At 39.9% G+C, this 72,089-nt stretch overlaps 2 pseudogenes; one reads left to right on the plus strand and one right to left on the minus strand.

The window, feature by feature from the left end:
• Positions 1-25,711: 25,711 nt before the first annotated feature.
• On the minus strand, positions 25,712-26,462 carry LOC147437333 (cell number regulator 6 pseudogene; annotated as a pseudogene).
• A 4-nt stretch (positions 26,463-26,466) lies between these two features.
• On the plus strand, positions 26,467-27,708 carry LOC147437334 (uncharacterized; annotated as a pseudogene).
• Positions 27,709-72,089: the final 44,381 nt, after the last annotated feature.

Raw genomic sequence — 72,089 nt, forward strand, 5'->3', positions numbered from 1 at the left:
CACATGTATATAGATGCTAAGGAAATGGGTAACACTATCCCCATTGTACATACACCAGCTTTCAACAAGTCAATAAAGAGCTCTATTTTCGTGTACATGATTTTTGTTAAAGATTCTCAAAATGAACCTAATGCTTTAGCAAAAGAAAATAAAAGCAACCAAAAGGAATTAGAGTTATCCAATTTTCTCAAGGGGTTTCAAGATGTTTTTATTGACGACATCCCTTGTGAGCTACCTCCTAAACGAGGTAATGATGACCATGCAATTGAACTTCTTCCAGGAAGTTCACCGCCTAACAAACCTCCTTATAGAGTTTCTCAAGCTCAACAAGAGGAGATTATGCGGCAAGTGCATGAGTTAGTTGAGAAGGGCATGGTTAGGCCTAGCTCATCTCCATTTTGCTCACCGGTGCTATTAGTGCAAAAGAAAGACGGCACATATCGTATGTGTGTCGACTATAGAGCACTAAATAGGATCACTATCAAGAATAGGTTTCCCGTTCCACGGGTAGAAGACCTATTTGATAAGCTACAAGGATCGACCTACTTCAGTAGGATTGACCTAAAAAGTGGCTATCATCAAATAAGGATAGTTGATCAAGACATTGTAAAGACCGCATTTCGCACCACATTTGGTCTTTACAAATACATTGTCATGCCTTTTGTCTTGACCAATGCACCAGCCACATTCAACCGCTTGATGGAGAAGCTGTTCTAGCCTCATCAAACCTTCACTAGAGTGTTCTTTGATGATATTATCATCTACTCTAATTCATTAGACGAACACAAGCAACACCTCCAGGTAATATTTCAAATTTTGAGAGAGAATAAACTTTATGTTAATCGGAAGAAAAGTGAATTTTTCTTGCAAGAGATTCAGTATTTAGGTCACATTATTTCTCAAGATGGCATCCAAATGGATCCATCAAAGTTAGAGGTAATAAAAGGATGGCCTAAACCAAGGAATCTTCATGAACTAAGAAGCTTTATAGGTATGTGTGCATACTATAGACGCTTCATAGAAAAGTTCTCATAAATTGCGGGACCATTACATGACCTAACAAAGAAAAGCGTTAGGTACACATGGTCTACTAAGGAGAACAATGCTTTCTAAAAGCTTAAAGAAAAGCTTATCTCTCAACCTGTGCTTACACTACCGGATCTCTCAAAGCCATTTGAGGTCCAATGTGATGCTTGTGATGATTGCCTTGGAGCTGTTTTACTCCAAGAAGGGCACGCCATAGGCTATGAGAGTCGAAGGCTTGACCCTGTTGAGAAATCTCTAGGCACATATGAAAAGGAACTCCTTGCAGTTCTACATGCCTTAGAATCATGGAAGCACTATTTATTGGGGACTCCTTTCATTCTGCGAACGGATCACCAAAGTCTTAAGTACTTCATGATGCAAACCAAGCTCTCCGACAAACAAATGAGGTGGGCAATTTTCCTTTCGCAATTTCATTTTCATATTGCTCAGATTGCTCGCAAGCATAATCAAGTAGCTGATGCACTCTCAACACGGCCGAGAGTGAATGTGGTTTCCATAGCAACTCACAATGATCTATCTTCAATGATAGATGAGTACGCTATTGATCCTGATTTTAGAGATGTGATTTCAGCCCTTGCATTAGGGAAGAAAGAAGAACCATTTTCTTTACAAGACGGTTATCTTCCGTATGGCAATAGACTATGCGTTACTAACTCACTACATGAGAAATTAATGTATGAATCTCATGCTCCACCGTTGCGGGGCATAGAGGGATTCAGTCTACCTTAAAGGGAATTGAAACATATTTCTATTGGCCTACCATGAAAGTGAACATACAAGAGTATGTTTCTAAATGTGTGGTTTGCCAAAAGACAAAATTTGATAGAGGGAAGCAACTTGGATTGCTTCAACCCTTGCCAATCCCTAATTCACCATGGGAGAGCATATCCATGGATTTTATCTTTGGATTGCCTAAGTCTATCCATGGGAATACGGGAATATGGACGATAGTAGACACGTTCATTAAACAAGCTCATTAAACAAGCCCATCAAATGGCAACCCTCTTCATTTCACAAATTTTCAAGTACCATGGCTTGCCAATTTCTATAGTGTCGGATAGAGATCCTAGAATGACCAGTAATTTCTGGAAGGGTCTCTTTGAGAATCTAGGAACAAGGCTAAACTTCTCTTCGGTCTATCATCCACAAACGGATGGCCAAAGTGAAATAGCTAACCTAGCAATTCTCGATCTACAAAAAGCCTATGTAATGGAAGTAGATCAAAGATCCCAATGGGAGAAGTACTTACCCTTAGTGGAGTATGCTTACAATAACACTATACATACTTCCACGGGAAAAGCACCTTTCGAGGTAATTGAGGGAAGATCAAAAAGTCCCTTGCTACTTAAGGTACATGGGAAGATCTTCGCTGTAGATGAGTATAGCCGAGACCTACAAGAATCTTTTCAAAAGATTAAGGATGATATCTCTATCTCACAGCAGCAAAGGCAAAAGGCTATTGCTGACAAGCACAGAAGAGCCCAAGCCTTTAAAGAGAACGATTGGGTCTTGTTAAAGTTTCCCAATTCTCGATTAAGACACACGACGGGCAAGAATCCTACGGGCCACCAAAAGTACTATGCTAAACTAACAAAAAGGTACTATGGTCCCTTCCAGATTCTTAGGCCAATCAATGAGATGGCCTATCAACTCAAATTTCCCAATCATTGGCTCATACACAATGCTTTCCATGTGAGTCTATTAAAGCCTTACAAAGGAGAGCCACCTCAAGAACCAACTATTGAAGACCCACCGGAGATCGAGGACCAAGAGGAGGTGCTGCAGCCCGAGTCCACTCTCCGACATGAAGACAAGGTATTAAGAGGCGGTAAGACTATCCGACGATATCTTTGAAGATGCTAGATGGATTCAAGGCATACAATTAAAGGATAACCTAAACCTTGTCAATGCTTACAATGCTTCCCAAGAGTAAGCAAATGTACAAAATGTTAAAAATGAACAAAGTTTTTTTTGTCTTATAAGACTCTCTTTTTCTTTATTGTGCACAAAGTATGCATGCTTAGATCTAGTTTGCGGAGACGACATCTCCCAAACACCAAGTAGAGCTTGTCACTCTACTATGGAAGACTGATAGGACTAATGTGCAGACATGCTTGCGGCAGCCTCTGGCTCTCAAGCGCCAAATGGACTAGTCATCCATTGTGGAATGATGTCGTAGGGTAACATAGGGATCCTCTACCCGCTAAGAGAAGGACTCATGAATATGCTTTATCTTCTCTACACCATAGTCGAGGACGACTATGATTTCAAGAGAGAGGTAATTTCATAATAATCAATATATAATTCTCCTAAATGATTTTCTCATATTAAACTGATCATTTAATGTGGGGAAGTGCCAGGGGAGAAAAAGCTAGAATATTGGTTAAGCTAGCAGACCGGCCGCAGTAGGGATCCAAAGGAGGGAAAATAGGGATCCAAAAGGGGGGCCATCTGCAAAAGAGCCATGTGCAACAATGGGCTAAAAAGACCCTAAGGTTGAGCCCAGTAAGACTTCCAAAATGCTAAGGTTCCAAAATTCAAAGGTTGTGTCCAAAGGTGAGAACCCTAGGGGAAATTGGATGCTTTGTGTGTAACTAAAAAGTCTTTGCATATACCTACATGGGAGGGGGCGAGCCCTTCTTCTAGGGGATGAGAGAGAAAGTCACACACACACAGGCTCCCTCTACACAAAGGGAATTAGGGACACATGTCAGCTCCCTAGCCCAGATGCCCACAAGGTGTGCCCAATTCCTATTGGATGGCCTTGGAGGTGGACCAATGAGAATTAGGCTAGAGTAAATCTAGTTTAATAAATTTAAAAACACTTAATAAAAGAACCAATGAGAATTAAGTCTCCTAGAAGACTATTGGACAGTCTCCCAAGGGGTCCAATGAGCATTCAGGAGCCCAATGGCTTGCCTGATTCCTATTGGCCAGGAGGAAAAGGGGTCCAATGAGAGTTTAGTTTAATTATTAAATTACCTAAAGCTCTCACAAAAGGAGAAAGGGGGACACATGTCAAAAGGCTATCACTTATGCTGCTTAATAGCCATTGGCTTGACTTGGGGAGGTCCAATGGGGAGCCTGCAAGAGCAAATAGCAAGAGGGCTCGCCCAAGAGAGAGAGGGGGCTGATTTTTGCAAGGCATTATCACACACACAATCTCATGTGTGAAGAAAGAGAAGACTATCTCTTCCCAAGCTTTAATGGAGAGCTCATCACCTACTCCAAGCTTGTGAGATAGAAGCCTACATCGACACACTCTTGGCTTGTGGATGCAAATCCAACCAAGAGCCAAGCTTCAATGCATGCTCATCTCCTCTACCAAGCTAATTACTAAGCTAAAGCTATGCTAATATGAGTGATTATGTGAGGAGATGTACACCTTTCTCGTAAGATACTCCTTCTTTCTCTCAATCTACTCTCATACCCTGCTAGCTCTCACCATCTTCGAAGGTGTGTGAGGTCTTGGGTCTGAGAACGGGGATAATTAAAGTTGTGTTTACTAAGTGTTTTGCTTAGTGCATGAAGCTTTCATCTTCATTGCACTAGCTAGTCTTGAAGGAACACAAAGAATTGTTTTTGTACAATGTCTCTCTTGATGGGAGAAACCATAATACAAAGCCTTTTGGAGGGGGGACCGGATCCATGCAAATCCGGTCCTCAACTATTGTCAATAGCTTAATTTCTCTCTCTTTTGAAAGTATTGTTGATGCTATCTAACTAGGTGTTATGCTTTTTGTTGCTCTCTCCACCCAAGCACTCTTGTAATTCTCATTAGGAATCTATGCTAATGAAATGCCCACTATGTTCATGCTAATTTCCGCTACACATAAGTTTTTAGAGCATTAAATGTTACATTTTCAATTAATAGAAAAATCAAAAACAAAAAACGAAAGTTGCTTTTTGGACATGTACGCAGTCCGCGAACAATAATTCAAAGTTAGTGCAGAATTTGAGAAAATTTTCTTCTGGTTGTAGACCACATTGATTCCGGTGCCTTGCCCGGGTAGTTTTTGCAAAATCATTTTCAATCAAGAGAAAAAATTGAAAAAAAAAACGTCCTGCTCTGATACCATGTTGAGAGAGAGAGAGAGAGAGAGAGAGAGAGAGAGAGAGAGAGAGAGAGAGAGAGAGCAGAAATAGAACCCCAAAGTGTGTAGAATACACACATGAGATGATGTATATATAGAGGGGACTTGGGTGCCATATATAGAGAAGCCATATATTGAGTAGCTTCATATATAAGCTCAACAATGATAGCAACATAAACATAGTAATTGATTAACTTCGGATAGTTAATGCTTTTTCTAAAGTTTATCTTATGCTCATGATGCAAGAAGCTTTCCATCTTCATAGCATCACGAAAGTCACAAGGAGCACAAAGATTGTATTGTACCAAGTCTCTCTTAATGGGAGAATCTATAATACAAACACCTTTTGGAGGAGGGACCGCCTCCAAGTAAATCCGGTCCTCAACTATTGTCGTGTTCTACTCAAGTATTATTCATGCTAAGTTAATTAAGTACTATGTTTATGTTGCTACCATCAATTAAGTTCACCCTCTATGTTTTCAAAGTAATCTCATAAAAATGATGACTCTAATTCTCTTAATTCCGCTATTCTCAAAGTTCATAGGCCATTTTCATTACAAACTTATCTAATGTATTACATAGTGCAGTTCTACTTGTATGGCTCATTATCTGAGGGGATTATCAAACATAAACACACACACTCACTCTCCCTACTAGTACTAGTGCCATACAAGAAGGTTGTTGGTATGTAATACCTTAAATAATGACACATGTACTCTAGTTTATCTTGACCTTAATCAAAGGATTTTTGTTAGGATATGGGTTAAATAGCCCTCTAAACCGGAGTTCTTATGATAGGCATAAATTACATCCTGATCTTATTTTATAAGTTTAAGCTATTCTTGTTGCTGCTAGACAAATAATATATTAAGACTAGCTAGCTATATACTCACTCCACTTTATCCTTGCCTTAATTAGGAAAATCTAGACACGACATGGATATTTAACCTACCAACTAATAATATTACACTCTTTATTGGGTAATAACTTTGTTCAACACTACAACTAATAACGTCATGCCAAGAAAGCTCTGAAGAATCTTTGGGTTTGAGGGATGGGGATAGTTTTGGATGGCAAGAAGCTTGGATGGATCGAGCTGAATACCTTGTATAGGAATGAAAAAGCCTAAAATTGGAAGCTTAATAGTACCCCATTTACACTCCTTGAGTTGTAGCTCTATCGTTTGTATTTTTGAATGCATTTGAGGACTTCACAATGAATGAAAAGGTGTTGTTGCCAATGGATCAATATGCCATTGAGGTAGACCAAAACTACACCATCATAAATAAGGTCATGAAAATACTATTTAGTATACGTTGGAAGGTGTTGTCTACATTTGAGAGGCCCAATGGCATCCTAGTGAACTCATAGAGACCAGTTGGAGTTTGGAAAGCGGTCTTGCAATCATCAACGGGGGGTGTAGTGGAATTTTCCAATAGCCAAAGGCAAGGTCTAAGAAAGTAAAGTAATGGGATTTGCCCAATCTATCCAAAAGGTCCTCTACCTACGACAAAGTATAGGTCATGGGTCGTAATCTTATTGAGCAGCCTGAAATTCATGGAGAATATATATGTGCCATTGTCCTTGCAAATTAAAAGGTGTTTCTAGTGGCTTCAAAAAAAAAAAAAAGCTATTCCTAATTCAAAGATTCACTCAATAACAACAAAAATGATGCGTTAGTCTATATCACATATCACAAGCAATGATGAAGCACATAGATTTGCAATAGTATCAGCTAGACGTGAGAAAGACAGATGAGAGAGAGAGAGAGAGAGAGAGAGAGAAAGAAATTTAAAGAGAAGAAAACGCTACAGAGAAAATAAAGGAGAAGAGAAACACACATATACAATGTGAAGTTGACCACCTCTTTATATTGACACAAAAGGTCTTTTGAGTTTCCATCTTCATATGTCTTTTGCTTTTCCACCTTCATCTGTCGATTCATTTCCTAAACTCACCCTTCACTTACGCACTTAGTATGTTTTGAAAGACTTCTTATTTTTCCGAGATTGAGGAGACCTAATAGGATGAGGCTCAAAGACCCATTCATTGGTTGAGGGTGTAATTATTCCTTTTTTTATCATATCTTGTACACCTAAGTTGATTTGGGTGTTGGCGACTGGAGAACAACGTCATGATGGCATTCTTATTGGTGCTAAAGTGCATGTACAAATTAAATATTTTAAAAGACAGGAAGACGGATCTGTGAAACGGTTTCTCTTTTTTGAAATAATGCAAAAAATTGATGAGCGAGAAGGTGAAGGGAATCGGGATTGTGCAGGGGAGAATCAAGTGCTCAATGTCAAAATATAGGCATTCTTTAGACTTGGTGAACCACTCACACCCCATTGTGATAGGAAACAATTGACGAGGGAGAACGTAAAAATCATGAGAAAAAGTAGTGTGAGATAGACACTATGTGAGAGTGATACACTTGTTTGTTATCTCCAAACAAAAGTGAAATGAGGAATGCATGACTAGTGTGTAAACCTAAACTATGGCTAATGGAGGAAATAGTACTACGAGTATCTAGTAATGGTTTGTGAGATGTGCCTTGAAGTTGAATCAGTGTGGAGAACACCTTGCGTCTAGAAGAAGCAACTGCTTGTACTTGCAGGGTGTGCCCTTCCACCAACCACCCACTCATATGTTTTTTAGGAGAGTGGCGAGTGTTTCCGGTTTTGCAATTTGAATTTGTGCTTACTTTACTTGCTAGGCAACTCTGAATATGCAGCTATTCTATTTAACATGCCCATAACTATTGCACTAAAAACATTTGGGGTGGCACTAGGCATCTTTGTTAGGTAATGCCTATCGATTGTTAAATAAACTAGGCATTTTGAACATCAATGTCCATAGGTGTCGATGCTTGATTAGTAGAGACTCTAGGGGGAAGTTGTGGTTGAGAAGGGGTGACAAAATTTTGGCTTGGAGATGACTCAGTTTGACACGATTCCTCTATAGGCTGGGAAATTTATATTGCTGAATGAAAAGAGTTAGGACCTAGCTTCATCACTTACCCGACCAGAGAGGTCATAGGAAAAATAACTTCATCCCCTCTGACAACATGGTAGCATCTGTGTTGGCTTGTGTTGATTGTGGCTTGTGTTGTTGTTATTAGATTGTGTTGAGCTACTGCAAAGCAACTACAAAGCAGTTTGAGTTATATTCTAGCGAGCGAAATTCTGCACCAGAAGAGTCTTGATCAGATTCCAAATGTCATGCTTTACTCCCTTAGGTTGCTCTACAAACCAAGTGGCTGCAACACCCGACTCAAGAAGTGTACAAGCCTCCAATGCACGATGCTCCTCAGACCACTATGAAACTATGTTTTCAAAATGATCGAGCCAGGTTAGAGCATCCTTTGTTGGCAATCCAAAATAGGGTTTGGATTGAATCCTTGGTCTATTTTTCAAGATTGTGAATTGTGGATACTAATATAGTGAAGCAAAATTTGGTTTGCGTGATTGACTTGTAGCAATAGGTTATATATACATGGCGTCAAGCATATTGTGCTCTAGGGAAAACGAGGGTGTGTTAAATTCTAGGTTCATGGAAGCATTAGCATATGGAAAAGATTGAGCTTGTCATGCAGGTGATGATGGGTAACTCATGGTGTGAATAGGGGACACAAAATAGGGCACTACGATTAAAGCAGGGATAGCGAGTTGGGGACGAGAGCGGGTAACTACCCATTCTTGGTGTGTAGCTAACACGTCTATTAATGGAAGAAGCTTGAGGGAACCAAGTAGTGTTCACAAAAAACCGGTATTTTGTGTATTTGTAATAAAGGACAAGAATTGAAAATTCTCGGCAAGTTTGTAGGGGTCACTTCGATGAAAAATGGCTAAATTTGGAGGATTTTAATGTAAAACCGGTAATAACCATAAAAGTTTCACTAGAAACGAAAAGATTTTAAATCTCTCCTTATTTCCATTGGTTGCTTAAAAAAGTTTTGATGAACATTGGTTGGAACCAAGCAGGTTGAGCCAATCTTGCCTACTTTACATTGGTGGAGGCGGGCAATTTCAAAGCCCCCTTTCCTTTTCGTTGCCTATTCTTGGTTTATATATTTTTATATTTATACTTATATATATATAAATGTGTGTGTGTGTGTGTGTGTGTACATATATATACATACACACAATATTAGCCATTAAAGACACTCTTTGTACCATAAACCTATAAAGCTTACGAGCAAGCCTTTGCCATGCTCCAAAAAAGCTTTGGAAATCATTACAAGCCTCAATTGGTGCTTGGAAAACCAAAGCTTTCTGTTTCCCGAGTTGTCTAAGGTAGAATGAGTGATAGATGGAATAGAATGTGCATGAATATTGGATAACAGTTTGACGAGTTCTCGTAGATAGATGGAATAGAATGAGTACGAATCGATAAGGGATTGATGAGTGTGGGCCGTTTGCCTAGGTTAATTATGGGTGAGAATGGATTAAGGCTAATGATGGGAGACTAATGATTATAAAAGACATCGATGTTAAAAAATCTTGATACTTACAAAATTCGCTAGTGGATAACCCTTAACCTACTCCAATACCAGGGTAGAGGTTAGAAGTCTAGATAGAGAAGAAAAAGTCTACCACAAGTTGAGGCAAGCAAGCTAATAATTATAATCCTAATGGAAATGAAGAATGAGAGTATTCCAATGTAGAATGACAGAGGTTTATAAAGCCCAAGAGGAAGGGGTGATGACCCCACTACTTTTGTCAGGAGTAGAGGACTAGTATAGAGAGTCTTTCTACTGAAATCTAGCTAATAGTTAGAAGCTTATTGTTACTCTGCATTAATCATTTAATTTTATCTTGCAATGCAACGGTTTGTCTTGGCTTCTTCTCCTATGGTTCTTGGTTTCCTGTATCTTGGGCTACATTCTCTGCGGCTCTTGTCAAGTTCTAATTTGGGAAACACCGATCATAATTCTTAGAGATTAGAACGATCTTCTGTGGAGAAATTGATTGAAATCATCACGATTCACATGGAAAGAAAAGAAAGAAAGAATAATATTAATTATGGTCATTGCGCTGTCAGTAGCTATGTGAATAATACAGCGACTTTGTGCTTTCGCATCAGCAATTCATATTGACTCTTCCATTGTCCGGCAGGTCCTTCTGCTTCTCTTCCTCTGGGTCGACCTCCAAGATGGTCGTTAAGCAGAGCTTCAAGTCCTGCAGAGGGCGGTAGTCGGGAGGAAGCCTTAAGGGCTTCTTGACACTGAGTCGCCCACCGCGCTTATTTCGCTTGGCGACGAGCTCGGCAAGACGTCGCTCAATGCCAGCATAGCGTTCCTTCTGCGCAGCGGCTGCGTTCTGCTCGTCCACCTGCATAATAATCTTGGGTCTGGCTTTGGGCAAGGGGCTGTGAGGGCTGTACTGAGAGTAGCGGAAGGTAATGCGTCGACGGGGGCCGGGAGGCAATGCGAGAGCGCCGGCTTGAGAGGGCTGGCCGGCGGCCAGAGGGATGACGATGCTCTTGCGAAGCGGTGGCAGCTGCAAGGGGGCCAGATTTCCCGCTTCTTCGAGCTCTTTTGTACGTCTCCAGTGGTCTATCTCTGCCTGCAACCGCACGTACACGGCGTCCAATAGCGTTTCCGCGGCAGGCGGATGGTCAGCGTTGTCTGCACTACGGTGGCGGACTTTGCGCCGGCGTCGAGGGTGATGGGCCACAGCTCCCTCGCCAGCTGCCATACGACGTAGATTAGCAAAGGCTGACAAAAACATATGCGTACTACAGTACTGCAGACAGAGAGAGAGCCCTACATATTTCGCACGGCTCCATGGCATCAGAATACGCACATTTGATTGAGATTTTAGCTTCCTATATCCCTTCTACCTTACGTTTAACCGACTAATGTTGGTCAGCAAATGCCACATTGCAAATCCTCATTCAAATGTTTAGAACTTTGGAGGCAGTCCATGGCATTTCGTATACTCGGATCCTTTGGAGGCAGTTCATGGCCTTGCAATAATGTTCATTCTCACCATCCTAAATTTACAAAAGGGTATACAAGAAGATTTAGAAATATTCTCATGTAAGAAAATGGAGTCTTTTTCAGTGTTTTTCATACAATGAATAACATCATGAGCTTCTGCTCGAGAGGCACCGCATACCTAACTAGGTACGATTGGGGGCAGGGGACCACCGGCCCGATGGGGGGCCGGCAGTCCCCTGCCCCCAATCGTACCTAGTTAGGTATGCGGTGCCTCCCTCATAGAAGCTCATGATGTTGAGGTAAGGCACAATGTAGGAATTATTGTGAGAATTTGTCCAAAACTTCTTGTGGTACTAAGGGCGTTCAGATTGCCCCAAGCTCAAGGAGTCCCTTGTCACCTGTGGTTCATTCACAGTGTTCGCCTTAATATATTTGGAAACTGAAGTACAACGACGGGAGCAACTAATCATAATTGATAACTAATATTTAATAGAGATACATTAACCAGAGGCTTTTTAAATCCATTTTGGAAAAAAACACTATTAATTCTTTTTTTTAAAAGAGGGGTCAATCTTTTCATGTCAACATTTTATCAGAGGTGTTTTTAAAGTACCGTATGTCTAATTTACATTATATAGGGATGTTCTTAATAGTGGACCCCCCGGACTACATGAGCAATAAATAAGAATTGAGCACGTAGTTATTAGCATGTGCATCGCAACAAAAGGGACGAGAGTAAACCCTCCTCTATTATTGGTGCTAAAAAGGGCACTAACTTAATTTTGTTCCAAGGGGGAGAGGCCACCCATTTCTCTAGCGGGTCCGGATTTTTTTCCTCTTTTTCTGAATGATAAATGGCATAATGCCACCTCGATGGAGCTCCTCTTCACCGTTCAATGTTCTCGGCAGTCTGGATCCCCCAAGTTAAAGGCTAGTGCATTCTTTCGGCGATGTTGCGAATGGAGAAAATCTATCCACATAATCTAAAACATGGACAAGTTGTGGGTGAGAAAATGAGGAAAATACAGAAAGTGAGTAGCGAACAGACATGGCTTGTAGAAGATATAGAAGGTGTTGATCCAAGTTGGTGAAACCTTCATGAATGCTATTGTCTAATGGGCTTCCTTTTTTGGATTATCATTTGGGTGTTATTTATAATTTTCATTTGTGGAAAAAAGAACTACATTGGCCGGGATCTTGTAGTTGCTCCATCTCTTTGATGCCACATGTGTCACCATATGATTGTGGTCATGCAAAACATCCAACCATTGTTGTGCTTGCTATGAGGTAGACATTTGTATTGTTGTCTTTCCCTGGTTGTCGTTGATGAGTGAAAGCATAGAATGATGGAATACTATTTGGAGAATCTAGTGTAAGTTTGTAGCAAGATGGAGACTTCAATTATAAAATCATGCGCATAGCTATAGTGTTGTACAAATCGGACAAAGTTGCGGAGTTAACATATACATAAATACATAAAAGAGGAGTGGGGGTGATGGGTCCATTACAATTATCATCTTTTGAAACCAAAAAATGGTGAAAATATGCTAGGAGAAACACTCATTGCATGCTCCCATCTGGCAAGCCTCTCTTAGTATGTAGCAAGCAAGCATGAGTTGCCATGAGCTACAAATCAGTACCTAGGTAGTGTACACGTTTCTTCGTTGGTGTCTTTGGTACCCTCATCCTCTCATCTTCCTCGTGGGTACCCAATGCAACATTTTCTCAGTTACTGGTTCTCTCAGTTACCTTGTACATACAGTGAGCTCTCTCCCTCAATGTTTGAAGGCAACGTGTAGAAGTAATGAAATCCTCCACGTTTTTTAAGGATTGAAGATGCATAAAGTCCTCTCAAAGGTTTGATTCTTGGACCCCTTGCTTGTCTTCTTGGCCATGACTTAGGCATGAATTACGAGCAAGCATTGCACACATTAGTGTTGGATTGTCAAAGGGTTCATTTCAATCGTATGGATTAAGAGGAAGGAATGTTAAAAACAATGTGATTTCCCATTGTGTTGAGTGATGCCTATGTGTGGGTGGTTGGGGAGACTACTTTCCTTGCATAAAGATGTTGAAGAAATGTTTTGTCCCATTTTCCAGAAATTAAATATGATTAACCTTGGCGGCTCAATGGCTATGCACAATAGTAATCACACCTTAGGTTGGATAGGCCGGGACCTTTAAAAGCATGTCTACAAACATGAACAAGGATGTCACCATTGTGAAATGTGAGCCCCTCAATTACTACCTTTTGCATTGAATAGGTTCATCGACCACTTCAAAATACCTTTATTATGTGCAAGAGTTGGAACCATGAGGAGAGGGGTTTGGCGCTGGAGGGTGTGGATCTTCATAGCATACAAGTAGGGATTTTATTAACGTGATTACGAATACATGAAAACGTTAATAATCTTGAGTGATCACATTTCAAAATACGTGATCACGTTAAATATTCACGTAACTTCCCCTTAACTTATAGAAATTATCCAATTTGGTAAGCCCACTAGGATTTTTTCATTTCTTGGTGGGCCAGGTTTAGTGTTCTTATAGTTTCCCGATGGGCCCGCCGAAGAAAACACATAACTTGACAGAGTTTGTGTGAGTTGCCATGTCACCACTTATTAGTTTTTTTGTGATCACATTAATTGTGATTATGTGGATATGATAATTAAAATCGTGATCACAAGAAATTTCACATGATCACATGAATATTAAATCCTTGCATCCAAAGAAAAAAAAACATTTCAGATGAAGATTGGTCAGGCATCCTTATCTGTTTAAAGACCTAGGTAGGAAAACATAGGAAAGCCAAGTTCTACAATATGAAGCAAGAGTTTGTAATGAGGCTGGTACATGATCATTGGGATGCATAGAGGAAGGCTCATGGTTGCAGGAGATTAATGTCTAGCAAATCATCAACTTGCTCTTGTTGGTGATCGTGTTCCACAAAACAACTGATTACACTTCTCCTTGACACGATGAAGGACTCTTCTTATGATAACATTGTTACAATTCTTTATAATAAAGATGGTCTCGATTTCAACCAAGCCTGCATGTCTTTAATTGAATACTCTCAACGTCAAGAACAACGTAATGCTTGTCATGATACAACTATGATTTCACAAGAGGAGAATGAGTCACAATAGATGGAACGTGCTTTTTATGCTCAAAGGCATCCATTTGAACGAGGAAACTGCAGAGGTGGCCGTTGCGGTAATATTTTCTCTTGTCTCAAATTTCGTAATAAGCGATGTACTTACTGCAACAGAAATGGCCATACTGAAGATGATTGTTGGCCACGTCAATATGATGAAGAACATAGTATTATCACTAAACAACCACGTTTATCTAGAGATTATTCTTCTTCTTGTGAATATTGTGGACGATTTGATCATCCCACTCATATGTGCTATAAGCGACGATTTGACACGGATTGTAATAGAGCATATGCTATTGAACATTGAGATAATATTGTACGTCCTATATTTAGTTGCTCGAGATAGAATACTTCATGTACATGATGGATCACTTTTTATTGTCGATTCTGGCCATGGTGATATAGGAAATATGACATATCAGTCTAAGTGGCTCCATAACTACCATCCACTACCAGTTCGACGTGTTGTTTATCTTGCTGATAATACGACTTATCAAGTAAAGGGTATTTATATCTTGGTACCTTATCTTCTTTTACTTGAATTTTATGAGGAGTATTACATATACTAGATCTTCAACGTAATCTTCTTTCAGTTGCTAGACTTGGTCTCTTTGTTGGATTTGATCATACCAAATGTCGGATTGAGAAAGATGAACAAACTATAGACACTGCTCCTCAAAACGGTAATTTGTTTGAACTCTCTCTCAATGATGTTGTAGCAAATGTTGTCACTGCTCCAAGTGATCATGATTGCAAAGTATGGCATCACCGATTTGTTCATGCTAATTTCTCAAAACTCCTTGATCTCCAGCATGGTGATCTTATTCATGGCATGGATCTTGAAGCTCATCCCCAGATGGGAATTTGTGAGTTTTGTGCTCTTGGGAAACATAATCGTAGACCCTTTCCTCTCTCAAATATAACTCATTTTCATGACATATTGGATCTTGTTCATACTGATATATGTGGACCTCTACCTTCTTTGAGATCACAATATCGCTACTTCATTACCTTCATTGATGATTTCTCACGGTATACCACTGCATTTCTAGTTAGACAAAAATATGAGGCCTTATCTGTTTTCAAACAATCCCACAAGGCTCCGAAACTTCAAAATGGTCATCGCCTCAAGAAGCTTCGTAGTGACAATGGAGGCAAATATGTTTCTCGAGAGTTTTTGAGTTATTGTGCTGACAGTGGAATTCATCATGAACAAACTATTCCATATTCATCTCAAAAAAATGGCGTTGTTGAACGAAAGAATCACACTATTCTCAATGTTGTAAGATGTATGTTGATTCATTCTGGGTTATCTCGTGTTTTCTGGGCTGAAGATGCTTTGACAACAGTATTTATTTAGATTCATATTCCTACTACTGCACCGCACCCTCTGGTAAGACACCCATTACAATATGGACAAGTGACATTCCTTCTATATCTCATTTTTTAACATTTGGACGTATTGCTTATATTCATGTTTTCAAAGAAACACGAACAAATCTTGATGCTCCTGGTCTTAAAGTTATTTTTATTGGATATTTTGGCACTTCCAAAGGCTACAAATTCTATGATCCTTCCTCCAAGATGCAATTGTAAATCGTGATGCTACTTTTAACGAACAACTTATGGGAGGCTCATGGTCCATGGATGATTCTGATGATATTTTAGGCTTTTTCATTTCTTTCAAATGATGAAACTCTTCCTATAGAGCAGCTTTCCTCTTCACAACCATCCATTCCAAATGTTTCCAATGATGATTTTGATAGTTTTGTTGATCTGCCTATTGATTTTGAACATGGCTCATGTCATGTTTATGACAACGATATTGTTGATAATGCTTTCTCTATTCCTCAAGATCCTGTTACTTATAATGAAGTATCTCTTCACCAAAAAAGTATCAATGGCAAGAGGCTATGGAAGCAGAGTACGATTCTCTTATCTCCAAAGGTACATGAATACTAACTGAACTACCTCCTGGTCGTACAACTATTAAGTATAAGTGGGTGTATAAGACAAAGGTAAAATCAAAAGGAGCTTTTGACAAGTTCAAGGCATGTTTAGTTGCAAAAGTTTACTCCCAAGTTGCTGGTGTTGATTATCAAGTGAGATTTTCACCAGTAGTTTGCATTACAAGTGTTCGAGTTTTATTGGCATTTGCTGTTCAATTTGATTTAGAATCTCATAAAATGGATGTGCGAATTGATTTAAATTTCTTAACGTTGACTTTGAAGAGGAAATTTATATGGAACAGCCAAAAGGGTTTGTTATTCCAAGTAAAGAAGGCCTTGTTGCTCAACTCCATAAGGAACTATATGGTCTCAAACAAGCTTCGCGAGCCTAGTATACAAAATTTGATCTTTTTCTCACCTCTAAAGGATTCATCTCTTGCTCTTCAGACCCAAACTTATACATAAAGTGCCAAGGTAGCAGTTTTGTGATTCTTGCTCTTTATGTGGATGATACCATCCTTGTGTCAAATGATTTGGGATTTCTGCACCAAGTGAAAAAATTATTATCTTTTGCATTTGATATGGTGGATCTGGGAAAGATTCGCTCGTGTCTTGGAATTTAGATTCAAAGGAACCGCACAAATGGTAATTTATTCCTTCGACAGTCAAAGTTTATTGCAGATACAATTCAGAAAATTTGTATGGAATCAGCACATTTGGCAAACACACCTTGTCTTGTGAGTTCTATGAAGAACACTTCTGACAGTGGGGTCAACTTTTCACAAATCAACCTTATGGTGACTTGATTGGATGTCTTCAGTTTTTTGGCATGAACACGCATCTAGATATTTTGTTTGTTGCCAATGATCATGGACAACATCTTGCACGTCCTTCTCTTAAGCATTGGTCTGCAGCAAAGCGTGTATTGAAATACTTAAAAGACAATATAGATTTTGGTTTGATCTATCAACAACAATTGACATCGGATTCTATGCAATCTCTTTTGGGTTACACAAATGCAGAGTGGGAAAGCTCACATTTATCTATGCGATCTACTAGTGAAAATTGATTCTTTATAAATGGTTGTCTTGTTTATTGGACCAACAAGAAACAACGATGTGTTGCTATTTCTACGACTGAGTCAGAATATGTTGCGGCATCACTTGTAGCTTGTGAGCTAATTTGGCTTTGAAAAATGCTCGTTGATATTGGTCACTCTCCTCTTTCTAGCACACCCTTGTGGTGTGACAACCAGAGTGCTATTAGTCTTGCAAAAGACTATGTTCAACATAAGAAGTCAAAGAACATTGCTGTCCATTAATATTATGTTAGGTATGAAGTACGCAAAGGCACCATAATGGTTGAACATTGTCCAAGTGACCAGATGATTGCAGACATTCTTACCAAAGGACTCAACGAGTCACATTCCATCCTCTTGTGCTCGGAGCTTGGAGTTGCTTCGGCCTCACTCTTTTTAGATTAGCTTCTCTACTATTGTGATAGCTTTGTATATATGAAATTGTAATCCTATAGGTCCCATGCACTATGCACAATCCACACTTGTACATTGTGATCTTTGAGTCACTTGTATATTTGTACATAGATACACAATACACTTTCACATCATCATCACTGTTTCATATTTTCACATTGTATAGGGGCTTGGGTTCTTCCCTTGAACTCCCCGAGGGTTTTTTCATCTAGAGCTAGAGACCTTTGTTTGAGTGGGGGTGTTGGAGCTATATATGGCCCACTCTACTCACTTGGTCTCACCTATATATTTGTATCTTGTCCTCAATATGAATCAATCTTTGGAAGCGTACATGGTGTGTCTCTTTTTTCGTGTCTCTCTTTCTCTCTACATCTCAACAAGGATATGAGTGAGGAGGAGGTTTAGCTTATGAGTAGCGGAGTATTTGAAAGAGTGGCCTTGGATAAATTAGATTTGGAGAATGAAAAGGTGAGTGTTGAGGGAACATGGAAGTGTTGCACTATGTTGAGGGTAGATAGAGAAACAAGGGAATGTTCAATGTCCTTCAAGGGGAGATAAATGCTCTCAAGGAGAAATCTAAACGGACTCAACTCGTTCTCTTGATTGCAAAGTTGCGAGAAGATTCATAGGGGTTAGAAGAAATCCATGATGCCACCTAATAGTACATGCAATAGATAATGTTATTAAATTGATTTTAATAAATTATGAAGTCTTGTGCATGGCTTTCCCTACTATCTTGTTTTAACATGTACTATTTAACTATCATTGTTCCTATATACATTGAATCCCTTGGAGTGTTGTACAATGAATATTTAACTATATATGGTGAGTACATATGTATTCGCTTGTTGTTTTAGATGCCACATATCATGTGTAGTATATAGAATTTAGTATGTGCTATTAATGAGATATATATTCGGCTATGTGCATAATTATGTATTTCTTTTTGGAATCACTAGAGCACGGTGCACAGAAATCGACACAAATATCGACGAAATAAAGTTAGTTTTAAAACTAAAAAGGATTCAAATAGGCCTCGGAAGAGACGCCGGTATGGTGACGTCGGTATAAGTACCGGTATATTATGCTTCAGAATAAATTATGAAATGAAGGGCAAAATACGCAATGAAATAACCACCGTTAATACTATAGCATATTCTGACGCGTCTACCAAGGTCTATACTGACGGTTATACCATACTCTATATGGACGACCAAACCTACAATTTTTTTTTGGGTAGAGAGGGCTGGGAACTGATTTTGCATGTATTGCAGCAAAAGAAAATAGCCCTCTCTGTCCAAAGGAAGAGTGCACAAGCAACCACACTCCACCTACAAGCTGGCACTAAAGAGCGAGTGTATGGCAATTAGCAAAATTGTAAGAAAAACATAACCACAAAATCAAAAGCGTAATTATGGCATAACAACAGAAATATTTTATAACCATAATTAAAACATGAGTCAAAAATTGCAAAACCATAAACATAACCTGTTTGCCATACCATGACCATTACCATAACTTGCTTGTCATACCATAACCATAACAGCCATACCATCATTGCACAACCATAACCATAACCATAACCATAACAATAACCACAACCACAACCACAACCACAACCACAACCACAACCACAACCGTAACCATAACCATAAGAATAATCATAACCATAACCATAATTATAACCATAACCATCACATGATTGCCATACTATCATAGCAAAACCATAACCTTAACTTGACTGCCAAATCTTAACCATAACATCTATGCCATACCATAAACATAACCATAAATCATAAACATAAGCACTAAAAAATGTACATATGCAAATAATCACTGAGTGAGAAGACCCTCATCATAACTCCTCCTAGTTGACGTCCTCTCCCTCCTCCTACAGCAGCTGGGTCAAAAGGGCCACAAGTCTATGCTTATTACCTATACTTCTCCTCTCGGCGTGTTGGAGGACGCTTCACGGCAACTTCCTTCAAAATTATGGTTTAATCATTAGATAAATATTCAAATAACATATATGTTTTCAATAATTTAAAGCATACGTATAATACTTACAAACTCATGTTGAAGCGTATCGTAGCCTCCACTCCCAAGATGTGACGCTCCAGCAGACTCCAAATGTGCTCTGGCTGCATCTCTTTGCTGCTGAAATCTCTGAGGGTTGTCTTGTGTCTCGCGTACAATCCCTGTACACTCCTCTACGTCCAACCATGCCGTCTTGGGACTGTCGTCATGGTACCTATCTCTCACCTCTGACCGACGGTGTGACATTGTGGACTTTGCCACGCTCAAAATCTAGGGGTTTGAGACTGAATCATACCCCTCTGTCGGCTTGTACTCTCTATGAATGGCCTTGACGATGTAATTCTTTCTTTCAACATCGAGGTTATCCCAAACCTCCATCACAGAGTGAACAAATTGAATCGTACAGAGATGTCGAATCCTCTGTCGCATGGCCTTTCCGACCCTATCCGCCACAATAGTCCCATCCCTGCTCTTGTACACCTTGCTAGGATCATGATCGTGTGATCCCCAAGGTGTACGTGGTGTGCCAATCGGTGAACTATCTACTGACGAGAGTGGTGGACTCTCTCGGTGGTGTGGATGCATCGGTAGAACCGCTACCATAGTAACCACCACCTCCAGAACGATGCCTACCTTGTCTCAAGGATGAACCACCCGTTGGTGTAGGGGGCACACAAGTCGTAGGCGTAGGGGGCACACTAGATCGAGGTGTGGAGCCACTCGGTGAAGGGACCGCACTAGTCCTAGGCGTAGGATCGACCATAGTAGGTCTAGAGGGAATTGTTGTCCAAAGTTGTTGTGCCATCACAATATTCTCTGGTGTGAACTGAGACAAAAATGTGCCCATCTACTCGGGTAACATGCCGGTCGGAGTGATAGGAAAACTAAAACTAGGAGAGCATGGTTCATCGTCATCGGCCATGGCTAATCATACACTAACAACACCCACAAAATATGTTAGTTTACAGAAGAAATGCTTAATCAATACAAATAACAAATCAACGAAGCTGCTACACAAATGAATGAATCTAAAGTGTATTGTACTAGGCTAATAAAAAGAGTTGCTAGCCAAAATCATTAGTTAATCTCTCATCCTCTATGAGATTTGATGCACCAAAGATGTCTATCTCAATCTTTACTTTTGCATCTTTGTCATCGAACTCTACTTCTTTGTCGCTTTCCGCATCAACTTCAGTATTGACACCTCATCTCTAGGTTCAGACAATTGCTTACTGCTAACATCCACCTCAATCTAAACTTAAAGTTTCCGTCACTCCTCACTTTGTTCATGAATCACCTCTTCAACCTCAACATCCAATCCTTCACACACTTTCTTGCTACTGGAGCAACTTGAACGACATAGAGCCAGCAGGGTTTAGACAGATCATTCTCATCATTTTTTGTCCATAGTGGATGGTGTATGAACACAACTTGTTCACAATGCTACGGAAGTACAAATGTAATCCCGCACATCTATTCACACCCGCCTAGAGTTCACTTCAATCAATCCACTCTTGTCTTTACGCACAATTGCATTAGGGCCGTTGGTAATAACTTTGAACCACTTGACATCAAAGATAAACATACCAAACTTTTTAAAGCTAATCTTCAAGATGTCTTGGATGTAGCCAAAGTACTCAAGCTGGCTAGTCTCTGTATTCTCATCCCTGAGACTACTCCTACTTTCTTGGACAAAGCTTGCCCTAACACCACTATCGAAAGTGACCCTTTGTTTGTCGATCCGTTGTACTCTGAAGAAGTGTTTCCCATGTGACCACAAAGCTCCATATTTGTGATACTGTAGCCACAAAATTGAAACAGACTAGAAGTTATTAACGCAATGTGATCATGTGGAGCTCAAAAAGAAATTTGTGAAATATACATGCCAATCGCAACCCCTTGACATCTCCTCTTCCTCTTCAGTAATCAACACTCCATTCCTCTTTTTCTCTGAGATTCTCACATATAACCACCGCCCAGTTGAAAAGTCAAGAAATTTCTGAAGATGATCTGGAAAAGGAAGGTTTCTAGTGGCACGGTTGCGCTTGAATTGAAGGCGATCTGTCAAGCGTTTTTGCTTTTCCCCTTCGTACCTCTCTAGTCACTTTTGCATGATGTCTGAATTGAGAAGGCAAAATCTCATAACCTTTTCTCGCATTGTGATGTCCATCTTCCTAACAATGCCTTGTCCCTGCAACTCCTCCCCCCCTGTCACCTTGACGTTGACCTCAGTAGTCCACATTCGGGGCATCTCTGGATCAATTGAGACAAAAAATTCACTGATGAGGACAAGAGACTCTTGTACTAGCCATCCTTCGGCAATGCTACCCCCGGGGCGAGCCCTTTGACGAACAAACCCCTTTAAAGTTTTCATAAATCTCTCGAAGAAGAACATCCACCTGCTATGGACCGCCCGGTAACTGCAACTTCATCGACCACATGCACAAGTACATGCATTTGGATGGTAAGAATGTTTGTTGGAAAGTACTTCTCCACCATGCACACTGCTTCAATAGCATTTAAGCATACTGCATTAATGTTGTCTTCTCTTATCTCTTTTGAACTTATCCAACATACCAACTCACTGATTTTGTAGATTGTTCTTCTAATGTCATTTGTCAAACAACCCTTTATGGCAATTGGTAAGATGAACTATAAAAATTTGTGCGAATTGTGGGACTTAAGACCACGGAGATTGTCATCTCTCGTAAAAGTCGTTTTCAAACATCACATGCACCCTGTGGGAGTCTTGAATGAAGATATAGTCTTCTTCACTTGTTGCTCTTCTGCATGACTCAGAACCCATGGACCTTCTAATATATCAAAATTTCCATTGGGTTTAAGTCGAGGCCACATCTTTGGCATTCGACCCATAGCCTGTAGGTCATCTCTTTGGGCCTTGCTCTCCCTTTTTCGCGGCTATGGACTTGCACCTGAACATGATCTTTATTCTTGGATAGATAGGGAAGTGTCAAAGGACCTTTGCAAGGATAAATTTTCCTTGTGTGTCCTCCTTGTACCTGTTAGATCCACAATTGGGCATTGTTTCAAATTTGCATACTCATTGCAAAAACGTATACAATCATTAGGACATGCATGTATTTTGTGATAGTCCAAGCCCAAATTAGTAAGAAGATTTTTAGCGAGTGGACAGGTAGGGGGCATGTGATTCCCTTCTTGCAAGATTTACTCATTGAGCAACCTGTCGTTACATGAACAAGTCAGCCCCTTGATCACATTATTGAACTATAATTTGCACTTTATCATGCTTAGGATACAACGTATTTACCTAAAAAGCTCTGTGACTGAGGCGTCAGACCAAACGTAGACAGACTGCAAATTAAGCATTGCCAACGCGGTACGGAGAATTGAGATTTTTGCACCACTGTAAAGCGGCGTGCATGCAAGACTTTGCATCATCTCGCCCTCTTTATCGTTGCTATCATGACGTCGATATGAACAGGATGATTGAGGTTGGTCCACAGTATTGTGTTCAATGTTGTCGTCTTCTATATTGTTTTCAATGATGGTATCCATGTCAAAGAACGCATCCCAATATTTGCTCCATCTCTACTTCTTGAAATGCCGCATCAGGTATTAGTTGGGAGGACTTAGTCGATGGCTACTTGTTTGAAAATCGTCTTCTCTCCGATGAAGTTGGAGCAATATCTACTTGCGAAGTTTGACCTTCAATATCTAGACCATGAGATCGATAACGTAGGTCTTATACTTGCTCTATCAGAAAGAGACCGTGATTGCATATGTGTTGGTCACATATTTTTTGTTCTTGAAAGATCTGATGCTTGCAATGCGCACAAGGACACGCCATCCTATTGTCCATACTTTATCTACCAATGATGCAACAAATAATTAAAACACTCTAGTTGTTACAACTACACACTACTAAGTACATGACAACCTCACATTCTCAATCCCCGCACACCTCGATCTAGAGGTGCACAGAGATTAGGACCACAGGGTAATAATCTCGTCTTTATTCGTCAATGACTATATATTAAAGTTCTTGAAGTGTGTGTGCACTTTTGAAGTTCGATAGCGTTTTTTCAACTATTTGCTGCTAGCTCTAACAAACTCACATTCTCTAGCCAGGCTGGATCCCCGCACACCTCGGTCTAGAGGTGCATGAAGATTAGGATTACACGGTAATAATCTCGTCTTTATTGGTCAATGACTATATATGAAGGTTCTTGAAGTCTGTGTGCACTTTTTAAGTCCGATAGTGTTTTTTCTACTATTAAGTTGTCGCTAGCTCTAACCTAACCTATAACCTAAACCTAACCTAACTTAATGTAATCTAACTTATAACCTAAACCTAGCCTATAACATAACCTAACGGAAGAGGAATCTCTAACCTTGAGCGAATACTTTCGAGAGAACAGGAAACAGAGCGAATATATACAATAGAAAAGAGCATATCAAAATTGCAATAGTTTAGATATTGAACAATATAGAGTAGCAAAATGAATCGGTCATATCTTAATTTTTTTCAAATAACAAAACGAGGAACCCCAAAACCCGAGCGAGTTATCACGACCTGTCCCAAAAATTGAGCAAAATAGAAAGAATAATACATAGGTAGTCATAATCAAACTTAGGAATAATCAAGGTGAAGGAGATGAGGTAATAAAGAAGTTACAAAGTTGAAATTCTCATCTTAGAGTATCTCTTATGATTTAGAAGGAGAAATACATTGGCCTCTTAAGCTCAATGCCAATGTGCTCTTTCCAGTACGATCATAGCCATATTCACGTGAGAGCTTAGATCATGTGGAAGTGTTAGTTCTTGCACATATCTCTGCACGTTGTTCAGGGACAACCAATTAGGCACTAAAACCCAAACAACACATTTCATACCACTTTTTGTTAACAAGTGTCACCAGACATATTGTATGCCCTTGTCGTAGAGGAAACCTTACGGCAGCTTTTTTTGTAATACTACACTACGATTGGAGGTGTGTTTTGCATTGCTCAAACTTCTCCCTTCTGTGTGTGTGTGTGTGTGTGTGTGTGTGTGTGTGTGTGTGTGCAAAAATTATGTACATTGTATTACATCATGTCATCTTGGTCTCAATTATGTCATAACTGTGTCATAAACTGCAAACATCTCTCCTTGAACTTTCCATTTGAGACATTGACACAATCTCCATCATCTTTTTCTTAATGATCTCTCTCTCTCTCTCTCTCTTTGTGTGGTAAAGAGGGTATGTATACTATTCACAAAATGGCATTCTCATCATAATGAAAAGGTTTTTGTGATGATGCATGCCATACAAGTGGAAGATTCATAGCATATCATTCTATTTTTGAGTGAAATAGATAAACGACATATTATCTTGGCCAAGATGGGCATATTGGTATTAAGAGCGAACATGTGGGCCTTGATAACTATTACACCTTAACTTGAATGCAGAAGGAACCTGGAATCTTGTAGACGGATTTGATGTTGGAATACCCTGTTGGTTGATGACGTTTTTGCAATTGTCAGGGATAGAAATGCAAAGGCACAAAGAGCTAGATGATTTGAGGAGGTTGCAACATCCATTATTAGCAGTAGGGGTGGGGGGTTGGAGCCTAGCACATACTTGCTACATTGGCTGTAAAGTTCCTGAGTGCTGGGGCAAGCAGCCTTGGCAGCTAGCACCGTCCAAGACCCATCGGTGACCAGCATTACCATCACCACTACCATCACAAGGCGGGTAAAGCCTCCATAGCTTGAGCCATCTCTCTCTCTCTCTCTCTCTCTCTCTCTCTCTCTCTCTCTCTCTCTCTCTCTCTCTCTCTCTCTCTCTCTCTCCTAAAGAATCCAACACTTTTTCACATTAGTATAGGTTCGTGTGTTTGGAGCCTCTCAAGAAACAATGGAACCACATAGACAAGCCTCCCAAGGCAATAGATTTTTAACATTTGCAATTCCACCTACTAGTACTTGACAACTTTTCTTAAAAAATATTTGGTGAAGACAAAGAATAGATCATGGAGCTTGTACTTGTAAAACACTTACACTCTGATCATTACCATTAGCTGAAAGAGTCTTTGGGCCTTTAGGAATATGCATTTCCTGCGAAGGAGGTGGATTTATAATTGTCATAGGCATAACAATATCAAAAAAAAGACTACCCTGCATCACTTGATGCTCTTGGCATAATGCATACAGAAGTGGACTAAGCAAAGATCACAAGGAGAATTCTACAGATAGAATTTCTTTTGCAAGGCTTGCCGAAATAGTCCTCTGTATATGCCACACATCCACCACGTAAAAACTTGTCCTTCCCCAATAGAATAGGCTGCATGAGGATTGACTGCACAAAAGGCTACAGTGGTAGCGGCAAGTGCCAATCCACCCTCCACAAATATGACATGGCATGTGCAGGGTGTTGTCCAAGGTACTTCAGTATTTTGATATTCCTCCCAAACAAGACACATGGGAAAATCAAGCCTAATTACCAACAAGAATCAAAGTGGTCAGCACAACCACAGATGCACGTATATTCAGCTCGGCTTCTTGTATGGTGGCCACATTTTTTATTTGTATTTTGGCAAGCTCTACTTCTTGTGACCACAACGCAGATTTCTTGGCTAGCTCTGCATCTGCTTGAGTCATCTCAGCCTTCCTAGTGTTCTCAAAGATCTTGTTCTCTTCTTGAACAAGAAGCTTCTTCTGTTTTGCAATTTGGACCTGTTGGAGTGACATACCTTGGTCTCAGTGTCAGCTTTTGCGGCATTCTGATGTTGCATGAGACCCTATTGCTGCTTGGTGCCGACATCACCCTTATACTTGGCTTCAGCAATGGCGATCTTGGCGCTAGTGGCCACGTCTTTTGGCCGAGGAAGGACAAGTACTCGTGGCCGGGGACATTGATGAGTTGCTTGACATTGGCTTGTATATGAGGAGACCAAATTCGTTGAGCTCAAGCTGCACTTTCTCGAAGACGGCGATCTTGAACTGTTTGGTGCCTTTGAAAATGTCCTCCATGGTCATGGCGGGCGGTGAGGATGCGGGTTTCGCCTTCAATGATGCCCTTGACAAGGTCATTGACATGGTTTTAGGTTTGTTCATGGGAGGCGATGAGGCGGGAGTATTTGATGAGGGCGGCTTTGGGGCTGATGGTGAAGACGACCTGGAAAACGAAGGGGAGCCTTTCGATGCTCATGGCTTGAACGTCGAAGTCGTAGGAAGGATCCAGGTTTTCTTGGCCAGCTTGTCTCTCTCTCTCTCTCTCTCTCTCTCTCTCTCTCTCTCTCTCTCTCTCTCTCTCTCTCTCTCTCTCTCTCTCTCTCTCTCTCTCTCTCTCTCTCTCTCTCTCTCTCTCTCTCTCTCTCTCTCTCTCTCTCTCTCTCTCTCTCTCTCTCTCTCTCTCTCTCTCTCTCAAGGAGCGTGCACCGGCGCGCGCTCCTTGAGAGAGAGAGACTGTGCACATTCCTACTGTCGACTGTTCAAAGTATGACGGAATCTCCATCGACTGTATTGAGTTCTTTGCGCAGTTGTTGCAGCATCACCGGACGCCGTCGACCGTTAGCCTGCCCATGTGCGGCACAACCGGCCCACTTCCGGCGGAAATTTTGTCAACCATGAGGGGTAAAAAGTCTATTCAAGTTAAGTACGCAGCCACAATCCCTACAAGCCTATTGTGATCATCTGCATGCTGTTAGGGTTTTTTGTATCGTTTTTTCTACATTCCTACAGGACTTTGCTGAGCATCGATGTAATTGAACAAAATAATCTAAGACCACAACTTTGCAGTGTATATATGTTATAGAATAGAGGAATTGACTGACATTATTTGTGTACGTTAACAAATTTGAGAACTACAACAGAAGCCTTTTGTATCAAAAGCAGTTTCAGCAGGTGAAGGGCAAGATGCAGCAAGGTTGAGCTCTCATACTGCAGTCTTCAGATGCACGGTGCCGAGAAAGGGAGTGGAGAGGCACACCTTTTGGCATAGTAGGTCTCCATTGCAGTCAAGATAAACCTGCCCATGTCATGTTGTAGTACATTGCAACTAGGCGAGGAGGCCGTTTATGTACAAGCACTATGGCAAGAGAGTTACATAAAAGGCCCGTAGCTTGCACATGCAAATAGCACTAAAAATAGAAAGGCACCACTTGAACACCGTTGCAAATGGCTAGGGGAGAGGCATTGCTTCCCGATACCTACGGTAGAACCACGTTTTTGTTGCGGTACGCCAAGGTCCAATTTGGTGGTGGGATAGCATGAAATCTTCACCGATCGGCACAGGCTTTTGGGTGCATGTGCGCAGCCTAGAGAGAGAGAGAGAGAGAGAGAGAGAGAGAGAGAGAGAGAGAGAGAGAGAGAGAGAGAGAGAGAGAGAGACGTGCCCACAGGAGCTGTAGGGGCAAAAAATTCTCAAAATACCCTTGTATCTATTTTTGGTGGGATTGTTCAAGTTTTTTGTAATCTTTATTCCTTTTTGATAGTTGAGATCCATTTTTGCATGCTTAGCAGGTAATTTGTCACAAATTACCTTACGAAAAAAAGGCAATTATGTCTAGAGATAATGAAGCAATTCATCTCCAAATCCTACATAATCAACCCATATTCTCAATCTAGCATCTTTTTAATCTTTGGAGAAATTTAATTTCACAACCAGGGGTATTTTGTGAATTTTGGAAAATTTGAAGGGCATTTTGGAAATTTGTGACAAAATAATGGGGGTATTTTGGGAGTTTTTGAAATTTGAGGGGTATTTTGGGAATTTCCACAAATTAGAGGGGTATTTTGGTTTTTTTCCTTTTGAATATCTAACAAGCTTAAACGACACAATGTGAAGGATTGGGTCTGAGTCATCGCTTCTAAGAAGGACAAAAATGTGTATGAATTGAGATACTTCAATATTGCAAAACGAGAGAAGAAGATTGTTTAACGTCATAGGAAACTATCCCAAGAGACCTTAAAGATCTATCTACTAACGAGAGAGAGAGAGAGAGAGAGAGAGAGAGAGAGAGAGAGAGAGCAGTGTTACACAAAAGACTTTTCTAGCAACCGATGTGAAAAAGGAGAGCATGGGAAATCTCTCGATTTTTTAGTAAAAATTATAGGGTTTTTACCATTAAAATCTTCTAGCTTTAGCCGAGTAGAAAAGGGTAGATAAAGATAAATAAAGGGAGTATAAACTTTGAGCCATATGCGTTGGAATTTTTTTTCGGTGCAAGGTTAGATGACCCTCCAAAGTAGCCGAAACTTTTCAATATTTGTCCTTTAAAAATACAATAAAGGTTGTTTTTTTGTGCACAGAGAGAGAGAGAGAGAGAGAGAGAGAGAGAGTATAACAAACAAACAGACATTAAATTGTAAAATATTTGGCCTACTCGATGGCAAGCTCATCATTTTTGCTATAATCTCACTCTCTTCTCTCTCTAGCAGCGCACTCCATGCGTGCTGCTAGAGAGAGAGGGAGAGGGGGAGGGAGGGAGAGAGAGCATAACAAGAAAAAAAAATAGACATCATGTTGTAAAATATTAGGCCTTATCGACGGCAAGGCCTAATATTTTACAACCTGACGGCAAGCTCGTAAGGTTGGAATTCCTCTCTCTCTCTCTCTCTCTCTCTCTCTCTCTCTCTCTCTCTCTCTCTCTCTCTCTCTCTCTCTCTCTCTCTCTCTCTCTCTCTCTCTCTCTCTCTCTCTCTCTCTCTAATAGTCGAGGGGAAAAAGCTTGAGGACATTAGGGGTTGAGAGTATAAAGAGAAAACCCTCAAAATGGGTCCTTACCCCGGATGAGGCGTCATGCTCAAGCAGGGCCAACAGTACTACGAATGAGTATGCCATTGATTTCACCCCCATCTTTCTTCTTATGTTGTTAATGATTAACGAGCTTGCCAACAACAGGGACCTTTATTCTATAAGAAAACCTCTCCTCTTGCCATTGCATTTTGACCCCCCCCCCCCCCCCCCCCCCCCCCCTCTCTCTCTCATTTCCCACGACGTTAAAAATTCTCTTCTTTTTCTTCTAAGTTCTTTACTAATTTTTCCTTTTAGTTTCTCTCTCTCTCTCTCTCTCTCTCTCTCTCTCTCTCTCTCTCTCTCTCTCTCTCTCTCTCTCTCTCTCTCTCTCTATCAATCAACACTGACATAGAGTTCTAGATCTAGCAATTTCGTCTAATGAGTAGCAATTTAGGAATTGCCAACATTTATATGCAAAATTTTGAAGTGTATCTTATGTAAGCAACGTTTGCGACAAATTCGGCAAAGTCACAGATTCTGAAGTGTTCCTTATGTAAACAACATTTGTCACAGATTCAACAAAGTCACAATTTTTAGCTGGCTACAAATATCTTAAACCTTAATTCTTGTGAACACTAGCCAATGGTTTATGCTACTTCATGCTTACTAGGGTGGAGGTAATCGAGTAGCACTATAAGAGGATCATCCCTATCATTTTGAAGCACAAATTCGGCAAAGTCACAGATTGTGAAGTGTTCCTTATGTAAACAACATTTGTCACAGATTCAACAAAGTCACAATTTTTAGCTGGCTACAAATATATTAAACCCTAATTCTTGTGAACACTAGCCAATGGTTTATGCTACTTTGTGCTTACTAGGGTGGAGGTAATCGAGTAGCACTATAAGAGGATCATCCCTATCATTTTGAAGTTATGGTCAAGTTTGGAAAGAAGATAAAGAATATCACCTTACAAACCATGAATAATGGGAGCTTAGTTACGGTTCATGCAAACTACCTTGCTTTCACAAATTACCTTGCTCGGTTTTTGGTTTGCTCGGACGTTTTCGCTCGGGGTTTGGTAGGACTCCTAAGGGAAGTCTGTTTGCGTTACTAGAAGTACACAAGTCATCATCAAAGTCCGTTTGCATTTTTCTACTATTAATTTGTCGCTAGGTCTAACCTAACCTATAATCTCACCTAACCTATAACCTAAACCTAACCTAACCTAACCTAACATAAAAACAACACAAGGGTGAGGCGTTTGGCAAAACGGAAAGCCATATAGCTTGCCGACAATGCTTATGCAATGTCGGCAAGCTCTATGGCTTGCCAAATTGGCAAACGGCTCACCATTGTGTTGTTTTTAGGGTTACGAAGTGATTTGAGGTACTGACAACCGCTTGCAGACATATAGACAACAGAATGGCAAGCCATTGGCAATATGGCAAGCCAAAGAACTTTCCCACAATGCATATGCCTTGTGGGCAAGCTTTATGGCTTGCCGTATTTCCAAACGGATCGCCATTGTGTTGTTTTTAGGGACACGAGGAAATTTTAGCGCTTGAAAATTTCTCGCAATTATATAGACAACACAATGGCCAGTCGTTGGCAATACAACAATCCATAGAGCTTTCCCACAATGCATATGCATTGTGGGCAAGCTCTATGGCTTTCCATTTTGCCAAACGGATCTCCATTGTGTTTTTTTTTAGGGCCACGAGGCAATTTAAAAGCTTAAAAATTGCTCGCGAACATATAGACAACACAATGGCTAGCCTTTTGTCAATAGGGCAAACTTCAGGGCTTGCACACAATGCATGTGCATTGTGGGAAAACTCTATGTCTTGTCATATTTCCAAAGAGCTTGCCATTGTGTTGTTTTTAGGGCTGCTTAGCTATTTTAGGGCTTGAAAACCGCTTGCAGACATAAAAACAACACAATGGCAAGTTGTTGGCAATACGGCAAGCCATAAAGCTTGTCCTCAATGCATATGCCTTGTGGGAAAGATTTATGGCTTGCCGTATTGCCAAACGGATCGCCATTGTGTTGTTTCTAGGGACACCAGGCAATTTTAGCGCTTGAAAATCACTCGCAAATATATAAACAACACAATGGAGAGCCGTTTGGCAATACGGCAAGCCATAAAGCTTGCCCACAATGCATATGCATTGTATGAAAGATCTATGGCTTGTCGTATTGGCAAAAGGCTTGCCATTGTGTTGTTTTTAGGGCCGCTTAGTTACTTTATGATTTGAAAACCGCTTGCAGACATATCGAAAACACAATGGCGAGCCATTTGGGAATACGTCAAGCCATAGAGCTTGCCCACAATGCATATGCATTGTGGGCAAGCTCTTTGGCTTTCCGTATTGCTAAACGGCTCACCATGGTATTATTTTCAGGGCCGCTTAGCTATTTTAGGACTTAAAAACCGCTCAAGGACATATAAATAACACAATGGCGAGGCATTGGCAATACGTAAATCTATAGAGCTTGCCCACAATGCATATGCGTTGTGGGTAAGCTTTATGGCTTGCCATATTGACGAACGGATCGTCATTGTGTTGTTTTTAATATGCACTGTGGGTAAGCTCTATGGCTTGCCGTATTGCCGAACGTAGCTTAACCTAACCTAGCCTAACCTAACCTAACCTAACGTAGCTTAACCTGATGTAGCTTAACTTAACCTAACCTAATGTATAAGACAACCTAACCTAATGTAGCTTAACTTAACCTAACCTAATGTATAAGATAACCTAACCTAACCTAACTTAACCTAACTTAACATAAAACATAAACCCCATCAATTGCATAATTTCAAAAATGACATAATTCAAAACAAGATTTTTTCATAAGCCAAAACAAAAAAAATCATAATTCAAAATGAAATTTCATATCACAAACCATAATTTCTTTTAAAGCATTGAAAGTTTAAAGCATGGAATTTTCTTTTATTAATATACAAATTAATTTAAATAAATTTAATATGCAGGTTCGAGCACTCACATTCGTCCTATTTGAGTAATAAAAGATGTTGTAAACGTCCTAGAACCTGCAAAAACGCACACACAAACACAAAGTTAAGCCCTAAACCCTAAATCTACAAGTAAACATGAAAACAATCTCACCTTAGTGTTATGGGCTAACCCATAAGCAAGATTAGCACTTATGATAGCTTTTTTCGCACAAGATATGTAAGAGGTGAGGAAAAAGAGAGCTTGAAAAAAGGCACAAGAAGAAGAGAAATCGCAGAGAAAGCCTGCGGTTTCGTTTTTTGCAGGTACCGTCAGTACAAAAATCAGTATAGGTGTCGGAGAACGTGCAAGAGAAAGCGTCAAAAAGTGCATGCGCGCTGACGTCGGAACAGGCACCAGACCAAGCATTGAGATTTTAAAATCAAATTTTTAAAAAACTTTATCTCCCTCCATACATACCTACACATATACCGACACCCGCCAGTGACGCCGGTAATGTGGCGCCAAAATTTAAGTGACCTCTTGTAGTGAATTGTGTGCTATAAGGTTGTCATGTGAAGCATGATATCTTGTGCATTTAGTACTATATACCATGTGCCATTGATAAGCTATTCATCTATGTGTCATACAACATGTAATATGTGCTACCATTGAGCAATTCAAATATGTGCTATGTAGCAAGTAGTATGCGGCTATTGCTTAGCTATTACATTTTATGTGCATAATTTTGTAAATTTTTTAGTCATGTTTTGTTGTAAGGATTTCACATGAATCGTGGTAGCTTATGGAACTGGTTTAGTTTTAGCTATTGGTAAACTATTGTAGCTCTGTGCATGCATTATAGCTCTTGAAAAATTATTATACTCTATACATAAATTATAAACTATTGAGAATGAACTACTATAGATTTTCTATATGGTGCATGATATATAGTTCCCTATTGAATTAAAATACCTCTTGTTCACATGTGCTATATGCAACTTTTATATAGTGGACTCCTCAGGAGCATGGTAGTCTCATCGATGTTTGATATTAGTAAACCTTGAACTAGATAAATAATAAGATGGAATCTAAAAATATTTATCCATCACCAAAAAAACTAAAACCTTTTTAAAATTATAGACAATTAGCCCCAATCCCTATCAAAAGGTCCCAAGTTATTGATGAGAATGATGCCCCCTTAGTCATGTGAAGAAGAAGAAGCCCACTGCTGCTGAATAGAAGCTATAACCTAGTCTTAGGGAAAATAATATTCAAAATCAACTATCCTCACCTCTTACACGTCTTTATATTTCTTTGTTGTATCCCCCTGGCAATTTTACCCATGCCTTTGTTGCAGCTAGCAAGCAATATGAATCCGAGACATGTTTTTTCCCATAAAGTTGAGATATGTTCTTTTTTATATCATTTATTGTTCATTTATTTTGATTTGATAAAAATTCTCTATTGTGGCATATTCCCTAGTCTCTTTTTTATTGCAAGGATAATTGACTAGACAGTGTTGACACTAGTTGTACTTCAAAATAGACAAACATTATGCATGTTTTTGGGACTCGTTTTGGGACATGAAATAAGAAGATGTATAGAGATGGTAAAATGGAACTAGAAACCTGTCCCAACCTATTTATCTCTGCACACTATCCATGGTTATAACCCCTCATTATTCTACAAGGCTCGAAAACAAACTTTTTTTGCTATTGTGATGCTTCTATGCATGGTCATTGGAATAGGTGTGTCAAAAAAACCACATGTTCTAGCCTAGGAATATCATCTTATGAAACCTTTGCCAGATTTTGAACTCCTCCTCAATGATGGTCAAGCTGGTAACAAATCCTTGTATAATAAAGAACATCATGATGTGCAAATCAATGCCCTTAAAGTTGGAGACACTTTTGTTGAACATCCAAATTGAGAATTCAAGACACTTGATGTCTTGAAAAATGCACTTCAAGTTGGAGACACTTTTGCTACATATCTACATTGAGAGACAAATAAAGAAGCTATAGAGTTTACCTTGTCAAATTTACTGCATAAAAAGCAAGAGGTTGAGGATAGTTATATGGATGAATGGTAGCACAACATTCCCAAAGGTGCATATGAGGGACATCATGATGTGTTGAGAAATTCACTTCAAGTTAGAGAAACTTTTGATGCACATCCAAATTGGGAAACTAATAAATATGCTATAGAAATTTATCTTGTCAAATGCATTGCACAAAATCAAGAGGTTGAGGAGAATTACACCGATAAACGGCAGAAAAGTTTCCAAAAGGTGCAAACGAGGGACATCATTATGTGTTGATCAATGCACTTCAAGTTGGCGGGACACTATTTTTTTATAAATATAATCAAGAAACTAATAAACTAGAAGTTATAGTCTTATAAAAAGAATTACAAAAGTGATTGGTAGAATCACATTCCAAAGGTGCATATGTCATCAAGTGTTTGTATCACAAGCAAAGAAAAGCGTCATCTTTCAATCTTTTGAATCTTGATTAGTATTCCCCCTACTCATATACTTTTGCATCTTGTGCATTATATAAAGATATCCATCAAACGTTTTCCAAAAAAAGAAGAAATATCTATTTTATTACTCCAAAAAACCTACATGAGGCTATTGACAAATAGCAAGCCACTGTAAATGTAACCCATCTTTAATACTTCAATATAGCAAGAAATAGAGTTAACACTAGTATCCGCATGCTCTTTGGTTCCCATCATGTGAATGCTCTTTGCTATGGCTTAGTAGCATACGAGTTGATTGATTATTAGCACACACGTAAGTGTAAGTGCAGACTAGTATACAAGCTTCCGAGGGGGGGGGGGGGTGTCACTATATATAAATTGTGTATTTCACGTGTGTCCAAGAAATATTTGTTAAACTATTTATCTATGAATGTTGAACAACTAAAATACACCCCTTTCCTATTCAATCTATAATTTTTTCTCCAAGTCAATTTTATGTTACCCTTCTGTATGTGAAAATGTGAGAAAAAATAAAAATTAATAGCCCCTTCAATTGCACTCATGTGATAGTCACATAATTATTAAGTGACCCCCCCTGAGAGCGCATACAAGTAGATCTTAATCATTAGGGAAATTATGAACCCCAAAAGGGTCCTTTAGGGTCAAAGAGAATATAGTCCCTACGCCAATGAGAATGGGCTTGTGGCCATGGTTCCACCAGTTTTTGCTTTTTTTTTTTTTGAATGGCCATAACTTGACTATTTTAACTTCAAATTTGTCAGCCAATAGTGCATCTGAAGCGCATTGCCGAGATCTTTCCATAGATATGCTACATTATATAGTTTTGAGGTACGTAGATATGGGTTATCCATGCCCTCCTTTTATGTCCTATTATTGATTGAAATCTGATTGGTTGCTAGATTACAAGACGCCTTTAGGGTTCACATTTTTCCTAGTGTTATTAGCATACACACAATTTCAAGTGCAGACTAGCATACATGTAAACCCTAACTAGAAAAAAGGTGTGTAGTAACTAAAATAAGTAGCTGCTAATTAGCATATCGATCCATGTTTTTTATCATACGTGTGACCAATAACTAACATACAAGTGACTTCTATCATAAAGTCAAGTGGTTACTAGCATACATGTGAGTGTAAGTAGTAACTAGTATATAACTACATGCTTACTCATTTACAAGTCAATACTAATTATCATATATGTGTATGCTAGCTAACATATGAATATATCTATTGAGCATATCGGCCTATGCTAATTAACATACATGTGAGTGTGACTGCATTAGAGTATATAAGAGTATGCTTACTATCATATACATCATATCTCACTTTTAGACAATTGAATAGTATCATATAAGTAGGTACTCTAAATAAATTTGTATGCTTACTAGCATATAAATCCGTTCTAAATATCATAAATGTGAATGCTAACTAACAATGCACTTGTATGTTAAGTAGTATATCGGTGCATGTTAATAAATGTACATGTGAGTATTAATTAGCATGCAAGCTAGTGCTAACTATCCAATATAGTTGTATGATAGCCAACATATATATATATATATATATATATATATATCTGTGTGTGTGTGTGTGTGTGTGTGTGTGTGTGTGTGTGTGCGCGCACGCACGTGTGCACATGCTAATTAGCATATATATGCATGATAATTAACATACATGTGACTAACAAGTGAGCATTAAATATCATATAGGTGTTTGATAACTAGCATATAGGTATTATCTAGCTAGTATACACCGGAGTGCTAACAAACATACAAGCGTATTGTAAGTGTTTTATAGGATAGCATATATGTGATGCCCTCAAATATAGAGTACAAGAGTGATTATGATCCAAAAGCACATGGTTGTTGACACATGTGGCTAGCAAGCTCTCAATGATCCAAATGATTGCACACTCATTTTATTGAGTGCTTCTACATTAGACAACCACACAAAACATTAGACAACATTTTATTGAGTGCTTCTACATTAGACAAAACCCTCTTTAAAGGCCCTCTCATACAAAGCACGTATCTAATTGAAATCTCTCAACAATAATCTACTTTAAAATAATACAAAATATGAATGTTTTGACTGATTTCTCACTTTGTTACTCATATACATGTATTATACATAGCCTCAATACAAACTAGGTTTGAATCAAAGTTACACAGTGTCCATAGGTGGTATCTAGAGAGGCCTTGGAAATATATGGTCAAAATTTACTAGTATTTGAATGGCATAAAATGGTAACCATCGTTTTGCAACATTTTTCAGCCTACTCAACGTCCTCTTCCTCATATGTGTATATATTTTTCTACGCTATTAAGTTATCTAGAGTAAATTCTCCCTCTTTTTTTAACCTTTGTGACGACACATACATTGTACTCTTCCCAAAAATGTCACCTTAGTCATATATTTATATTACCACCCTTTTCTTTTTTGCTTTGTAAATAAAATTAAGCATACAATAACTAACTATCTACCCCCAAACTTTCTTACCTCTTGTGAATTAGTAGTAGAAAAATAATATATCCATCTTCCATCCCATATAGATAAATTACAATGGAAAATCAACTCTCCATTTGTCTTTACCAAAGATTATGGTCCATCTCTACAAGTCTTCGATGCCCCCTACATAGGTGGCCCAATATCTCTTAAGAATATACATATAGTTTTTCTCCTTTCAAAAAGACTCAAATTGTATACTCTTCACAAGAAAATAATATTGGGCCCTCCTCTATATATTTAAGCATCATACCCTTTTGAAAAAGCATGATTCCCCTTGGATTCATACAAGCAAAGGGCCCATACAAGAAGACTTGGAAGCAAAAGGTTCCCTAGCCTAGTGTGGACCTTCCAAACCGAATTTCTTGGTGCATGGGTGTGAAGAATACTCCAAATTCATATCAAAAATGTTGAGAAGGTCAAATTTGCCTTTTGAAGCATGTCATTCCGAGCTACAAGTAAAAAGTTATGGTCAAAATAGTGTAAATCTGTCAGATTCGCAGCAAAAGGGAACTATAAATCAAGTAAATCAAGAGGGTGAGATCTTATTTTTTCCCTACTCATCTTCTAGAAGAGCAATGAGTGTTCAAGGTCACTTGCATGTGATGGGACCAACCTAAAGATGCTTTCTAAATGCCAAGAAAGACAAGTTGAGATACCCCGCAGGAGCCACCCGTAGGGCCTCATGGTGAGGCCCACCTACATTATGCACCCCTATGGAGCCTTCACTGTCTAAAATGATATTTTTGGTGAATAAATAGTCCCTTTTATGTCCAAAATTCAATGAGTGGTCAAAGGACACTTAATTAGGGATAATCACTCACCCTAATTAAGTGTAGCATAATCCCACTCCTACACAACTATAAATAGCCCCCCTTGGAGAGACTCAAGGACACACTTATATTTTCAACTTCATGTTGTTCTTGATCAATAGTAGAGAAACCCCCAACTCTCCCTCTCTCACATCCTCCCTCCTAACCCTCCTCTTTGGAGGAAGTGCAACTCTATCCTCCACTCTTTCTATTCTACAATCTCTTACTCCATCAACCCAATAAATCATTGTAGCACCTCAATAACTTGTAAATACATCATGATCTCTCTCATGGTTATGTTAATGATCATTAAATCATCTTCAAACAATCAAGTGTCGCAATTCGTGATGGTTAGCCAGCGTCTGTCTACCCCTTAAAAGGTGTGCGAGAAATCAAGTAAGTGTTCTACTCTCAATTTACCATGGGTTTGTTTCTCCACACTTATTCAATTAGTATAAAGAAAATTCTCACTCCAACTCTCTTTTGCTTCATTACATATGCATGTGGCTACCTCTCATGGTGATTTTATTTGTCACGGCATTGCATAGATGGAGATGAGCTCTCTATGCAAATTGTGTTAGTTCGATGTAGGTGATTCTCTTGTGTGTTTGAGAGGCAGGTCTTGTGCGCATGATTTTGTTTTATGAGTGCTTGAGAGAGGAGGAGTTTGGATGTATCATGGGTATTCTTATGGGGAGAAGGTGAATGCTATTTCAGAAATTTCATATTTACATTTGATGCACGGCATTGGGTTGCATAATCGTTGATGGTGTCAAGTGTCAAAAGTGTACATAGAGTAAAGGTTCTCAAAGTGTGTTGCTTGAGTGGGTGAGTGCAAGTGTTATTTTGATTGGTTTCCTTCTCCACTCCCAAAAGAAGGTGGTGCCCCAAGTAGTGTGCGTACCTCTTTACGAATATTTTGTGAGGATAGGCCCATTGGTTTGGGTTTAGAGGCCCCATTTCAAAAAGCTCGCCCTCATAAAGTGGTGCCCCCATTGAGGAACATATTTCCAAGTTACCTTCAAAATTTTAGTGATGAACAATGGAGTCTCCATCTATCCATTTCATTTAACACATTAGAGTAAATGTTCACATAGATAGAAAAGTCTTTTTACAGCAACGCATTGTTTTTATGTTTGGTGCAGAAAGACTTAGAGAAATACTGGCATCACCCAATCCAATTATACTTCCAATCATCAATTATGAAACTTCTTTTGATGTTCACGTGTTCATTTTGTTTTAAAGGCAGGAACAAGGAGTGGTGAAGGGGTGCTCAAGGGCCATATGAAGGAACGAGGTCTTCAAACCAACAACGAGGAGTAGCACATGAATCACGATCAAAACAATGAACCTTTTAGGCCTATTGCTTGGCAATCCATTCATATAATCATTGCAACTAAGTTTAGGTTTCAATCTATCATAAGGAGGATATTTGGATCCACTCGCCTCAATGAAATCAATGCTTCAATTAATCCATTTATTCTACGTATGATAACGTACGAATTAACAATGGATGTGTACATCTTCATTTTAATGTAATCAGATTTATAGTGTCAACAATCTTGTACGACCCGTAAGAGAAAAGTTTCTTTTTTAAAAAAAAATCAAAAAGTCTAAACAAAATGTCAAGTTCTTTTCCCACGTTCTATGCAAGAAGTGGAGAAGACGGGCAAGAGTTTCTTGACAACTTGGAGATGGCACGTCTCATATCCGGGAGAGATGAAGAGGAAGTAAAGCTACGAGCCTTCCCGTTGGTTCTAAAAGCAAAAGCTAAAGCATGGTATGAGACCTTGCAACCCCATATCAAGTCCAACTGGGAGAGACTGCGAGCAAGCTTCCTCTCCAAGTTCGGGCAAGGTGATACTTCTGAAGGACTATGGAAATGTCTTATTCCAATATACATCATGCTAGTGTCATCCATCGCACGACTGACAACCCCTGCTGCAAATGCTCCCACTGCAGTTGCTAGATCGGGCCTCGACACTGACAAGTCGAACATGAGATGCTCGAATGCTGAGGAAAATCTACACAAATTTGGTTGTACTCACCTCCCCTGTGCTATCTGTAAACACTGCATCATCAAGACTACTCACCGTGTATGGATGTGTCAACACCACCACTGGGGAAGCTACATCTCTCTCACCCAAAAGCAAAATTTTGCATCCCGGCACCAACTCTCAGCCTCTAACATGAGCATGTCAAAAAACTCCATATCTGTCAGCTCTATCTGTGTCTCCAGGGAGCATACGTGCTCTACCTCTACCTGCACAAACTCTGACAACACCTGATGTGTCTCACTAGAGCACTGCCGCTCTACCTCTATCTCTATAGAGTCAACTGGCATGAGTTGCACATCTAAATGCTCTGTCTTGTGAGCATTGTGGAGTGCACCTGTGAAAGAGACATGTCTCGTCTCTTGCTCAAAGCATGCCAACAACAAAACCAAGACTACACAATCTCGTACCTCAGACACATGCATAGGATATACCACACTGTTGTGGGCTCCTTTAGCAATCACTAATGAACCACAATGCATTTGGAAAGATTGCTCTCTAAGCAGTATTTGACGATCAAAGTCTGCTAACTGTCTCACTAAGATCAAGCTCTACCTCAGTTGAGGAACATAAAGCACATGTCGTAGCATGTATGACGCACCACTGGGCAAAGATAAACAAACATCTCATACACCCTCTATGTCAAATGCTGAACCATCGTCCAAGTTTAGACAACCAAAACTCCCACTAGAGAAGGTGCTAAATGAGTCACGATGCGGTGTGACATGGAAAATTACATCCTCATCTTCACCCAACGTGGAGAAGCGTCACTGCTCAAAGACATGTAATCAGGAGGAACGCTAAATGAAAATGTGATGTCATCATCACTGGCATATGAAGCCATTGCTCTATTATGTATCAAAACCTCATGTGCACCATGCATAGATCTCTACTGTTGTCTCATACGCCTGAAACAACAGCGCCTAATGTGCCCTGTGTGACCATAATGCCAACATAGTACATATTGGCAAGATTGAGACCGTCGTCTCTCAATGTCACACATGTCTGCTTCCATAAGTGAATGCCAAAATGGCAACAAAGTGGCAGATCACTTGACCGCTACACAATCATGTAAAACATGACCAATCGCATCAAAAATCGATGCTCACATATGAATAAAAAAACTCCATAATCTGCTATCTGCAAGCATAAATTGGGACAAACTGCTCAACCGAGCGTAAAGCGCATAACGATATACGCAAGTAGAGAGCAAACTAGCTAAAAACGCATCCACAAGAGAAACTGCTTGCTAAAATCTACGAAAACCTATTGATAGCCGTTTTTCGGCTCTTTGTAATTGCCACAGTGAGTTACCTCACCCTACCAAAATCACCCAAACACTGTGGCTATCCCTACCATTTCACTATACATAGGCGTGTGTGAGTCACGGGACTTTTCCCATATCTTCTATAAAAAAACTCTCAATTAGCTAGTCATTGGGCTAGTTGAGCCAAAAAAATAAAATAAAATAAAAAATATAAGTATATTATGGCCCATGCGTATGTAAATATTTCTTTGTATATAGGGCCTAAATAAAAAAAAATTCATAATTATTTTGGTATTTATTTAAATATTTCTACCTAGGTGTGTGTTATTTATGCTCTGTACATTGCCTCACCATTACCACAATTTTTTCTTACCATTTTTCATACTCTTTATTCCATATAGAAATATTTTCATGTAAGCTTCTCTTATATTTGGTGTAACTCCACCCCAACAAAAATCCAAAAAAACTAGTTTTATTTATGTGTATATTTTTTCACTATTGTGATTTTTCCCTTCCTACATCTATTTTGTTTTTTTTTCTAAAAAATTAGAACACCAAAAATATTTATCTTTTTATGGTAGCCTCATAATGAGAGAGATTTCTTTTGACCCCTTTATATTTTTTCCACTTATATTATTTATATTTGACATGTACATATTTTTTAGACCCCTCAATATTTGATTTTCTTAGTTGTACTATTCACTTATATCATAATCTCAACAATATCTTCAATTATAGACCTACCAAATAAGGTCAAGGGTAGGTGGCATGCATACATGCACTATGGAGGGCTCACTCTTGGAGGTATTCAAAAGAATCATCCAAAGAAGGACCCCACAAGGACCTTGTGCAGTGGAAAAAAACGGTCGGTTTTGCTGAATTTTTAAAGTTCACTTGCTCTCCAAATTTGAAACGGTGATACAAACAAAAGTTGTAGCTCGTGGGCTGAACTTTTGCCTCAAATTTTTTCATATTTTTTTGAGCTACGAGCTGTGAGCTATGATTTTATTAGTGGACCCCAGTTTTCCCATGCTATGCAGCCACACTCTCTCTTCCACTTTATCATTTTCCTCTTTCACACACACTTCTCCACTCATCATCCCCACCTCTCTCACCACTCCTCTCTGCACCCTACTCACCTTCTCCTCAACCTTGAAGAATAAGAGAAACCATGGTGAACTCATACCTCCCACACACAATTCCATTCCAAAATTGACCACCTAGTCTCATTTTTTCCTCCTCCAAATTACCCATATCTATCAAAAAAACCACAAAATTCAGCCTCTTCTCTTAAAAGATAGCATCATGGTGGTTGATTACTCAGCTTCAATTACCTTGTCTCTCAAGGAAGGTCAAGAGTGGAGAAAAAATGTACCGTCAAAGCTAGTGGACCGTCAACAAGCATCAAAATTGGCCCTACTCAAGACACTTGGAGCATCAACCTTGTAAGAAATCCACCTTTCCTTACCTCTTAAGAGTTTTTCTTCCTTATTTGTATCCTACATGGATACTCCCATTGTAAATATCCAATTCCATTTGTAAATTAATAAAAATACTAACTCTACTAACACTAACCCACTATGAAAAGTCCTATCACCTCCATTTCTCTCCTCTCTCTTTCCCCACCAACTTCTTGATAATTCCAAGCAAAAGAAATTAGATAAATTGCTGAAAATCTAACCCAACCATGGTTAGAGGAGTAACCCTAGCCTTCAAAATTGCTATAAAAGGAGGGTGTAGCTAGCACAAAAGGGGAAGCCATAAGCAAGAGCACTATGCTATAGCTTGAGAAGCCAAGCTCAACCTCTCTAGAAGGAGCTCTTGAGTGGAAGCTCATTGTCTTATGCATGTGCATGTGTTGTAATAGGAGATTAGCAAGGGAACTCTATGCCATTGTAAGAGAGAGAGTGATCACTCAATTGAGAGTAGGAAATCTATCATTTCTCCTATTAGTGTAAGCCCAACACTTGCTGAATCAAGGAGGGTGGATTTGGACTAAGCTTGGATACTTTGTCTCTCTTCCCACGTGAAGTAATGGACAACAATGATGTGTAAGTGTCTTGGTGTTTTTTTTTTGTTAAGTTCTTGATAGCTTGTCTCTAGTGTTGTCATCAATTTAGCCATAAATCCCACATACTGTAAGAGGGCGACAGGGTGGAGAGGACTCCTCTGGCCTTAAGACAGTGAGTGGGGTGGCTTTTCTTGTGATGTGTTGTGGTGTAATTTACTCAAGCTATGTTGAACAAATACTAATATCACTTTGATTGGTCATGACAGATTTGTAAGAAGGTATTAGTGCAACAAACACCCCCTCCCCCTTCTCTCTCTTTCTTACATATATAATTGTGTTTGCTTGATCATTGCCAATACGTTTCAAAGAAGCTCGAGCACTCTCTCTCTCTCTCTCTCTCTCTCTCTCTACGCGTCCTAGTTCGCATCCAAAACTAGGTGGTGCCCCAAATTTGTGTAGGGTTAGGTTGCAGGTTTGTGTGTGTGTTTGTTGTTTTTCCAACCCCAACCCAATTGAAGGGTGTCTAGAGGTTGCTCTTCTTGTTGCCCGCCCCGGACCGCTTCCAATTGGTGCCCCCACTGAGGACGGCTTGTGTATTTTTGTGTAGAATCAACCTTTAGCATAGTCAAGTAGTTTGCATGAATCACGAAAATTTGTATGATTCCTTCATTCCCATTGCAAGGCAAAAGGTACACATAATTGTTAGTACTAAGTTGCAATTTCAGCGAGTAATTCGTAGAATTTTAGGTCCTCTTAGGTTAGCCGAGGTAAACACTTCAGTAAATCCTTTTATTTTGCCTCTCATTAGGTACGATATTAGCTTGGACGTCTATATTTTTGTGCTATTTTAAGCATTAGGACATGCATAGGCCATGGATAATGGCCCAGGAATAGAGGTTTTTTCCTTTCATTTTACTCCACACATTAGAATAAACGTTGCAATTAGTAGAAAGATCCATTTTCAACAACGAATGGTGTTCATGTTTGGTGCCCAAAGAGTAGGAGAAATTCTTGCATCACCAAACCCTGTCATTCTACCTCTCATCAACTACCACACTTCTTTTGATGTACATGTGTTCATTTTATTTTAAAATGAAGTGCATCCCGGCAAAATAGTGTGTATGTTTGTTTTTTCTTTGTCCAAGTTTGATACAAGAAACAAAAAACGATCATTTGTTCTAACAGGGAATGTGTGTGCAGTGAAAGTTCAATCCTTAGAGATCTAGCTCTATTACCAATTGAGTTGCAGGAGCAAGTAGTAAGGCGTCTCCCTCATAACAAGAGGGTGGTGAAGTTAAGACGAAAGGTCCTACACGTGGATTCCATTTTCCTCTTGTTGTTGGGCACTAAGGAAGATCGCGCATTCATCCAACTAGTGTGTGCCCTAAGATTGGTAAATAGAGTGAAATTTGGCGTTTGGCGAGTGCATTTCACCATTGAGGAAGACTCTTCAGGAAACTTGCGGCCAGAGTTCATGCTTCATAGACTCACATTTGGTGAATTTTTCCCTCATTTGCGTCTTATTAATAGTCTTCCTTTCTCTTTCAACAAAGGAGATAGGGAGCTATTCAGAGCTTGTCTTAATAAAGAGAGCATAGAGAAGATTGCAAATTTGTATAAATTCTCATCCTTCTCTACTTTCTATGACACTTTGTTCATAGAGACATTGTAAATCTCTTTATTCTTTTGAATGATTTAACCATAATCCTAAGGAGTTTTTGTCCAGGAATTTTGTAGCACAAGTGGAGTCTTTAAATCTTGCAAACTTCATTGGACTTGATGAGGATGTTCTTTATGAAATTGTGAGAAGGTTGCCTCACTCCGACTGTGTGGAACTCGAAGGAAAGGAGCTCCTAGTCAATTGCTACTTTCTCACGGCCTTCGACGAGCATGAAGATCTAGTTTTTATACAAACCGCTTGTGCGTTGGGAATTGTAGAGCAAGTGCAATTTATCACTTGGGACGTGGTTGCTCTTTTGGATCCAGAAAATGAAGTTCTAGAGATTTCTGTTTATCGCCTTAGCTTTGAATAATTTCAACCCTTCTTAGAGCTCATCAATAGTCTACCTTTTTGTTTTGATCAAGCAAATCGAGACCTCATTGAAGCTTGGATAGCTGAAGAAGAAAACCTAGAGTGGTATTTTCTTACTTCTTCATTTGCACGCGAGTGGTTCTAAATCTCTATTGTATCCCTTATTGTAACTCGTGTTGTCATTTTTCATAATAATGGAGAGCCAACGCCAAATGTCTGGATATCCTCTTTTCTTTGGAGAGCTTGGAGAGGATGCATAATTATTTTTAGCGAATTTCAAGATGTCTTGCCGTATCAAGAGGATAATAACTGATCAAGAACGTGTAGAAATGTTTGAGGTGGTCCTTAGGAAAGATGCTAGCACTTGGTTTGACTCTTTGCCTGAGGAAGTTAAGGGGAATTACACAGAAGTTTTGAATCATTTCAAGAAATACTTCTTTCATCCCCAAAACACTCAAAAATTATGGCAAGACATTGTTTCTCATAAGCAAAAAGACTTAGATGACTACTACTTGTACAAGCAAGAGTTTCTACGTCTTTGGGCTCTATGGATACGAAATGTTTCTAACCCTGGTGATGGTGCACAATTTCTAAAGAAGGAGAGGTTCATAGCCGGACTCTTTCCTGACCTTAAGGTAAAAGTTGAGGCGGGTGCACCTGCTACCTTTGATGCAGCTGAAACTAGGGCTGCTGAGAAATATAGGAAACTCAAGTGCTTAAGGGGAGAGGTTCCAATAGAAGGTCTTAGACCCAAAGGTAAGTCACAAGCATCAACATCGAGGGAGCTTCCTGAGGTAACGGCGGAAGTAATTGAGAAGTTAAACGAATCTTTAAGCAGCCTGTCAATTCACCTTGCACAAGCTGTAGGTCCAAAGGGACAAGCAAAGAAGTTTGAAGAGCGAGATCCACGACCTAGGAGAGTCTTGCAATGTTGTAATTGCGGAGAGTCTGGACATGGGATGTATAATTGTCCTTGGCCCCGTGGGGAGCTAGGGAGACCTAACTTGAATTACCCAGTGATGAATGCAGGAGAAGGAGCTGGTCAACAACCAAGGCTTCTACAAAGGCCAAATGGACCAAGACCACCTCCACAAGGGGTAGAAGGAGTTCCACCTTTGCCAGATCCAAATGTGCATGTGGTAGAGGTGACAAATTCAAATGAGGTTGACATGGAAGCCAATGGCATTAAGCGTGGCCAAGGAAAAGGTAAAGAGAAAGAGGGTGTCCCATCACAGAGTGACCATGGACAAGGCAAGAAGGCAAAGGAGACCAAGGAAGCTAAGAGGACTCGACGTCGTATCAATCTCCAAGACTTCCCTCTTGGACATGGTATGGCTCCATACAACCTGTTGGAAGACATGCGAGGTAAGGGTCCTAATATCTCATGGCCTCAGTTTCTTGCATTATGCCCACAAGTTAGGAGCGATTTAACAAAGGCAGTTAGCACTAGGAGAAAGGTAAAAGAGAGTTTTCATGTTGTAAAAATTGCACATGCTGAAATGAACGAGGATATTACACCTGTGCTAGATTGTTACATAAAAGGAAGATTGGTTAGGAAAGGTCTAGTGGATGGGGGTGCACAAATTTGCATCATGACAGAAGGGCTCATGCAAAGACTAGGCATGCACATCCATGAGACACCTGAAATCAAAGTGAAAATGGCAAACAATAGCAAGGCTAGGTGCGTAGGCATTTGTAAAAATGTTTTTGTGGAGGCCTTTGGCATTAAGAAGACAGTGGATTTTTATGTTATGTCGACCAAGGGAAGTGGTTATCCATTTATCCTAGGAAGACCATGGCTAATGAAAATGCGAGCTTTGCAGGATTGGGAGAGTGGGAAATTAATTTGCAGGAATGAAAATCATAAGAAGGTTGTCTTTGACATGAAGGAGCAACGCCAAGAGGAGCTCCATGAAGAATCATCTCAAAGTGAGACGGAAGAAGGTTGGACCGATAGCACTTCAGAAGAAGAAAGTAGCAGCAGCATTACTGAAGAGTAGTCTTCCATCGAATTCATGGGGGTAAGGTTTAAGCCAAACAACCAGGAGACCTCTTCTCGAGGTTTGGAAGAGGTAGGTTCCCAAGAGAACCAAAAGGTGGAAGATGAAGGAATGTTAGAAGGTATGTTGTCTACAACACTTACAAAGGATGAAAGAGAGGAGTTCAAATGTGTGCTAAGGAAATTTCCGAGGCTTTTTGCTAAAGACTACACCGATGTGCGTGGAGTAGATGTTGTTCAACACAAGATTGAGTTGAAGCCAGAGGCCACACCTAAGGCTCAAAAGCCACGAAGGCTAGGAGTCATTAAGGAGCAGGCTCTACTCAAGGAGGTAAGAAAGCTTCTAGCAGCAGGTTTCATTTATCCAGTGGAGAATTCAGAGTGGGTCTCTCTCGTTGTTTTCACTCCTAAGAAAAACGGCAAGTGGAGGGTGTGTGTGGATTATCATCCACTTAATGAGGCAACAAAAAGAGATCACTTTCCCCTCCCATTTCAGGATGAGATACTAAATGAAGTAGTTGGTCATGAGAAGTACACTGTGTGTGATGGCTACTCGGGTTACTTTCAAATAGGTATCGCATTGGAGGATCAATTGAAAACAACCTTTATCACTCCTTGGGGTTGTTATGCTTTTAGAGTCATGCCATTTGGCCTGACAAATGCTCCTGCAACTTTCCAACGCTTCATGAACATGGTGTTTCAAGCATTCTTTGGAAAGTCCATTAGGGTTTTTATTGATGATTTTTGTATTTATAGCTCAAAATCGTTGCATCTACAAAGGGTAGAAGAAGGTTTAAAGAAGCTCTACGGCATGGGAGGTCAACTCAACCCCGACAAGTGCCATATAGGTGAGGATGAAGTAATCTTGCTTGGTCATAAAGTTTCTTACAAAGGCATTGAAGTGGATCCTTCAAATGCAAAGGCTCTTATTGAGCTACCATCACCCAAGAGTCTTAAGGAGGTCATCTCATTCATTCAAAAGGTGAAGTATATGTCACGCTTCATTCACTTAGCCTCGGAATTGCTTCATCCTTTGCAAAAGCTAACACAACAAGTAGAATTTGAATGGTCTGATGAGATTGAAGAGTATTTTTGTAACATTAAAGTCATTTTGTCAGAGCTACCAACACTCATGCCTCCTTGTTGGGAGTACACATTCTTTGTTAGCTCTAGTGTTGGAAGGGAAACAATTGGTGCTGTGTTGCTACAACAAGATCCCCACAGTACAAGGATGCGACCCATCTACTTTGCTAGTAGGGTCATGAATGCTTTGGAGAGAGACTACACAGAAGTAGAACTCATGATGCTTTCTCTCATGTTTGCGGTGAGAAAGTTTAGATCCTACCTACTACCAAAGCCTTTTGTAATTCTCACTGCAGAAAATTTGTTCCCTTGGGTGTCATCTCAAATGAATCTTAGTACTAGGATCTCAAAGTGGATTATGGAGTTGCAAGAGTTTCAATACTCTTTCAAGGTAGAAGATAGTGTGCGTGCACAATTGGCAGGGATTCTCACTTATAGGGTACATGAGAAAGAAATTAAGGTGCCTCAAGTAAAGACCCTACCATTGCCACCACCAAAAAGTATTCCCAATGCTTTTACCTTATTCTTTGATGGAGCTTTTCGACGAGCCACAGGGAAAGCAGGGGGAGGGCTAGTGTTGCTCAACCCAAGTGGAGAGGTGGTCATGAAAGAGAAGTTCAATCTACCAAGTTCAGCTAGCAACAATGAAGCAGAATACAGCACAAGATGATCAAGAAGCATGGATGGATCGACTTCTTACCTTAGCTGAGCTTGAGTGGAAAAGAGAAGCAGCATACGAGTGCTATAAGAGAAAAGCCACACAGACAAAGGAGAAGCTTGACAAGAAACTGAAGGACAAAGGCATCAATGAAGGAGATCTTGTGCTAAGGTATGACAATCGACTCGATAATCGTTTTGATACCAAATTTGCAACAAGATGGCAAGGGCCATACATAGTCAAGAAGGCTTTCAATTCAAGTTACTATCAGCTTATGGACTTGAATGGGAAAGAGCACTCCAGGAAGGTAAATGGCTATCGCTTGAAGCCTTACTTGAGTCGCCTTCTACCAAAGGATCTACCAGAGCAAAAGTCAACTATCCCATGTACGTATTGTTACATGAAGCATGAGTGTAACTCTAGCCAAAATTCTGAGGGTCCAAACAATAAAAATCTCGTCAAGGACTCTACTCTCTTTAGAAAAGATGCTCTATGATGGTACATGAATATACCATCATCCAGGGGGAGGGCTAATGATAGCCGTTTTTCGGCTCTTTGTAATTTCCACAGTGAGTTACCTCACCCTACCAAAATCACCCAAACACTGTGGCTATCCCTACCATTTCACTGTACATAGGCGTGCGTGAGTCACGGGACTTTTCCCATATCTTCTAAAAAAAAACCCTCAATTAGCTAGTCATTGGGCTAGTTGAGCCAAAAAAATAAAATAAAATAAAAAATATAAGTATATTATGGCCCATGCGTATGTAAATATTTCTTTGTATATAGGGCCTAAATAAAAAAAAATTCATAATTATTTTGGTATTTATTTAAATATTTCTACCTAGGTGTGTGTTATTTATGCTCTGTACATTGCCTCACCATTAGCACAATTTTTTCTTGCCATTTTTCATACTCTTTATTCCAAATAGAAATATTTTCATGTAAGCTTCTCTTATATTTGGTGTAACTCCACCCCAACAAAAATCCAAAAAAACTAGTTTTATTTATGTGTATATTTTTTCACTATTGTGATTTTTCCCTTCTTACATCTATTTTGTTTTTTTTCTAAAAAATTAGAACACCAAAAATATTTATCTTTTTATGGTAGCCTCATAATGAGAGAGATTTCTTTTGACCTTTTATATTTTTTCCACTTATATTATTTATATTTGACATGTACATATTTTTTAGGCCCCTCAATATTTGATTTTCTTAGTTGTACTATTCACTTATATCATAATCTCAACAATATCTTCAATTATAGACCTACCAAATAAGGTCAAGGGTAGGTGGCATGCATACATGCACTATGGAGGGCTCACTCTTGGAGGTATTCAAAAGAATCATCCAAAGAAGGACCCCACAAGGACCTTGTGCAGTGGAAAAAAACGGTCGGTTTTGCTGAATTTTTAAAGTTCACTTGCTCTCCAAATTTGAAAAGGTGATATAAACAAAAGTTGTAGCTCCTGGGCTGGACTTTTGTCTCAAATTTTTTCATATTTTTTTGAGCTACGAGCTGTGAGCTATGATTTTATTAGTGGACCCCAGTTTTCCCATGCTATGCAGCCACACTCTCTATTCCACTTTATCATTTTCCTCTTTCACACACACTTCTCCACTCATCATCCCCACCTCTCTCACCACTCCTCTCTGCACCCTACTCACCTTCTCCTCAACCTTGAAGAATAAGAGAAACCATGGTGAACTCATACCTCCCACACACAATTCCATTCCAAAATTGACCACCTAGTCTCATTTTTTCCTCCTCCAAATTACCCATATCTATCAAAAAAACCACAAAATTCAGCCTCTTCTCTTAAAAGATAGCATCATGGTGGTTGATTACTCAGCTTCAATTACCTTGTCTCTCAAGGAAGGTCAAGAGTGGAGAAAAAATGTACCGTCAAAGCTAGTGGACCGTCAACAAGCATCAAAATTGGCCCTACTCAAGACACTTGGAGCATCAACCTTGTAAGAAATCCACCTTTCCTTACCTCTTAAGAGTTTTTCTTCCTTATTTGTATCCTACATGGATACTCCCATTGTAAATATCCAATTCCATTTGTAAATTAATAAAAATACTAACTCTACTAACACTAACCCACTATGAAAAGTCCTATCACCTCCATTTCTCTCCTCTCTCTTTCCCCACCAACTTCTTGATAATTCCAAGCAAAAGAAATTAGATAAATTGCTGAAAATCTAACCCAACCATGGTTAGAGGAGTAACCCTAGCCTTCAAAATTGCTATAAAAGGAGGGTGTAGCTAGCACAAAAGGGGGAGCCATAAGCAAGAGCACTATGCTATAGCTTGAGAAGCCAAGCTCAACCTCTCTAGAAGGAGCTCTTGAGTGGAAGCTCATTGTCTTATGCATGTGCATGTGTTGTAATAGGAGATTAGCAAGGGAACTCTATGCCATTGTAAGAGAGAGAGTGATCACTCAATTGAGAGTAGGAAATCTATCATTTCTCCTACTAGTGTAAGCCCAACACTTGCTGAATCAAGGAGGGTGGATTTGGACTAAGCTTGGATACTTTGTCTCTCTTCCCACGTGAAGTAATGGACAACAATGATGTGTAAGTGTCTTGGTGTTTTTTTTTTGTTAAGTTCTTGATAGCTTGTCTCTAGTGTTGTCATCAATTTATCCATAAATCCCACATACTGTAAGAGGGCGACAGGGTGGAGAGGACTCCCCTGGCCTTAAGACAGTGAGTGGGGTGGCTTTTCTTGTGATGTGTTGTGGTGTAATTTACTCAAGCTATGTTGAACAAATACTAATATCACTTTGATTGGTCATGACAGATTTGTAAGAAGGTATTAGTGCAACAAACACCCCCTCCCCCTTCTCTCTCTTTCTTACATATATAATTGTGTTTGCTTGATCATTGCCGATACGTTTCAAAGCAGCCCGAGCACTCTCTCTCTCTCTCTCTCTCTCTCTCTCTCTCTCTCTCTCTCTCTCTCTCTCTCTCTCTCTCTCTCTCTCTCTCTCTCTCTCTCTCTCTCTTTACGCGTCCTAGTTCGCATCCAAAACTAGGTGGTGCCCCAAATTTGTGTAGAATTAGGTTGCGGGTTTGTGTGTGTGTTTGTTGTTTTTCCAACCCCAACCCAATTGAGCAGCACGGGAGCCTTGAAGGGTGTCTAGAGGTTGCTCTTCTTGTTGCCCGCCCCGGACCGCTTCACTATGAAACCTGTGAGACTGTCTGTCTATAGCCACACAAGCATATGCTAATCCTCACTCCTGCAAGAGAGGGTACAAGGACACCAAATTGTGTCCAAACTGACAAAACCTGTCAAAGTGAGAGTAAACACTCAATCACTGTCAAAGTGGGAATATATCGACCACTGTGCAAGATGGCATAACAATGCAAACTTTTAAGGCAAGAAGACGGGGAAAAATGAGCAGAGTTTCCTTTGCAAAATGAGTCAAAACTCAACCCAAACTGCAAGCCAAAAAACTGGAGATAACTGCCAAAGTGGGAGTAAACTTGACCACTAAACCATCAGAGAGTAAACTGCAAATACGCATAAAGCATGGAGGGAATATGGGAAAAATTCGACAGAGTTTCCCTTGAAACTGATCAAAACTCAAAAATCTCACCAAATATGCATAAAAATAGACACTCGGCGTCTCAGTAAATAGATCCACAAAATAGTCTACATGTAATGCTAAAAGCCTAGCAAACAGGCTCACTCCTGACTGAGTGGCTCTATGGACGTGTACCTGTCCAAAAACACTGCAAACCTGTAAAGCTACTACTTGCAAGCTACACCTAGCTCAAGCTGTATTTACAAATGCATACATAGCATGAAACTGCAAAAAATTGTGCAAAAACTGCTCTCTAGTGCTCCACACAAGCTGCACTGCAACCTGTGAGCAAAACCGTTGGAAAATTGGCAACTACTACCTCATCAGTCGGTAAACACGTCGATCAAAAACCGTACCAAGAGCTGAGTGCACTCTAGAAAAACGGGTTGGGATAAAGGCGATGTGCCTTTGCCCAGGTCAAACGTCAATGTCCGCTCGTCCACTGTGTATACACACTTTCTTATTCTTTCTATACATAAGAATAAGGAGCACCTCACTCACATTGAGTCACTTGCTAGAGGTTGCTCCATCCACACACGGTCTCGTGCTTCTTTTCCTTCCCTGCACCATGCAGGTACATACACATCTTTCACACATGCACTCACAAGTAGTATCAGAGCTTTGGCGACGCGCGTGCGACAACTTCCCGACGAGACAGAATCAACGGAGCTCGGCTATGGCAGCTTGAGTTCGGCGGTGGATATGGCTCGATGGCGTCAGATCTCAGTTTAGAGATTGTCTAATAAGCCATTGCTGAATTTTGCAGAGAAAGAGAAAAAACAAGAAGTGTTGCAGCTCGTTTTTGCTGTTTTTGGCTTCCAAAACAGTGGTTTTTGCATATCTCTGTCACACGGAGTTGGATGAATATGATCCAAGAGTCTAAATTTGGATTTTGGTACATTCCGGACGTGATGGGGATTTTCATTTTCTGAAATTTCGATCAAAATTATAGCAACAAGTTTATGCTGCATTTTTGGGCCAAAAACGAATGTTTTTGGTATATTTCTCACACCCGGACTCAAATATATGGGCTCTAGGAGTCTACCCTGGGTTTTGGCACGTTCCAGACGCGCTTGTCATATCAAAGTTTTGAAATTCTGAGTGTTGAGTTTTTTGCAACAGTTTGTCAACAATCTCGACATATCGAGGTTTTGCACTTTGATTCCTACATTGTAGAGAGTGACGTGGTTTGCATTTTTCACTATGTATGGAACACTGTGGTGCTATTTGAGAAATAATTCATCTTGTTTTTGTGCATATAAGTGATGCTTTGGGATGTGACTTTCAGATCTTGACACATTCGAATGCGGTTTTATGCTCATTGTTTGATTGTGTGGGGAATTCCAGAGAGCTTTTTAGCACGGTTTTGTGCAGTTTCATGCTATGTACGCATTTTGTGGGTACCGCTTGAGCTAGGGGTAGCTTGCAATTAGTAGATTTATAGGTTTGTAATTTTTTTGGACAAGTAGACATCCATAGAACCGCTACATGAGGAGTGAGCTGTTTTGCCAAGCTTTTGGCAGTGCTATGTATACCATTTTGTGGATCTGTTTACTGAGACACTGACTTTGTGGATCTGTTTACTGCCAATATGAGTTTTGGTGAGATTTCTTGAGTTTTTGCTCAATTTTTAGGGAAAACTCAGCAAGATTTTTCCCAGATTCTTGCCATGGTTTATGCGTAACTGCAGTTTTCTCTCTAATAATATAGTGGTCGATATATTCCCACTTTGACTTTGATTGAGTGTTTACTCTCACTTTGACAAATTTTGACAGGTTTTGTCAATTTGGACACAATTTGGTGTTCTTGTACCCACTCTCACAAGAGTGAGGATTTATGTATTCTTGTGTGGCTACAGATACAGTCACACATTTCACGAGTTTTTGCACATTTTTGCAAGCAATTGTGGGCTGCATTTTGAGCTAGTTTGATCTCTACTTGCATATATGGTTATGCGCTTTACGCTCGGTTGAGCAGTTTGTCCCAGTTTATGCTTGCAAAGTTTGCAGATTGTGGAGTTGTTTTATGCGTGAGCATCAGTTTTGATGCATTTGTTCATGCTTTTAAGCATTGTGTAGTGGTTGAGTTAGCTCCCACTTTTGTTGCCATTTTGGCATTCACTTATGGTAGCAAATATGTGGGACATTGAGAGACGACAGTCTTGTTCTTGTTGATATGTACGATGTTGGCATTGTGGTCACAAAGGACGCATTAGGCGTCATTGTTTCAGACGTATGAGACAGCAGCGGAGATGTATGCGTGATACAGATACGGCCTTAGCATAAGTTAGAGAGGCAGTTCCAGTGGCAGTCTATGCCAGTGACGATGATGTCATGTTTGCCTTGAGTGTACCTCTTGCAGATATGCCTATGTGTAGCACACTTTCTCCATAGTGGTTACTAGATAGCGTTGTTGCTTTCCACATCACACCATGTCGTGAGTAGTTTAGCACTTTTTCTAGTCGGAGGTTTGGTTGTGTACAACTTGCTAATGGTTCGACATTTGACATAGAGGAGGCAGGAGACGTTTGTTTGTCTTTACTCAGTGGTTCATCATACACGCTACGGCATGTGCGCTATGTTCCTTAGCTAAGACAGAGCTTGATCTCAATGAGTAAGTTGGCAGCTTTTGGTTGTGAGATACTACTTAGAGAGCAGTATTTCCAAACGAATTGTGGTTCATTAGTGATCGCCAAAGGAGCCCGCAACGGCCTCGTATATCCTATGCATGTGTTTGAGGTTCGAGACGGCATAGTCTCGATTTTATTATTGGCATGCTTTGAGCGAGAGATGAGATGTGTCTCTTTCCTAGGTGAGCTCCACCATGCTTACGAGACATAGAATTTAGTTGTGCAGGACGTGCTAGTAGACTCGGTAGAGACATAGATAGAGTGGCAGTGCTCTAGTGAGACACAACAGGTGTTGTCAGACTTTGTGCAGGCAGAGGTAGAGCAAGTTTTCTCCCTAGAGACACAGACAAAGCTGACAGATAAGGAGTTTTTTGACATGCTCATGTTAGAGGCTGATGATTTGCTGTCGGGATGCACAATTTTGCTTATAGGTGAGAGAGACGTAGCTTTCCTAGTGGCGATGTTGACACATCCATACTCGATGAGTAGTCCTGATGATGCAGTGTTTGCAGATAGCATAGGGGAGGTGAGTACAACTAGTTTTGCACAAATTTTGTCTGTGTTCTGGCGTCTCATGTTCAACTTGCTAGTGTTGAGGCCTAATCTAGCAGCTGCAATGGGAGCATTTGCAGCAGGGGTTGTCAGTCGTGCGACGGCTGACACTAGCATGATGCATAATGGAGTTTTGCAGACCATACAGAGTAGTTTGTGGGATTTACATGCATGCTCTAACTTGGGTACACACACTATCCTACCACCAGAGCTGATACGACTGCGTGTAGATCAACAGAGTGAGCCAGTGGGTATAGGTTGACAGAGTCTCTCACCTAGTTTCTTGTCCATACTAGTAGTTTAGCTAGTAGAACTCACTTATCAGTGCATAGCCTTTAAGTGGGAGGTTGTTGATCTATTGGGAATGTGTACCCTTTCCCAAAAATTCTCCCTCCCAAAGCACCCATTTTCTCTTTTGTTCCAAATTTCAAATTTCCCCCTACTCATTCTGTCCTTTCTCTACACCTTTCTTTGCACCATATCCAACCCATCATCTTCTCCCTATTCAAGCTTTGACCTTGGTATGGTAGCCATGAACCCTGCTAAGAGAGGTATCTATCATCTCCGTGTTGAGTTGAAAGATGAATATTCCTCCCTTTCAAAATTAAATAGAGTTTGTGAAACTCCTCCTTCTACCATTGAAGCAATGAAATCAGAGGCAAAGAAGCACATTGACTTATGGATAGATGGTAGATTGTACCCCATAGAACCAATCACCAAATACAACCCACCATTTTTCAACTCCTCTTTGTTGATGAGATTTGTAAGAGACAGTATAAAAGGGCTATCAGGTTTTACACAAAACCTTGTAGCAAAGAGGGACATCCTTAAGCTTGAACCATTTGCTACAACACCTCAAGGATTCTCTTAATTATCAACTTCAAGAATGACACTACTTGTGGGGCCCTCAAAAGTGATATCCTGTGCACTCAAGAAAAAGATGGAGATTTTTCTCCACTTTTGGAATTTTAAAATTCCTGTTCATATTTTGAAAAATAAAAAGAATTTTCTCTCTTCACCATTTCTTACAGGGCGTAAGACCTCAAACTTCCCCTAATTCTCTATTCAATGGTGATGATATAAATGTAACTCCTAATGAGTCACATGTGCAACCTATGTTGATTTCAAATGATTTTGAAGATACACCATTTTTAATGCTAATTTACAAAATGTTATTGATGATGACATGGCTGAAAATGAGCATGCTAGAGGTGTTCCATGATGGCTGGCGTGACAGTAAATTTGGTGCACTATTTTCTAGTTGTACTTGTTCAAGTTCTTAGCATGCCTCTTATGCATCATGTTGTTATGTTTTGGCTATGTCTAGTATGTATGATGATGAAGACCCTTTGCCATTTGATGAAGCATAAAGTTCATTAAAAAAATTGGATGCAGTGCAATTTGAGTATAATGCTATTGTGAAGAATGACACATGGCCTTTGTGTAACTTGCCTCTTGGCAAAAAGGCCATTAATACTAAGTGGGTTTTCAAGTTAAAACATAATCTTGATGGTAGTGGGGTAGAAGCATGAACAGGTGTACTTAATACTTGTGTCCAAGATAGACTTCTACCAGCTTTTTGTGGTTAGATAGTAGCTATTGGAAATAGGGTTGCAGGGAAACACACACAACTTGGAGAAGATGAAGAAGCTCAAGGAACACAATAGAGAGTGTATTGCTTAGTGCACAATGAAAAGATAAGTTAGCCCTAGAGTGATGGGATTATATACAATGGACAGGGGAAAATACCTCCTAACGAGGGAAAAAAAGCCCAGATGGTCCTAAGTGTGTTCACAATACACATCAGTATTATATATATGGAAACAAGGAGTGATCTGGTGAATGAGAGCTGGCACATAGTATATAGGGAAGTGCCACACCCTGAGGACATGATCAATTCACAAAGGGAAGCAAGCCCAAAGCTTTGCAAAAACTTCAAACTTCTCACAAGGAAATGCCTTTGTGAATAGATCTACAAGGTTGTCCTGTGTTGGCACATAATCCAAGATGATCTCTCTTGTTGAGAGTCTCTCTCTGATATAGTGATAATGTACCTCAATGTGCTATGTGCGAGCGTGAAAAATTGGGTTCCTTGCAACTGCCAATGTGTTCTGACTACTGTCAGTGTAGATGATGTGGCAGTGTCTTGTCCAACATCCAAATCAATTGTAAGGCATCTAAGCCATACACACCCAATCGTAGTTTTGAAGACTACCCTATACTCAACTTCACAACTAGAAGTGGCCATAGTAGGTTGCTTCTTGCTCAACCATGATATGCATGAACTCCCTTGCATGAAACAGGAAACACTTGTGGACACTCGTGTGTCATAACAACCAGCCCATTTTGAGTCCAAAAAAACATGTAAATCTGGTGGCAATGATCCCCCCTTGGGATAAAGCAACCCAAGATATAAAGTGCCACTCAAGTAGTGAAAGATCCTCTTGAAAACCTGCCAAAGCTTAGACCTTGGGATATGCATAAATCTGCTAACTTGTGAGACTCCAAACTAAATATATGGCCTTATATTACATACATGAATAAGGCATCCAACAAAAATTTGATAAGGAGTGACATCAAGAGGGTCACTAGCATCATGAAGACTCAATTTCAGACTTGTTTGCATGGGAGTAGCAAGAGGTTTGTAGTCCTCAATCCAAACTTACACAGTAATGTCTCTATGTAGCTTGTTTGACACAAGGCAATACCTCCATCACATTGCTTAATATGTATACCCAAATAATGATGCAAAATTCCCAAGTCTTTTGTCTTGAAAGTAGCATTCAAATCAGCATTGAATTCAACAATGTGTGTCTCATTCTGACTAGTCAACAAATCATCTACATAGAGAATGACAACAAGAACGACATCAACCTCATGCTTGACATACAAAGTGATTTCAGTTGGACTATTACAAAAGACTCGTTTAACCAAATGAGTGTTGGCTTTCTCATACCAAGCACGATGAGATTGATTCAATTGGTACAAAGCTTTCTTACATTTCCACACTTTATCTTCTTGTCCTTTCTTGACAAAACCTTGAGGTTGCATTGCATAAACTTCCTCAAATGTATCACCATTCAAGAAAGTAGCAAAAATGTTTGATTGATGTACATCCATCCAAAGTGAGCTTCCAATGCACATAGAAAACAAAAAGTAGTTATATGAGAAGTCTTCATAATCTATGCCTTTATATTGTGCATAACCTTTTGCAACAAGTCGAGCCTTGTAGCAATTGATCTCACCATTCAGCTTAAGTTTCTACTTGTAAACCCACTCTTTACCAATGGCCCATTTGCTAGGAGGCAAATCTCATAAAGTCCATGTGTCATTTCCTATAAGTGCATCATACTTTGATTGCATGGCAACCATCCAATAAATTCTATGCTTCATCAAAAGACATTATGAAAAATATGAACCCCAAAAGGGCCTTGTTAGGATCCCTAATTTTAAGGGATTAAGACTAAAAACGTGTGTGATTTAGGAGACAAGGCCATTGAATGAGGGTATTCTCATAGGCTTTTTGTAGGTTGAAATAGAGGCTAGGGAGGGAGGATAGGTACATTCTCTCTCTACCCAAAAGAGTGGTGGTCCTTAACTACCCTCCCCCCCTTTTTTGCCACATCATCAAGGGCATCCATAGCCTCATCCCAAAAAAGCATTTTTTTCAAAAAAAATCAAAAAAAACCTCTTTTACTCAGAACTTCTCCCCAACCTATATGTATACCCAAACATCAATTTTCTCTCTCAAAATCTCACTACAAAATATCAAACTTCCCACCTTTTTTTATTTCCCTCCAAAATCATTCCCCTCTCTCTCACTCCTCTCCCTCTCTCTTCTACTTTTCAGCACACACTCTTCCTCCTTCCCTCTCCTTGTTGTTGCAGGTCCACTCTATAGCTTTGTAGCAGCTCTCCCCCCATAGCTCTCCACTCCATAGCCCTCTTCTCCACTCCATAGCTCTCCTACAGCTCTCCATCCCATAGCTCTCCACTCCATAGCTCTCCTCTCCACTCCGTAGCTCTCCATCCCATAGCTCTTTACTCCATAGCTCACCTCTCCCCTCCGTGGCTCTATTGTAGCTCTCAACTCTTGCTCAAGGCCATCTTTATTCCCCTTGCCATGGAGATAGGCAAAATTACAAACCTCCCATCCACAGCAAGATCATCAATTTCAAAAACGGTTTCTCTACGTTGGCTGCCAAAGGACTTTGCACCCTCAAAGAGTCATTACTTGCAAACTACACAAGAACACCATGGTGCAGGTCACACCAATGTGGACCTTTGGGTGCATGGTTGCCTCTACCCTAATGATCCATCCATCAATGTGTATCCAACATTCAATATCCTTGCTTCATTATTACAATATGTAGATAGAGGGGAGCACACTCTTGTTGGATACTACAAGCGATTGTTGTCTATTGGAGTTGATACCACACAATGGTCTTTGCAGCCCATAATATACAACCCATAATATCTGCCTTGGCCCCTATCTACCTCCTTCATTCTATGCTATACAAACCCATCTCTCCATTATATGGATACAAATGACAATACAAATCTCCCATCACAACATGATCGTCACGGTCAAAAACAAAATGCGTACATATCTAGTTGTCAAAAGAGTTTGCACCCTCCAAGTGTGATGACTTATATACAATACAACAATGCCACAGTGTAGGTCACATAAATGTGGACCTTTGGGTGGTTTCCTCTACCCCAATGACCCTTTGGTTAATGTGTATCCAACATTCAATAGTCTCCCTACCTTCTTGCAATATGTAGGTAGAGGGGAGCTAGGTCTGCTTGGCTACTGCAATCAGTTGTCCACTACTAGAGCTCATAGTGTGCAGTGGTGAATGTATCAACACCAAGTTATCATTCATAACACTGCTAGTCTGCAACAACAGAGGATCATTCATGTGGAGAAAGAAGCACAAACTCTTTAGCAACATGTGGAAGAGAAGGATGGTAAGATTGCAAAGCTTGAGGGTACCATATTGAGTTTGAAAGAGACACCTTTAGGTGCAAGGGAGCATAAGAGGAGATTCTCATCCATAGAGACCCTTGCTCCCAAAGGTGCTGCTCGAAAGTGAAGAGTTATAGCTACAAGGTGCATTTGGAAAACCCTATCATATTTCCTACATGTATGAAGTCGCTTCTGTGATGATTGTTTTTTTTTATTATTCTTATTGCAAGAATTTCATCCAAGATACATGTGATAGCCAAAGCCAAAAGGATCCCATTCATTTTCTTACTAGTTTCCTTACGAAGGCAGATGTCATAGCACTCCTGCACACACCAAAAGGAAAACATATCAATTATGTTGTAACCAAGGAGGTGATGCATAAGTTTTCTAATCTCGTGAGTGATGTTGATGTGTAGAAGGCATGTGATGAAGTTGGCATTACTAAAAGGGGTTACACTGCACTACATGGACTCTTCAAGAACGCTTTGAGGGAACGAGGAGTTACTGAGAATGTATTCCTAGTGCCACACAAGGTGAAACTTGCTAGAGGGGCCTCCAATGAAGATGTTTTCTCATGTCTAGGTCACTATTTTCACATCGAGGAGACAATGCCCTCGTCTATCTTTGTACAATCTCCACAAAGTGCTAAGAAAGCTACCAATGCAAGGAATCGTGCTAATAATATTGACAATGGGTTTCCTTACTCTATGTCAAATAATATTTTGAAGAGGCTTCAACAAGCAATGGTTGTCTTTTATGCACTACCTTCTAATGGTGAGGAAAGAATCATGTGACGTTTCCCTTTCATTGTTCTTGTATGACCTTCACTTATTGCCTTTCTTCTCTTGCAGTGTTTGGAACTAAGTTGGTGTCTGTTTTCAAGCTTGACGAGTGCCAAATTGTGAAGCAATGAAGGTTAGAGAGGATGAGTGTCATATTTTTATTGTTAATACCTCAAGAAGACAAGTCTAGCAAAAAAAAAATTGTCTTGGAGGATGCAGCCCCACCCCCCAAGAGCTACCACAAAACAAAGTTTTCCAGCAAGACGTGCAAGCGGCACTGCATAGGCAACCTTGCAGAGTGCACTGTTTTAGCAAAGCCTTTGCTGATATTCAACATTGTTAAAAGTGTGTGGAGCTTCTCATCTGAAGGGCTCCTTTGTGCAGACATGCGGGGAGATTGTGCAAAGCTACAACACTGAGTTACGCATGCATCCCACCGGCCTCGAAGGACTCAAGAATCCGCAGAGTCATACTTGGTGGGTTTATTTGAGGATACCAACTTGTGTGCCATCCATGCCAATAATGCAAAAAGATTTGGCACTAGCCCGTTGGATACGAGCAAACTTGTAGCTAGTAATATGTACAACAACACCTTTTTACAATGGATATGTAATGACTTCAAATTTGGAAATGAAATGATGCTTACTCATTTTGGAATGTGCCGCTTCTTATGTCATTTAAGCTCTTTTTATTTAATTTGTGTTCAATAATTTTTTATAAGTCTTTTGTACATTATCAAATGGTTCTTGCACACCATGCCATTGAACACGGAGGGGGAGATAGGGAGGAAAGGATTTGTGGATGAGTATTTTGTTGGCTAGTGCTACAAAACCTTCACAACAGGCTTCAAGTGCCATTTGTTGAAATGCACACATATCATATCTATTTTGGCCCTGGTGGTGCAGAAACTGCAAAAAACCCCTATCCACAAGGCACCAATTTTGGGCAAAACAAGTGCACTTCTTTTGCCCAAAATTGATGTCTTATGGACAGGGGTTTTTAACAGTGTTTGGGCCAAAACAAGCATATCTGGTGCCTTGCAAATGTCAATTAAAAGCATTTTGGTTGTCTCTCAGTCTTCCATAGGTACAAAAGGTTGGGAAGGCATTAGTAGCAAAAGAATTGTAAATGATTACTTTCTTGGGTCTTATTTTCCAACTGAAATGCACACATCATATCTATTTTGGCCCTGGTGGTGCAGAAAGCCCTTGTCCACAAGAGAGCAAGTTTGAGCAAGACAGAAGCCCCTTATGCACCAACAAGGCCAAACAGATATGATGTGTGCATTTCAACTGGAAAATAGGACCCAACAAAGCCTTCTAAACCTTTTGTACCTATGGAAGACTGAGAGACAACCAAAATGCCTTTGATTGACATCTGCAAGGCACCAAATATGCTTGTTTTGGCCTAAACACTGTTAAAAACTCCTATCCACAAGACATCAATTTCGGGCAAAAGAAGTGCACTTGTTTTGCCCAAAATTGGTGCCTTCTGGATAGGGGTTTTTTACAGTGGAAGTTAGGAATGAGGCAGATATGGCTTGTGGGTCTTCCACTCCTAAGGCTTGATTGATAGCTACACGAGCTAAGACCTTGCCACAAAAACCTATGCCAAAAGTGGCCATTGCAAGGGATTTGTTTACAAGAAAAAACACTTGCACAGTCTGAGGTATAGTAAACAAGCACAAGAGCTTGTTGACAGCCTTCAAGACCCAAAAAAATGTCCATCAAGGGAGAAGTCCTTGTGGATAATGCAAATGTGACCCATGGGTAGTTTGTTGATGTAGTTTGCAAGTGCTACTTCTGTGCCAAAAACATTGCTCTCTCCCACCTTGCTAGCTGCCCACACCTCCATGTCCTAAAGATCTTGCAAATTTCGTGTTTGGGATGGTCAATTACACAAGGAAGACAATGACCGCATGCTGCCTGTCGTCATCGTCCATAGTTAGTGTGAGGTAAAGGTTGAGGGACGATATCCTCTCATCAAAAATGTTTGGGGCATCAGAGTTAAGTGACTCAATAGGAAGAGGTTGTTGATTTTCCACAAGCTTGGCTTGTGTTGCCAAGAACTCCTCCTCCATGACGTTTGCCTGCTCTACAACTGCAATAATTGAAGTGACCAAGGCAACTGTTTCAATGACTGCAATCACTAACTTGCATAGTTTTGGAGACATCATTTGGCATTGTAATATGAATGTCAAATGTCACAAGATTACCTTCAAGGCTTTGTAGAGGTATCCATTTTCCAGTCTTACACATTCACCGCTTGTAGTGGAAGCGTATATACAAAGTTGTGAAAACTTTTAAGTATCGTATCCAAGGACCCTAGCTTGTGTGATCACTAACTTGCACAGCTTGGGAGACATCATTTGGCATTGTAATATGAATGTCAAATGTCACAAGATTCTCTTCAAGGCTTTGTAGAGGTATCCATTTCCCAGTCTTACACATCCACAACTCTAGGTGGAAGCGTATATACAAAGTCATGCAAACTTTTAAATATTGTATTCCAATACCTGGAGCCCCTAGCTTGCATCAATATCTATCTCCCTGATGCATACCCTCTATAAATCCCCAACTCTCTCCTAATAAGAGTTGTAATGCTTCAAAAGACATATTCTTGCATATAAACATAGTGGGTGTGATATTGAATGGCAGGGCCTTAAATAAATGCACAAGAACATGCACGAGACAACAATGACTTAGACCTACAAACCTAAAAGCCTTCTCAAACTTCAATCAGGAAAGAATGTTAGAAACCATCTTCTCCTTTATGGATAAGATGGATGACAAACATCAGGCTGCAACCACTCCATGCTAAGAAGTGATCGCATGTCAATTATCATGATCTTACCATAACAATGCTCAGAGGTGGCCACTATTGTGTGTGTGTGTAGAAGAAGATTCTGCTTTGCAGTAGCATCGATGGTTGCACACTAGGAAGCATCATGGAACCAATGGCAACATGAAAATATTGAAAGGTTCTAGAGAGACTTCTTAATTGTTGTTGCTCACCCAGTTTGATAGAAATATATCTACATAGACATCAAATGGCCCAGAAGCTACTTTCTAGCATACTTGAACACATGTGTGCCTTAAATGCACATTAGGAATTGAATACACATGTTGAACAACAACCACCGTCCCATTGATCCTATGGTCTTTGAACCCAAGCAACCTCCCTTTCCAATGTTGATCCAAGTTTCCACAATCTTGAACACGATGAGGCTCGGTGGCTGCAGATTGCATGAAGATCCAAGCACCTTTGCGGAACACTTGAGGCACCCACTCCCCATTAGAATCTCTGGTGTTGTACAAGACATCCCTTTCTACCTCATCTTTTGGCTTTCTGTGAGTAGTAGAGTTTGACATAGCTACAGAGAGAAAGGGGCTACAATAAGAGGGTTTGATGGTGGTTTTAAATGAGCTAGAGATGGAGGAGGAAGAAGTAAATGTTTTTGGATAGCGGGGACTATAGAGGATTAAACCTTCAATGAAGAACCTTGGAGCGCAATATTGCAGCCATGGCAAGGAGCCAAGAGGTGGTTGATAGAGTTTTTGTACGTGCTCAAGCCATGGGAAGCTTGGAGATGATGAGCTAAGAAGGTGTACCTCAAAGGGTAAAAGAGGGCTGGAGAATTTTACCTCAATGCTGCAGCCATAGCCATGGATACCTTGTAGATAATGGGCTATGAAGTGGTAGAAGAAAGGGTAGAAGAGGTTCTTGGTAAAGTCTCCACAATTGATGCCGCCATGGAGATCTTGGGTAGAGAGGACAGTGGAGGTGTAGAGGAAAATGGGAAAGCATGTAGAGAGAGTGTGTGTGTGTATTTAGATCGTGAGCAACTATGGAAAGCTTCCATATGTGCTGCAGCCATAGCCATGGACAGCTTGTAGATGATGGGCTATGAAGTGGTAGATGAAAGGGTAGAAGAGGTCCTTGGTAAAGGCTCCACAAGTGTTGCAGTCATGGAGATCTTGGGGAGAGAGGACAGTGAAGGTGTAGATGAAAAGGGGAAAGCACGTAGAGAGAGAGAGAGAGAGAGAGAGAGAGAGAGAGGAGGTAGAATGGAGGGCAATGGTTGAGAAATGTAGATTTTGGTGAAAGAAAATAGATTTTTGACCATGTATTTGGTTAGGGGAGCTATTAGGGAGTGAAAAGTGAGATTTAGAGATTTTTAAAAATTTTAGGGTTACTTATGTGAGGGCCTACCCAGACTTGACCCTACTCACCTCCCTCAGTCCTCCAGACCGTTCCAAGGAATGACGTAGATCTATCTGCAAGTATCCCTCCCACTTGGGACCGACACTCAGACAAGACTCCGGTATATCACGAATGCCAACCCAAGGGGGTACTTCCCTGATACCACTTGTGAGGGCCATACCCAGACTCGACCCTACTCACCTCCCTCAGTCCTCCAGACCGTTCCAGGGAATGACATAGATCTATCTGCAAGTATCCCTCCCACTTGGGACCGACACTCGGACAGGACTCCAGTCTATCTCGAATGCCAACCCAAGGGAGTACTTCCCTTCATTCAATGATTCTATCCGCTTCTAATAATCAACCAAAAAATCGTGGTCCTTAGTCTTGATTCTCTTGATCTTTTAACTTGAGGATCTGCTCTTGCTTTCTTGTTCTCCCTTCGTTCATGGCGATAACCCCTTTTTCCTGACAAACAAGAACGGCAGTTATCACTTTCCTCTAAGAAGAGGGATTTTGCAATCCTACCTAGTCTCACTCGTCCCCGATTACCCATTTTTATCCCACGTAGTCCTAGCCTTTAACATAAAATTCTTAAATCAACATCCGTCCATCTAACCCTCCGGATCCGCCCACCCACTGAACCATTTCATGAAAATCCCTTCCCAAGGTAACACTTAACTACTACAAAATCAGGAAGACAGTAGTCTATCAGACATCATCAAACAACAAGCAGCATGCAATCTGTTGCATACCCTCGTTCAGGGAAATTCATCTGGTTGTTCCCACTAGATCTTTAATTAGAAACTTTTAATTCATTTCCTTTCCTTTATTTGCTATAATTAGCTTTTAACTAGTTTCCTAACTAATCATGCAACACATTTAGTTTCAACCAATTCATCTTACCTCCCCATTCAGGCCAAGATAATCGGTTACAAGCCATCAAAATGGCATCACCTTCACAATATTTTCCAGAATTAAGTGTTTGGGAAAGGCTCATCAAGTAATATAATCGTTCCTTCCTAAGCATTTTATTTCAAGAGGTATAGCACCATCTGGTGACAGATGCACAGGATAGCCCCTATATTCCTAGCCTTTCCAGTTCCTTTTTAAGCAACCAAGTCGAACAAATTTTCTTAATTAAATTCACATCATCCTCCCTGAGTATAACCTTCTCATCCAACTATTGGCATTAGGCCATACCCGGATTATGGCCGATTTCCAATAAGATACCTCAGGTACTTCACCCGGCTGAGCAAAAATAAAACAAACCCATTTATCCCTTATCCCTCAGGCATGAATAACCTAGGTATAACAACCGGTTACACTGCCCTAGCCGAAAAGGGCCAATCTCCAACAAGTTCCCCAAGAGAATCCTCTCAATGGGCCGGCCTTTCAATCAAATTGACCCCAAGAAGATCCATCTTGGTTCCCGGTCATTTCCAGACAATCTTCAAAACTCCTAGTTAAATCTATGTTTTGCAATGGGCTATCCCTATCACCTCTTGAGATTCCTTTTTAACTCCTAGTTGGTAATTTCCAGGTTCGTTCATTTATCAACCTTAATTCCTACTTTCATTAATTATCTACCAGCCAAGTTTATTTAGAAAATACAAGCGAGTTTTTGCCATAGGTATTTGATGGTTAATGTCTCTTCGAAAATGCCAACTTTTTTTTAAGTTCAATCCCCGTTTTGTACGATTCCCAGGTTTTTGCAATCCTTTGCCATCCATGGGGCATCTCCATGGAAGCTTGTAGAGTTTTCAGTTCAAACAACACGGAGATCAATTCTGCGAAGTTATCCCCTATCTCCCCCATTCCGTATTTGCAAACAAACTTGAAATTGAAAACTTTAGAAATACTCTTCAATACCAAAAATTGAACTACTTCTATCGAGCTTAGACAACTACTCGTTTCTTATGGTACCTAGCTTTCCATTTTAAGAAGCTAGAAGGTCATCCTAACTTTATGAGTTTTCGAGCTTTCCATTAAAGCTTAAACCTAAAATAGTCACTAAAGCTTACACCTAAGTGCAAAGTTACCATTAATGCTTAACTTAAGTGTGCAAATCTACCTTTGAAGCTTAACTTTATGATGCGTAGATACTCTTATCACTTAACCCTAATTGCAAGGTTTCCATTAAAACTTAAAACCTAAAAATGCAAGGTAATCACTAAAGCTTACATCTAAGTGCAAAGTTACCATTAAAGCTTAGCTTACGAGTGCAAATCTACCATTGAAGCTTAACTTTATGATGCGTAGATACTCTTATCACTTAACCCTAATTGCAAGGTTTCCATTAAAGCTTAAAACTAAAATGATACACATAAACCTTCCTAGTATTAAAACACATGGATTGATTAATCCTACTAGAAATGAAGATTACCTTTTCTAAGCAAGAGGGAAGTGGGGTTGAAGTTCTTCTTGAAGAGATATGAGGCTCAAGGAGGAAGGAAAGGGATTTAGGATGAAGAGGAAGGAGAGAGGAGCTTCTTCACAAAACCCTCAAGGGTTTGGCCTTCAAGAGAGAAAGAGAGTTGAGGGTTTGGCCTTGAAGAGAGGGAGAGAGCAAGAGCAAGATTTAATGGAAACCTTGATTTACTTAAGCATAATCTTGAGCATGGCAAATATGCAAGTAGCTTAGCAATATGTGTGTGTAAAAATACAAAGGAGAGGGGGTGTTTATATAGGAAATAGTGGGTGGAATTCTTTTCTCAATTCCTATTGGACCCCAATTCTCTTCTCAATTCCTATTGGACCCCAAATTCTCTTCTCAAATGCTATTGGACCCTATTTCTCTTCTCAAATGAGATTGGACCCCAATTCTCCTCTCAATTGTTATTGGACCCCATTTCTCTTCTCAAATGCTATTGGACCCCAATTTTCTTTTTAGTTCTTATCTCTTAACTTTACCTTTCAATTAAGTTAGTCCCTTTTTCTCCTAGTTCTCGATCTAGATCAGTTCCCACGCGGCTTTTGACAAAGAAGTATAAAATAATCTTAATCTTAAAGGAAAAATATAGGGATGACGTAATTTCTTATCTGAAATATCCTTGTCTTTTCATTCTGGAGTAAAGTCTCGTTGTCCGTATAACTTCTTTGTCGGTCTTACTTTTTCTAAATTATTTTCTAGGCCGAAAATTTTTTGAATGGATCTTTGGTTTAGGGAGAGACCTTACAAACTCCCCAACAAAAAGAAAGAGATGTCCTCAGCTCAGGACGTGCCTTAGAGACTAGACAAACTCAATCTTTGGTCAACTTATGATCGAAGATGGTCAGTAACTTTAGGGTATTTAGGTTAAAGGACACAGAACTGGTATGGACCTTAGATATACCCTTCTCTTGTATTTTTAGTGCTAACTCAAAAGTCTTATAAACAAGTCTTAATGACTCGGGGTTACTTTAATTACTAAGTGTGATCTTACTCAACTAGGTATTTTTCCTTTGGTGTGACCGGATTGTGTTTCTCTTGTTAGGTCTGAAGATAATTTCTTCACTTTGCTCTCTATTTAGCCTCAATACGCTTTGTAAAAATCTTACCATTCTTATCTTGACTTTAACTTTTTCCGTTTTGAGCGTCGACTCATTTCTCAATTAATATCATCCAACTGATACCATGTTCTTGATAGTTAAGGATTTCATACTAATCTTTCAATTAATCTTGCAATATCTCCTTACTTATGTACCCAATTTATTTTCTCCATCCTTATTTCTCTTATATCTATAGCTTACTGTCTCATCTTTCACTTGGTAATGAGATATTTCACGTATCATAACAACTAGACTTGTAAAACACCATAGACGATTTGAATCTCAAAAGAATTGACTGATTAGAGATGCTTGAATTCCATAAATATGACGATTGATTACATTCGCATAAAAATTACATCAAAAGTGCCATCGATATCTTGAGGAAATTTGTTCGTCTTTGCTAAAGCTTCTAGCGGAGCAGTGAAGATCAACGTAGAACTTCTGTCCATCACTAGCTCTCTTCAGGTTGTCTCTAATGACTAGAAGTTGATGATCCATCTCTTCTAGGGTAGACTTAGCAGCAGGAACATGAAGAGCTGGGTCAGCTAATCGAAGAGGAACTAAATATTCCTGACCATACAAGGCTTTAAAGGGTGACATTCCGAGGCTGCAATAAGCAAACTCAACTAGGGGAAGAAACTTGATCCATTGACGAGGCTGTTGGTTGCAGTATGCTCGAAGCATATCTTCAATGGCTTAATTCCCTCGCTCAATTTGACCATCAGTCTCCGGATGATAAGCTGAGTTGAGATTCAGTTCGGTATCCAGAGATCGAAACATGGCTTGCCAAAACTTAGAAGTAAAGTTGGCATCCCGATCACTGATGATTCTTGCAGGGATTCCATGTAATCTTACTATCTCTTTGACAAATACTTGAGCTATGTCGATGGCGGTGGCTGTCTGCTTGACTGGAATTAGATGAGCCACCTTAGTGAGCTTATCTACTACGACAAAAATAGAATCAAAGTTTTCAGTTGTCTTTGGAAGACCAGTGACAAAGTCCATACTCAGACATTCCCACTTCATCTGAGGAATATCTAGGGGCTGAAGTTTTCCAGGTAGTAAAGAAGACCATCTGCTAAGTATAGTCAGTTAAGTGTTCCCTTTGGTTCTGAGCTTGAATCTCTTGCAGAAGAGGTCTAAAATAGGGGTCTACCTAAATTTCGTGTTGAACTTCCTCCGGTAAAGAAGAGCTAAGGAGTGACATTTCAAGGTTGATGAGGACAGGACTACTAGTCATGAGGTCTTTGAGTCTATTGAAGGCAGCATCTCTCTCCAACAAAAAGAAAGAAATAGCTATCCTCAATTTGTATAAAATACGTAATTGATGAAGCTTCTTGGATACGTCTTACGACTTAACTTCTTGTTAAGGCTTTCAACTTGACTTCTCTCTTACACTTCTTCATCCCAAAAATCTACTAATATAATATTGGAGTCATGGGAAATCTTTCTTAATAAGCTATCTTCTTGAATAATTCATCGCGTTTGTGGATTCTTCCATACGCTACTTCCTCTTTATAAGCTACTGGTAATCCCTTCTTTATCAGCACTTGTTATCCTCTTATTTTTCTGATCTTCACTCTCTTGTAACTTAGTCATTTTCTTATCTGATGGTGTCTTGGCAAGAAGACTTGGTTCTTCCTGTATGCATCTCTCACTTGCAGAGTGCAGATGAGGCAGTTAAAAGACAGTTCTTAGAGCGATACAAAGATCTCCTCTTTCCTCAGCCAAATTCTTGTGTCGGCCAGACGATATGGAAGACATGGAGACATCTCACAAGAGTGACTCTCTGGGGTAGAGACCATTTCCGCAACAATACACAACTTGCTATGGTTACAGACGCTCTAGGACTTGGCCCTCGATACTAATGTGTCAAAAGGACACGAGATCCTGGGTTCTCTGCAAAGTTGTTCTTGCTTGTGCAGTTTATCTCTCATTCCAAGATTTGTCTCGATACCATCTGGAGTCTTCCTCTTAGAGGTCCTTTTCTCTTCTCAGCTCATACCCAAGATATTGCTCAAGCTATTTCTCGTAGAACCATTCCAGAGGGTGAGCGTCCTAACATCTGTGGCGCTTGTGATACTTGGTTATGTTACCATATATTAGAGGATCTTCATGTGTTCTAAACTTTCTTGCCTCTCCGTAATTACTTCCTACCTCACTTTTAATCCTTTTTGGCTTTAATTGAAGAAATAACCCTTTTTGAAAAAATTGAGTATTGCCAGTATTGCCAGTATTTCCTTTTCTTCAAATGTCAGTCTCTCTTCTTCAATTGCCAATGAGTTCTTAATGACTTCTCTTTACTGTGTACTTTTAATTTCTGCAAATGGTCTTTCGTCTACAATAATCTTGAGTAAAGATTTCCACTTTAAGGTTCTTGGCTAACTCATAAGTTTGCTTTCTTATTCTTCTCAAGTCTTTGAATGATCCGCAGAATTTGTGAGCTTATCTCTTGCACTTTCCTAATTTTTAAGGGATTTCTTTTGGTCGGGCTTAAAAAAGACACTTAGTCATCAATTGCAC

This window comes from Adiantum capillus-veneris, chromosome 17 (genome assembly GCF_014529385.1).
Source record: "Adiantum capillus-veneris isolate H3 chromosome 17, ASM1452938v2, whole genome shotgun sequence".
NCBI classification, from domain to species: domain Eukaryota; kingdom Viridiplantae; phylum Streptophyta; class Polypodiopsida; order Polypodiales; family Pteridaceae; genus Adiantum; species Adiantum capillus-veneris.